At 37.6% G+C, this 72,089-nt stretch overlaps 2 protein-coding genes across 2 annotated transcripts; both read right to left on the bottom strand.

Moving 5' to 3' along the window:
• Nucleotides 1-31,398: 31,398 nt before the first annotated feature.
• Nucleotides 31,399-56,528, bottom strand: LOC108666298. The gene is made up of 4 exons (XM_018153140.2): nt 56,336-56,528; nt 48,342-48,426; nt 32,851-36,963; nt 31,399-32,272 (listed from the first exon to the last, which is right to left on the bottom strand). The coding sequence occupies exons 3-4, from the start codon at nt 36,856-36,858 to the stop codon at nt 32,255-32,257; spliced, it is 4,026 nt and encodes a 1,341-aa protein (XP_018008629.1). The 5' UTR covers nt 36,859-36,963; nt 48,342-48,426; nt 56,336-56,528; the 3' UTR covers nt 31,399-32,254.
• A 5,323-nt stretch (nt 56,529-61,851) lies between these two features.
• LOC108666294 (sodium-coupled monocarboxylate transporter 1) lies at nt 61,852-69,889 on the bottom strand. Its single transcript, XM_018153135.2, has 12 exons — nt 69,825-69,889; nt 69,264-69,498; nt 68,659-68,792; nt 68,059-68,247; nt 67,582-67,736; nt 66,647-66,787; nt 66,274-66,492; nt 64,705-64,823; nt 64,300-64,484; nt 63,565-63,737; nt 63,194-63,300; nt 61,852-62,639 (listed from the first exon to the last, which is right to left on the bottom strand). Exons 2-12 carry the CDS (start codon nt 69,472-69,474, stop codon nt 62,461-62,463), a joined length of 1,812 nt encoding a protein of 603 aa, XP_018008624.1. The 5' UTR covers nt 69,475-69,498; nt 69,825-69,889; the 3' UTR covers nt 61,852-62,460.
• Between the last annotated feature and the right edge of the window lie 2,200 nt (nt 69,890-72,089).

The following is a 72,089-nucleotide window of genomic DNA, read 5'->3' as shown; positions in this document are numbered from 1 at the left end:
GCTTGCAATGCCGTGACCGTAGTGATCACGCAAGTCCTCCTGCAGAGGAGGACTGCAGCGCAAGTCCTCCTCGCTTGTTCCAAATAGCCGTACCTAGGCTGTAGTTCTATAGCAGTAGTCTCGTTTCTACACAATATCTGAAGTTCAGCATGGCCGTAGAGTTGTCAACGGCCGTACTTCGAAATGACTATGATGGTTCCCATTTTAGAGAAGTTGCTGCCAGCTAGCGACCGTGCTAATCCTGCTGTGTCTGACTGTACCTTCGACATTACTTGAATGGGTTATCGGCTGCAAAATTTCGGCAACAATTTTTTTCTGGTTAGTTCTCGTGGTGTCACGTAATTAAATAATGCGGCCATTGCGTTGTTATTCGCCGTACAGAAACATAGCGAAGTCGTGGTCGTCACTTGTATATTGCAGATGCTCATAGACTTAAGAGGAATCTTAGCTGTATCAATGAGTCTTAGCTTCGCGCGACCGGTAGTTTTCGGAAACGGGCAAAGCCGCCGACACGACGTCCGCAGACTGCAGACTGTGTTCGTGACCGTGACTTCAGAAGAATCAAGAATCCTTCTGGCGCGAACTTACGCTTCTCGTATGCGTACGTCGCCACCGCGCACACCTATGCCTAACCCTCGAAGTAGACGCCGAATTCCTCGCCTATAGAATTTCCCTCGCGATAGACTATCCAACGTTCGATGTAAACAAACTCGATCTCATATATTAAATTTTGTTAGGGATGGCCTCGAAAGAATCGCGTTTTACACACACGGCATCGCTTCAACCCCAATTCTAAAACTATTCAATACCTGAACCCTAACTTCCAATGAAATTCATAACTCAAGTATTTATTAATTCGATCACAAACGACGGCCTATACAAAAGTTCAGTTCAATGTTTATCCCTCCATTCTTATTATTAATTCGCTTATGCTATTCAGTAATGTGAATAAGTAGGGAAAAAAGGGAAAAAATTCTAAGTGGTGAAAGGTTCGACACAATGAGAAATAATACGAAATTATTTTTACAATCAGCTTATTATGCGAGTTGCCAAATGACTCGCTCGTCAAGCCCCTCAACCGATGTCAAACGCAAACTGTTCAAGATGCAGGTTTCTGTGCTAGATGGTTATCGTAGCTTGACCTATCACGTTCATAAGAACACAAATCGAGGTTGTATGTGTTCGAACTGTGGGGCTTCGTCTGCAGCTTACCGCTCGCTGATAGAGAAACGTTATATGACGTTATATGAAGCGAACAAATAACATGACAGCTACGAAGCGGGTGGCGATTCAACTGTAATATGAGCTTATATTCATCCAATAGGCATTCTTCCGTTTATCCTCCATCGCTGATTAAGTCTGAGTCGTTGAAAAATTAAAATTGACAAGATAATTTTTTCTTCAGACTTACTTGAAAGTCGTTGTGAGCGACGTGCGTCTTCAAAACTAAAGAAAATCACTCAACATGGGCGTTTACAGGACGACCGAGATGCGGTCTGCAGTCTACTCAGCATTAATTTTGGGCTCGTGAAACAGTTCATCAGAGTAATGGGTCAGAAATGTTGAGCATTCAAGCATGAAATGTTAAATGAATAAAATTCAATGTCTCTAATCGTTGTTAGAAGTTTCCTACTTTTATGGAAGATTTCGATCGTTTCCTGTAATGCATGACAAAAAAAAATAATTAGGTTAATTTTTTAAATTAGGTTAATTTTGCATTCACAAATCTAAGGCAATAACTCGTTGTATGTTCACTTGTTCATCCATTATCTTTTGAATGACCGTAACATGCGCTGCATAGTAACAAGTGTAAATAGATGTGACCACATCACCCGATCGCTACCGGGACTTTAAACCGAAAGCGCATGATCTTTTCTTGAATTTTTCATCAGTGGCTCTGAGGTTCTCACGGCGTAGGAGAAGCGAAAGGCTACAGGTTAGTGGCGCACAATGAGCGCGTATTTACATTGAATGGCCAGTCACCACAAATAAACCGTTAGCTTCAAACAAACAACTTCTTGCCAGCCGAGCCCCGCCTACGCAAACCTAAAAACTGCTGATCAATGTAGGCACATTTCACACAATTAATGACAGTTTAATTAACGTATAACTTTTTTGCTGGTAGGTACCTCGCATTATCGCTGAAAATGTAAAATATTTTACGCATAAATAAAAATATTGGTAGTAACATACTAGTCAATTTATATTCACTATATAGGAAAGCATTTACAAGTGATGGTCAGGCGGAAGAGGTACCGCGCCCAATTGCCAAGCACGTATAAACGAAGCAGCGACTGGCAGTGAAAGGACCACCGCCAATCGCTGAAATAAATGATAGAGCAACTCGATGGAAGACCGACTCATTTGGAAATGGCTAGCGTGATCGGAGAAATTCACGATTCTTCGAAAAATAAAAGTTTCTATGAGCGAGTATGCATTTCACGAATAGGAACAGTGAAGACACGATTGGAACCAAAAATGCAGCTGGACTCGGAATATACATAAAATTCTTCTTAGTCGGAGGCAATACTACACCGAGAGAAATAATCGCGCGAATAATGAAACACTCTCCAATATTACAAGACGTTCCTACCGAAATCGTGAAGAGGAAACAGCTCGACAAAACAATCAAGGCACGACTTCGTTAACAACAGACCCATTGAATTTGTTCCGGTGAGGAAAACGTTGCTGCGTAATCTTCGAGAATGGAACTTTAGTAAATTAAGTAGTTTATAACACACATACAAATGAAGTGAGTACATGGATAATTGCAAGCAATTATCATGAAGAGAGATTGGTATATGACTGGCATGATGAGTCAAGCGGACATTATTCTCTCAAGGGATGTTATTTACGGTGGAAGTTCCAGCAATACTGTCACACACAGAAGACTTGATCTCGCAATAAAGTCTGTGAGTGCACATGTCTTTTATTCAAATTCTCAAACATATAATTTCCTCTCATTAAGTTTGGAAAAATATAGTAAAAATTTGCATTAGAATTACTTTACATGTACTTACATTATTAAAACTAACTTGCATGCGAATTACTGAAGAATTTATACAGAATCCTTCTAACATAAATTCCGTAGGCCATAAACGGTGAATAGGTACGACGCCACCGACAGCTGTGGCTCAGCCGCGACCTCTTCTCTGAACTCGCGTGCGCAGGAACTGAAGTGTGCGACGCGCGACTGAATATGATCGCATGCAAGCGCTTCCGTAGTGTTGTTCGCACTTTATTAACCTACGGAGAATAGCAACTACCCATCTTTGAGCCAGAGGATAATTCTCGCTAGAAATCTGTTACTCAATGTCTGTTTGTCTATTTACGCAATAATTCAACGCTTCGATGGTCTGTTGGGAAAATAATGTGCCAAAACTCAGTCGGTTCAAATCATTGAATTGGTTGTAGTCAGTTCTATACTTACCAATTAACCCTGCTCTAAGTGCGATTTGTTCAGTTTATGAAAACGGAAACAAATACCTTCATTACTTCACGTGTATTACGTTCCTTGTCACGAGTTCATGAATTAAATTATCGTACAGTATTCGATTCACTATACGGCAAACAAAATATATATAGAGATGTGATAACTAGCTATTATTCGGCTTTTGCCACACAAACAGAATTTATTTAATAATGAGAAAAGAGTTGGCCGCATGATAATTTATTTAAATAAGCGCTTTTTTAGACGCATAATATGCCCGGCTCGCACATATTGGGGGTGCGTGCTATGTACTAACTCCCATGCAGCCTAATATCTTTCTTTCTCCATCGTTGGACCCCGCGTTTATTAATCTATGCCACAGGACATCCATACAAACGTCAATGCAATCAAGTTTGAATTTTTCTTAGGTATTTACTGAATCACGTGTTTTCAGAATTTTTTACCAGTCAATTTAGTTCTACACGTACAATAATCACAAGTCTTGTATTATAGTTTTGATAGTTGGGTCGACCTCATGCGCGCATTGGTGCAACAAACCTCTGACCACCTAAATTGGCTGCTGCGAGGTATATGAAAATAATGATGAGCATCTTACATTTTATAAACGACGTTTCCGTTGTCTTCATTTTCGTTAATACAAAGGTTGACAGGATAATTATTACTAGAATTCTAGGCCTTCTTAAAACTTCAAATTCATGCATACCCATGATGGCACCTTATTGGTACCCATGATAGCAATTTGCATAAATGAATGATCATTTTTACATAACCGGGATATTGGTAGCGTTTCCATGTTAGGTGCTGCAAAATAAGCTCGACTCTCACGCACATGGAAAATTAATTCACGTGGAGGCGTCAAACTTTGCTAAGGCCTTAATTATGTCTGCAGCAGTCTTCCTGTTTAGAGAAAAATATCAGCAGGCCGCAATGGAGACGCTATCCAAACTTAAGCAGTGATAGCCTCAACATTTTGTCCAAACCGCGGCGTATTCAGAAAAGTATAGTCGTATTATTATAATGTTAAGGTAATATTCTATGCGGCTCCATTAACATTACCTAATTTAGAGCAAATTTGTGAAATGAAATGACAAAATGTATTAAAAGTGTGATTCCAGTTTCAGAAAGACCTCTGCAAATACAAGAATTTTGGTAGAACGAGTAAAAAGAGCTAAGTAGCAAATGTCAAATTATCGGCGATCAAACTACATAACTGCACTGGGGTGCTCCACAACTAAATCAACTGGACGCACGCTTTATGTAATTACAACATAATATAACATGTACTTGGGGCATTCGATAAGTTACAGACAAGGAGGCCATAAATGCACCAAGAAGATTTCCGAGCTGAAGTACAAACACAAGGGTCCCTATGTGACATGGAAGTTGAGGGCGGAAAAATACGATTCCACCTACGTCTATACGTCTCTCCCTGAATTGCCATATAGAGCGTGAACTTTATACCCATGCATGAGCGTGGCGACGAATGTTGCTTCTTCTATATAAGTTGTCAGTGCTAGAAACGCCCGGCAGTAGACGATGACGCCTTCACCGTTGTTTAGAGATAAGGGCTGCCTTGCATATTATTTATGAGAGAGTATAACTTCTATTGGGTTTGAGCCAATATATTGTAGGTGTCAACTCTTTGCCAATTTTAAATACAAAGTGGCATGTGCGCATTCCAATATAAAAATAACGTCATACGACGTTCGCCGTAGATTTCCGTGACTAAATTGTTCTGCAGATCTAAGACGAGGGACAAATCCGTTTTCACAGGACAGTTATGTCACAAGTTAACCTCCATTCCATGTATCAATAAAAAAACTTATACACAAAGGTATAGATACACAACGATGAGCACTTCACGGTACAGCGTACATGTAATTACGAAGAGTTCGTCATAATGTGGGTGCAAAAGAAACACCAACGAACAAATTATGGTTTTACATGGCGAGCGTGAAAGTCGCATGTTCTATGTTTGGTAGCAAGGATCGCCTTCATCAACTACGAGAGTCATGGGACTATTTGACAGCTCACGTGGCTTACCTGACATGGCGATGCTATGGTTACGACGAGAATNGTGAAAGTCGCATGTTCTATGTTTGGTAGCAAGGATCGCCTTCATCAACTGCTAGAGTCATGGCACTATTTGACAGCTCACGTGGCTTACCTGACATGGCGATGCTATGGTTACGACGAGAATAGACATAGCATTCGATTTACAGGCAAGTTGAGGCCATATGAGCCGATAAATTAACAGGTCAATGAAGGCAAGTTGAGGTCATATGAGCCGATAAATTAACAGGTCAATAATGGCAAGTTGAGGCAATATAAGCCGATAAATTAACAGATCAAGAAGGGAAGTTGAGGTCATATGAGCCGATAAATAAACAGATGAATAAAGGGAAGTTGATGCCATATAAGCCGATAAATTAACAGATCAATAAAGGCAAGTTGAGGCCATGTGAGCCGATACCTTTCTGCAAAAGAAGAAAATGTTTTTTTTTTACCAGTTGTGTTAAAGTATTATCAGGATTAAATTTTTTGGTATTTTTTACTTTTAATTTAGTTTATTATGTGAATAATTTTTCATGCTTTGCTCTTCTTTGCTCATATGTTGCGTGATATATTTTTATGTATAATTAAGTAATTGGTGTTTACGTTTGTTTCTCAAATACAGTGTTGTGGATATTTTAGCAATTAAAGATATGAAGATGCACGTCGTCACTTTATTTATTTATTTATTTATGCTTTACTCGGAGTTTAAATCTGATCAGATGAATCTGGTTGTGAATTAAAGGGCCTAATTTGAATTCTGTCCTATATAATTCAAATCTGGTCATGAATCAAAATAATGTGAAAAGTCTTAGATTCGCGAGTTGACGTTTTGATTCATTTCTTTCATGATAATCAGCGCACAATAAATGTCTGCCATAATTAATTAATTAGTAATCAAAGTCTACCATATATATAAAATGACAGTTTAATATATGTCTAGCATAGAAAGAGAGTGTATATATAAGCCAGCCAATATATATAAGTCAGCCATTAGAAGAAAGTAATATATCTACCATATGAATAGAGAGCAATACATATTTCTCTCATAATTAATAATACATCTCCCACAATAAGATAATGGGACATTGTTAATGGCAGAAAATCCCTATCAACAACCAAATATCGATCAAGAAAGTTAACCATTTCATAGCGACAAATTTCTTTGCGAGTGTTGAATACCATATTGCATCCATGCCACTTTGCTGAAATTTATTTATGGAAAAAAATTTGATAGGTGACATTTATGTCCAGTTAAACAAATGAACTCTATAAACAAAAAAAAAAAACGACATTTTGAAAGGCGCGTGTACAATTGGACGCAACAGGGTTAAAAAAATTATTGAGAAAAATGTTAAAATTTATTATTTTACAGAGAATTATTGTCTCAAAATTTGATTCCATCAAGCCACAACGTTTCAATTGCATCATCGAGCTCAATAAATTATTTGTGGCAGAGTTGAGGTGCCGTTGCTACTTTATGCGAGACATAAATAACATTGGAGCTTAATATCAAGACTGGAAACGAAATAACATGAATAAATTCAGATATAAAAATAATATCGAACCTTGTGTGGTCAACAACTGCATAGAATAATCAGCAATTAGCTTTCATAGGCATACTAAGTAATCGCTCTGTATTTGGAGCTAAAATTGTCTACTGATTTCGGCATCACCCGCGCACTACATGAAAAACAATAAATTTTACAATGATTACAATGAGATGATGAATATAAAGCAGAACGATAATAAAGCAACTACACACAAAAATAATTGTAAGAAATTAATAGAGGGTATGAAAATGAAAACTAAATTACTAACGTGTTGAATATAAGTTTATCATCCATTACATGCAATAATATAATGGTCACTTTATAACAATAATAAAAAGAACGTATTAGAGATCATATAGATGCAGGACAAGCTGTCAGTTAATCAAAATTCTTAAGACATTGCATAAGTTTTTTGCCAATAATGTTTAAATTAATGTTAATAACTTGCAGCCTGAGAGTAACACCCCCTGTAATGTACTTGGAAAATAGACTTCCAAAAGTTATTAGAAAGTGCAAGTAAAAGTGTGGTTGCAGAAACGTTGCAGCAACACAGCAGTACTTAGCGCGAACAGTTCTACAGCAGCGGGCCGCGTGCTGCAATGCAAGCTTGCAAAAACAAGGGTCAGTTCTGCTCCAGGCTACAATTGCGTTCAATTTTTTGCTACTTAAATTACGCGTCGAAAGTCCCGAGCGCTGCGCATTTCTAAGGTAAACTATGTAATTATACAAGGTCGTGTGCACTAAAAAATGATGTGGCAATGTCTCAACAAGAGAATGAAATCAACGAGGTTTGAAGCTTGGGCTGAAATTTCAAAGCCCTCTTCGAAATAAATTTCAACACAATGACCATTCTCCAACAAATTGTAGCATTATTTTAATACATTTATTATTGTAATATTTCTCAAAAGTTCTTCAAATAGAGCTAAGGAACAGCCTTCATGAGAACATAAGACGTTTAATGCAGCTTTGAAAGATAGTGCACTGATCGAACAGATCAAATTGGCGTGTCCCAAGTCACAATGAAAAGCTTGCAATCGTCATGGGCAATAAACGTAATTGAAAAGACTCGAGACACAACTGTAAATGCATCGGGTCTTCTAACGCGATAATAATTGGACAATGAGTAGGTGTGCTAGTGAAATCGAATAGATTTAAGCGAGAAAATTCATTGATAACAACAATTCTCCTGACTCTTTTAAGCAAATGAGTCGGCAGTGCAAGCGATTAGAAACATTTCCTTCATATAAATCAGTCTAATTAACAAACACCAATCGAATCACATGTAATTCATATTAGATGAGATATAAATTATGAACCTAGTGTCCTCCGAACTGCACCTATATGGGAATTGTTTTCACGGAGGTTATGCTACACAGTGAAACTGACAATTTTAAGCGGTTATTTTTAGAGCCACAGATATATATAGATCCAATATATGAGTTTCATTTCAGCTATTCGCGCTTGCTGTCCAAGCTGAAGATAATGCGCAGCCAGACTTTGTAATTATTTCAAAGCAAATATGGGTTATTTTAGCAATATCTCGACATGAGTGTCATGAGGAGATAAGATCATATAAAAGTATGTTTAAGTGAAGCTTCAGAACGCCTGTTAGCATTTTAATTCAAATTCATTGTTGGCAGGAAAAAGCTTTGCTCTTGGGGCGGGTATCTTTGAAGCTGACGTTTCAATTGTAGTTCTTGGACCTCGAGAACAAAGGTTTCTGAATAACCATGAGAAGTTGGACCACTTAGCAAATACTACTTAATACAAAAAAATATAACTCAGTACTCACTGCAGTGAGTGACAGAGAGCGCATTTTCTCGTCCACGAAAACTTGAGGTCACGGACGGATGGACGGACAGACGGACATGGCGAGCGCAATAGTGCATTTTTAGCGCATTTTCTCATTTATGGAAAGGAAAAAATGCACTATTGTGCTCGCCATGTCCGTCCGTCCGTCTGTCTGCCTGTCTGTCCGTCTGTCCGTGACCTCAAGTTTTCGTCGACGAGAAAATGCGCTCTCTGTCACTCACTGCAGTGAGTACTGAGTTATATTTTTTCATTTATGGAAAAAATGCCCTATTGTGCTCGCCATGTCCGTCTGTCCGTCCGTCTGTCCGTGACTTCATGTTTTCGTCGACGAGAAAATGCGCTCTCAGTCACTCACTGCAGTGAGTACTGAGTTATATTTTTTAGGTTCACGCATTTCATCTCTTAATTATCACTTCCGACTATTGCTTTCTCAAGTCGCACACAATTTGCAATGAATTTCGTACACCGTTAATCTTTGATACATTAGATTCTGCTATTTATTGAAGTACCGTTCAGCCCAAACATAGCTTGGAAGGGAAGCTTGCGACTATTAGCATCCGTACATCGATAAGCGTGGCAAGGATGAAAAGGAAGCAAGGAAAATTCGGATTGGCTTGTTAATCCGATTTTTTGGGCTGATGCGACCGGTCATTTGAAGATCGCAGGTCGGTTCGTCACGTCTACACAATTGTATTTCAAGTCTCGTCTGGAGATCCCAGACATCACTTGTATATAGGTAGCAATGATACATCTTAGAAGCAACTTCGATATATTTTTTTATTTATCAACGATGCTTGATAGATGTGCCATTAAACTAAGATTACTTCTAGAGTGCTCATTAGATGAATACAACTTTCTGATGTACATATGCACGTGTTCGACGAATGTATCTGCCACACTTTAAAAACAGATTACGGAAGCAGGCGCCAGTGAATCGAATTAATTTTTAGTCGAGCAGCCATTCATTCACGCACAAAAACGCATGCGCACGCACAGTTCTGTTATCTGCGCGTCGAGACTATCAAAGAAAGACGTCGCATATACGCGCAACTTTCTACGAACACTTGTGCAGACTGACCGCACGCACGCAAGATACCGCAACTCTCACTGTACTGCAACGGCTTATCATCGGCTAAGTCACCATAAAAAATTAATACTCATGCAAAATAGAGCTTTAGTTTAAGTTCCAGCATCGGTTACTCTGGTATTGTGGACCGGTGACGCTCCAAATGGCAGTTTATTGAGACGTCGCTAAAAGACTTGACAACTTTTGAGTTACCCCCCCGAACACGTGCTGATACTCATGCAAAACGAGGTGTTCTAGTTTCATACATGAGGCTCGACGTCCACGATGGCCCGTTAAGGAATCGGACCCTTAACTAACGGTCAGGCAGAAGTCGTAACGAAGTGTTACGACGTCTTACTATAAGCTTTGACCGGAAGTCGCCAATTCCGATGCACGAACGAAACCGATGAAACGACTCGCGAAACCTAGCGTAGCAGAGTGGCGAAGTTGGTGTCGAACATTCGCCTCAAGAACGTCTACCGGCTGGACTGAAGAAAACAAACGAAACAACAAAAATGTTAGTTGGTTTTTCAGGAACGAAGAGGAAACCGTGAAGTCAGCAGCGCGAGCGTCATTTCAAAATGCACTCTCAACTCAAATATTCAAGTTCTAATCACACTCTAGGTCAGTAATAAAACTCAGAAATAAACGTTTTTTAATAAAAACAATGCATGTGTTTCATCTCAAAAGTGTACAATTTTTGAGGACGAATAACATGGATCATTTCTGTACTAATGATTCTACCAGGAAATTTAATTGTTTTTCTTATTAATCAAGATTAATTGAGAAAAATGAGAAGTGCTGGTCGATCACCAGAATAGAAAGGCCGCATTCTATTAACTAATTCTAAAAAATAATTATGGGTCAAATTTTGTTAATGAAACTTTCAGCAAACTGCTCGAAGCAACAGGACATAAATATTTCAGCATTCGAATCGCCTCTGGAAAAAAACATGTCTAACCATCATGAAAATAAAATAGTGATATTACCATTACATTTCAACTATCTATTAGGCCCCCACCTGAACAATGCTCCTCATATATATTCTGATGAACGATAGAAAAAATAACTTATCATTCAAATTAATGCAAAAAACTTCCGTTAATTGCGTCAACTCCATTGAAAAATAGTATAAAAATGTTACACCATTGTCATGTACTTCTGCACAGCCAAATTTGTTAAAACGCAATAAAATCCTGTTCAAACACCTGCCATGACAGCTTTTTGATGGTAAGCGTTCTCAAGAGGAATCACTCTTCCCTCAGAACAAAATACGTTATAGCCTTGAATGTGATGAGATTAGACTTGCAGTGAACGACCACCTTGTTTAATGTCGACACGGAAAAAAATTCACTCATATAACCAGTTCAGAGTGTCCAGTTTACTACTTGTATTTTGCATTATATAGCAAAGATGCTGATTAATGTCGATATTAATCTATATATTAATAAATATAAATCATACATAAATATTCCGCGATAAAAAAAACTTCTGACTTGCAGCCAATAAGAAATATATACTTAAAAGTTTAATCCGTTCGATGAATATTGTTTTCTTCGGCTAACTCGTCTATCTTGGGACAAAAATAACTAATGAAACCATATACGCTTGTACTCAGCGAGGAAAAATGTTATTTCCTAACGACTGTAGAAAGAAGAAAAAATACAACTCGGTACTTACTACTGCAGTGAGTGACAGCTAGAGAGCGCATTTTCTCGTCGACGAAAACGTGAAGTCACGGACAGACAGACAGACAGACGCATAGACGGACATGGCGAGCGTAATAGCGTCTTTTTTCCTTAAATGAGGAAATGCGCTAAAAAGGAAAAAAGTCGTGCATTTCAACAGAACTTCTGTAATCATACAAATAGTTACGGACCTAACTCCTTTATTAGAATTCGTAGGCTTTAAGATATTAAAAATTCACTCAATCAACTGCAATAGTTGGCTATAGAAGTACACATCTAATTTGCAATTCGACTTTTTAGCGAATTTTCTCATACATGGAAAAAAGCCGCTATTGTGCTAGCCATGTCCGTCCGTCCGTCTGTTCGTTTGTCCTTCTGTCTGTCTGTCCGTCCGAGACCCCGTTTTCGTCGACGAGAACATGCGCTCTCTGTCACTCACCGCAGTGAGTACTGAGTTATTTCTACATTGGATGTGTGTGGGGACCAACCTATATACGAGATTANTATTTCTACATTGGATGTGTGTGGGGACCAACCTATATACCAGATTATTGGTGTTGGCGTGAGTTGGAGCGATGTTGAGGAGTTCGGGTAGCGATGGTTTTCAAGATAAGCAAGTCTGTCTAGGCCGCTTGTACCAGTTGACTTGAAAATGATATTTTTATTTAAAATGGTTTCAACAGCAGCAGTCCACATTGCAACTCCGTATCGAATAAATTGCACCAACAAGGTAAACTTTAAAGTGCAATTTTCAATTCGCCGCCTGAATATGGCGTAGCGAGCATACGGGCATCTTCAGCCATCATAACAATTCTTATGCACAACAAATCTGCCATCAAATCGAATATGGCTTTCAACTTGCAGTAGTGTTCCCTCACTTAAACTGGACATTATCAGAAGAATATTAAACGAAATTCTCATTGAACGTTTAGAATGATCATACCTACTTGCAATAGTGATCATTTGTAATACGAGATTAGGTTTTGAAGAACATTAATCTACGAAAATAACCAAAGTGCGAAAATATTCAACGAAACTGGCGCACGAATATTGAGAAAGAATATAAGATCTTACGAGTTTTGATCTCGTGGCTTGTCATCATGGTGCTTCGGTCTATAAAGTTGGAGGAGAATAACCAAATTCCGTTAGCTAAGCCGACAATAGTTTACGCTAGGCTGAGCAACTCGAATGATACTCCTTCAAATTACGCAAGCGACGTGAATTTATCCGCTCTTAGGACTTCCTCAACTCAAACGCTCTGTTTAGAGACCAGACCAAGCGCATCCTGGCTTCTGCAGGGAAGCTTCTCGGTGGGAAAATGAGCTTTGTGTAAAGTAAGCAGTCAAATATGTTCTAGATGTAATGTTTATAAAGTCTAAAATTAAATTTCACGGCAAATTATAGAGGGTTATACAAAAATATATCCGTTAGTGGTAACAACTATGCAACGACTAATGTAACGGCACTTTAATATTAACGGACTAGCAATATAGCCGGGAACAATGCCCCTGAACCTAATTGAGGGCCGGTGCGAATATGCGACCGGTCATAAATCTTGGGCTTCACGAAAGTGCATTGGATGAGAGGGCAGAAAATTAGGTCATGTATCAAGAAGGCTCTAGTATATATAACACCGATCAGGACTCATGCAAGAAGGCTCTAGTAACATGTACCAAGAAGGCTCTGGTAACACCGATTGGCACTCATTATTATTAAGCGTTGCAGAACTTGAAGGAGGTAGTTCGATAAAAATGATGGATTAGCACAGCAATTCGGTGTCTAAGAACAATTCAGTAATTGAAATTCAGTCATGCAGAAAAGCAACTAATTGAAGACTGTCTGATGCGACATTAGGCCTTCGTATTTCTTTTCACCTGAATTCCAGTAAATTTATCAATACAAGTGTGCATTGCTATTATACTCATTACAAATTACATGTACATTTGTAAAATAGGATAAATTAATCCATGCAGGTAAATATTTTACCGATCTAAGAACAATGCTTCAGTTCTAGGAACCAGTCAATAACTGAAAGTGGAGAAACCGACTGGTGTCTTCTTATTAGATAATAATCATAACTTAGAAATTAAATGCATTAGAAACACTCGACAGCGAACTCGAAGCGCTCAGTCTTTCATTTGCAGAGCGACGAACGGAGATTGCGGAATTACGAGTGGGAAATTCGCCTCGATGTCACCAAGCCATCAATGCAGAAGCTCTAGGTCGCGAGTTGACAGGCGCTATATATAAGACCGAGCAGCAGCAATGCCGACCATACAGCCTAGCACGATGCATGTTTGCATGCTTGCACCGAGCTGAATTGGGAAAAACTTCCCCTAACAGCTCAAACGCATTTGGATTCGATCAGTTGCTCAGTATAAAAATTTTCAATGATACATTATACATATATTCATTGGATTATCAACTATGGAGTTTCGTAGCTCACGAGTCACGAGACTGAACAGTTGAACCAATTTAAAGAAAGCATGAGCTCGCTTATAGATGACGCTTACTTCAATATCGTATGAATATCTTTTAGAAAAAATCGCATCCGCCATCAATAATTCAATTATTTACGAAGCTTTTAACGAGCAGACAGATTCCGTTGACGGATTCCGTTAGCATTAGAGCTGAAGACGAAAAACATGCGAATCTCAAAGGATTTTCCCACGGAAATCAATGGAGCTTGACAGTTCCTCAGTATCTTGCATTCCCCGAGTTGCACTGTAGCAAATAATGCGACCTACATTGGAAACTGTATTGCAGTTTCAGATCGCGACTCTTTCAAAAAAATGATATTACTTATAAAAATAGCAATGATAGGCTTGCTGATAAGTACTGTCTATAGATGATCCACAATGGAGACCTCAAACCAACCAATTTCATGGAACAGATGATGCAAGTAATGGCGAGATGAAGATCGGGTTTGCGTGGGAAGAAGGCTGTGCAGATATTATTGTAATTATGATTGGTTATTATTATTGGCTATTAGGCCAGTCAGAAGATCATTGGAGCGCAAGGCTCATGAGTGTTGCGTAACACTGTTTGGTCAAAAAAAGTAGTAACTTGACATATCGGTGAGAATAAATACGATTTTATGCAGCTACCAAAAATTGACACAAAATAATATGTTAGCGAAGTTAATCATGTACATTTTTTATAAGAATGATGGCTAGGATCAAGCAAACATTAAATTAAAACTCACCTGAAGAAACTCTGCATCAGTGAAGTCCCATGAAAGGGACAGATAAGTGCCTTCATTGGACAAAATATCTGTATCACATTCCGTCCTGGTGTCATCAGAAGCGTACGACAGCGACGAAGGATCCTCAGAGGGTAAAAAGTAAGGCGAGTTCCGCCAGCTTGTTTCCTCAGCCGATCTTTGCTCATCCGAACGATGAAGTCGTGACAGCGTTCGTGTTGGAAACAACTGACGAGGTGTCAGCGTTGAAATATTAGATCTAACGGGTTCTGATAAATCGACACTTTGAGATCTTTCTTCGAACGCTTGACCGTCACGGCCGTTTTGAGAGTTAGGAATGACGCTTCTCGACCTCGGTTCTTGAGAAGTGTTTTGGAGTTGTTCTTTCCTGTACTCTGTGTCATCAATTTGGTTGAAGTCATTAAGAGATCCACAACTCGTGCGAAATTCAATATCAACATAGCGAAGCGCGTCATCATCACTTTGGTGACAGTCTTTTTCAGAAGCAAATTTCTCTTCACTTTCGGATGCGTTACTTCCAATAAACGGCAGGGAAAAACTTTCACAAAGTGTCCTAGAATTTGAAACATTCTCATCATGAAATTTAGCATCCCTATTTGTTATTTCGGTTAAATTTTCATCTCTTATTACTTCAAATTCTGAATCTGAGATTTCGTCGTACTTGATTTTGGTGCGGGACACACATTTTATCTTGCGCCTCTTCGGTTTAATTGGAGTTCCTTTCTTGCAAGGGACAGGGGATGTTTGAACTTTCACTGACTTAGTAAAGTGAACTTTACGACTTTCTTTACACTTGGGTAAGGTCTGAGAGCCCGAATGGTTAACAATAACTGTTGAATTCAATTGAATTTTGGGAGACGGTGATGTAATATTTCTGATGGCGTTTCTGTCTATTGAGTTACCACCATCAGAGAACTTAGAAGACTCGTTGAAACTTATTAAAGAAATTTGACGCGATGCATTCGTACTATTACTCGATTCTTTCGTCCGTGGAAAGCTAGCAGGTCGGTTGCATAAGTTTTTTGCTCCATTATCACCAGGACTGAAAAAATTGTTCAGTTGTTCTTTCAATATATTAGTTATTACGCGATCACTGCGTCTTGGTGGCCTGCTGGGCCGAGAACCACAGTTTGCATTCACTGATCGTTCCCGCCAACAAAATTTCGAGTCACTCTCATCGTCGCTGTGGAGTTTTTCGAAGGCTATGGATCCTTTTAAAATGATACGCGCGCTTGGTCGCTCCGTGCATTTTTTAGATAATTCCAAACTTCGGTCGAGGCTGGATTCAGGACTCCTAACTTTTATGATGCATGATGGACCGTTCCTGCTGGTCATAACGGAACTTTATCAACGTCCGTAAAAACTATCACAACTCAAGTTTCTTATGACAATAATCGAATTAGATAAGACAAAACAAATGTCAAAAATATTTTTTTTAATTTTTATTTCATTCCATTAGAATTTTTAATCGTATTTTTTGTATCCCAAATTTTATTTCTTGTTTATGTTTACTAACATTTTATTAGTATTATTTTACTGAATTTTTACTCAAGTTTAAAAAAGTTATAGTTTTTGTTCGTATTCCTCTTTCTTGGAGATCGATGATGTATTTTAAATTCAATCACAGTTCACAACTGAAAAAAATTCAATTAAATAAGTTGGATGCATATAGTAAGCGTGCATTTACATGTATATCACCGGCACGGCAAGCTGTATAAATTTCCCGAATTACTTATTCTATGAATAGTGACTTAGAGAGACAAGAATAAATTCATTCCAAGCACTGTTGAATAATCTTTTGAAGGGACTTTTCTCGAAAAAATGAGAGATCATAATTGTATTAAACATTGAAAAAATTAGATAATATATAAAAATTGAATTATATATCAGATGTTGTGAGGATCATGTGAAACAGTTTCATCAGAAGTTTGAGCTGAAGGACTGTTCGAAACTATTGGCAACAGTAGAATTGAACATTGATTGTTAAACTTGACACGATTCTTCACCGGGACTGAAAAAAGTAAGTAGTCACATAGTCACTGCCCTATTTCAGGTAATGTCAGGTGACAATATTGATACCATTCGCCCCTGGTGACACTGTTGATGCCGTTTAATTACCACTCATATAAGAGGTTTACAGAAAAGCAACCTCTTACAGTAAAATCAATCTGCGTATATTGATATAAGCGAACCCCTTTCATGAGCTAAAAACGTACATATCTACGTAAGTTACGTAGGTATGTAGGTTGGTTCATATGCTTTAATTGCATCATAGATAGCAGACAAGGGGGCGTACGACGCACTATATCATCTTACAAGCCATCTCATTTATCGACGAGAATAAACTCGATTAGAAAATTATAATTAAAATTTAAAAATATCTAAATATGATGCATAAACACATTAACCAATGTTTTAGCTTCTAAAAAAAATTTTAATGTATTTTCAACTTGACCGTCAAATTATCATTTTGATTATTAAGGAAACTCTAAGCCTAGGTATCTCAAAGTCAAATGATAACAATCTGTACTTCACTGTGAAACAGCGTAAGTTTCCGTCATCTTGCATGCTTTGCAATTCATTTCATCGATCTAAGCATTTCTTAATTGGATAGAACAGAAATTCGAAATACAGTTTTCAAGCTAAAATAGTTCGTGCAGTTTGCACAGCAACGCTTAAAACAAAATTTGCAGCAAATCTTAAATAAATTAGAACCTATAATATTTAGACACAAAATTCGCATTAATTCGCTTGGGTCAGAATTATAGGCAAAACGTCGCAAGCTCGCGACTTAATGGAGAAATATGAAAGGAAGGCAGGATTTCGAGCACACTTGCTCAATCATTTCCAAAGGATCGTAACGGATTACAGCAGTTCTGAGCAGTCAATTTACTGCATCATTGTAGGCTATGACTTTTACAGCGCTGCAATAGCGGAGAGACTATTGATGCTACTCTACAGGTGGCGCTTTGCTAGACAATTGCAAAGAAATTACAGAAGAGCACATTGAGATTGATGTCAGAGTCTTAAAAACTGAAGATATATACTATGGTGAAGCTCCTCGGAGAAATTCTTTCTGAACTTAGTAGGTCAGTAAACGTTTACAACGGGGACTCTGGCCGCTGCAATGCATAACCATTCAGTAGAATGTGAGGCGTTTTTAAGAATGAGCGACTGCAAAGATAATTAAATGGCTGCAGCAAAGATAAGCCGTGGTCTGAAGCAAAGATAAGCAGTGGTCTGAAGCAAAGATAAGCAGTGGTCAGAAGCAAAGATAAGCAGTGGTCTGAAGCAAAGATAAGCACTGGTCTGAAGCAAAGATCAGCACTGGTCTGAAGCAAAGATAAGCAGTGGTCTGAAGCATATATAAGCAGTGGTCTGAAGCAAAGATAAGCAGTGGTTTGAAGCAAAGATAAGCAGTGATCTTTTAGCCAATGACAGAATTGAATGACGGAGGAGTAAAAATTGACCGTCATGACTGATTGATTCCCGTTTTAATTCGAAGTCTGGAGTAAATTCCGGCAAATTAAATTCTTAAAGCATCCACATATTTGAGTCCAGTCTGAACCACAGAAGGTTCAGGCCAGACTGACGGTCAACTTTGGCCGATCAAAAAGCAAACGATCGCATTCGTCTTGGATGCACAAGCCAGAGAAAAACTCGCAGTCGAGTTGCGCACGATACAGCACAGCGACAAATTGCGCCCGTTTGAAATGACGTCCATGAAACATTGAGCCACTCAAGCGTTTCTTCCGGAGCATCTTTACGGGAATGGAACTACAAAAAGAGGTCTTAAGTGAACAAAACTAGGAAATAATAATGACATTGTCTAGCCAATTACAATTTAGTGTGATTGAATTATAGACTTGAAGGGCCACTTAAAAACTTTTGCTTGAGAAAAACAATAGAAAATCACCTTATTTACTGCTACATTGTTTGTATATAATTGGCGTTTGTAAACAAGGCATTTGCAAATGTATTCGATGCGCTTTTTTCTAAAGTCACCAATGCGAAAGGAACTCGCGAATTTAATATATAATATATATAAATCATAATTGAACTCAAATGACCTGCATATTGTGCGTAAGGTAATGAAATCACAGAAAATTTTCAGCATTGTAAATTTGTTTTGATTTTGTACCTAATATAGCCTTCCGGCACTCAGCGGACTTAAGAGTGTTAAGGGTCGTGGCCACGGGAATGCATCATCTAATATATGAAACACAGATATTAAAAAAAAAACAGATATAAATCAACTAAAGCCACGAAATTAAATCTACGAAGTCGATGAACGAAATCTAAAAGACATGTTGATTTTCGAATGATTGGAGAGCGGCAGTCTAGAAGCATTCAAAACATTTACACGGAAAGGGGCCCAACGTGAACACACAAACTAAGCACGCGTAATTGGAGAAAAAAAAATTGCGAAATTAGGGCGCAAACAATTACAGTCACGAAGAAGGTGACCGAGCTGGAGCCAAGACACTGCATGTTTAAGGCCCAGTCACCGAACTAGAGTTCTTCAGCGCCACACAACCACACACGACGGCGTCTTGAGAGACACTGGCAGTCTGGCACTCTTTGGTCTATGGCCTGATCCTGGAATCGAATAACCTAGGTACAATAGTTATACGCCCTCTTGAAAATTACTGATAATGTCTATAATTATATAAAGAACTAGCATTTGTCGGCAATACGTCATTCGAGTGATAAAGCTAACATGGAGATGGATAATTATTTGCTTTTAGATCCCCTACTTATCTCAATTACGTATACTGTCATTTGGAATCCCGCTCGAAAAGTGCGGATTTGACGGCTGTGATACTTTTATATTATTGCAAAGCTGGACCTCAGTTCAATGGGAGAATAACTTCAAAACATGACATGCAAACAATAATAATACCGTAAATTTCATGAGGGCATGATGGGTGTGTCAAAATTCGGCATCTGGTCAAAAGTTCATCTAATATGCATATTTCGAGTAATCAGATTTGTTAATCAGATTATTTACGTATGTATAATATCTTTGGGCTGATCGGGCGCGTATCCACGTGTCGGTTTTAAAAGTGCAACATTACGCACCTCTTCTGAGCTGATTTAAAAGGCAGAGTTTACCTAAGCGAGCTGAGTTGCCGTCATTTGTATGTCAGCTGCGATTGTTGGATGCCGAATTTCCAGTAACATGAAACTGTAAAGAATCCCTATAAGAGGATTCTTTACAGTCGGGGCAACTTTGAATATAATCTGATATTCAACGGAGGAATCACGAGACATTGAATAATGGGAACTAAGTTGGATTTCTTTCAAATTTCAAACTGGGTGTTAAATTGCAGTTCCATTCTGAAAGTGGGCGGGAAGAGTTAGTATTAGTAGATGTAATTTATTTGCACGACTATTTACTGGATTCGAAATGACGAGATTCGAGATGACTGGAGTAAGAAAACGGGATTCGGGATGATTGAATTCGGGACATCGGGATTTTCAGACTGCATGCATGAATTATCCATCCCAGGCAACGCGGGGTTAACCTGCGATAAATTAATAGGTAACGTTGAAGACGTAAAAACAAAGTCTTTAATTTTGTGTAAAAACTAAATGCGAAAATTTCCTTTGCAAGTTTCGTCATTAAATTGTCTCTGCAATAAAAAAAAGCCACATGAGTATCCTATACAAGCGTCCCCATCACAACTCTTGCGAACGCTCTAAATTACGCAGCATGCATCACAAAACAAACGAATTATAAACCCGACTTGAAAAAAATGATATTACAATGAAAAACCAGAGCGACTTTCTAAAGAGGCCGCTAATGAAAAAGGCGGAAGCCTTTCCTGCAGCACTTTATAGGACGCAGCTGTTGCCCAGCGTCCTGCCGCTCCTGCTGCCGCCCTCAGGGGAGACCCCTTTAGAAAAACACATTAGGAAGGAATGGGGAAAAATTGGAAATGAAGCGAGAAAGAATAGATTGAAAAAAATAAGGATTATAGACGTAAAAGAAAGAGGCAAAGTGTGTAGTGGAGTCAAATGGCCATTTAAGTATAGTTGTTCAAGTAACAATATCAACTATACTTTACTACCGCCAAGAGATCAGAATGGCTTTTATCTCTTTAATTTTTGTAATAAGTGAAAGGGGCGACACTAAGCCAAAATTTCATGCACGAAAACAGCAATTTGATACTCTTTATATAAATTACTTGTAAACATTTCGGTAGGCGTATCATTAGCGCACAAGATCACCGCTGATAATTCGGCTTGAGATGAAAAATTTATGTAAATTCAAATGCAAGATGGAAAATTTTGAAGTGTGTTCTACACATCAGTTATCATAAGAAATTGAATGCACTCCGTTCTAAGACACCGTGACTGCGTCTGACATGGCGCTGTAAGTCAGTGTCCCGTGATTGCGTCTTACATGGACCTGTAAGGCATCTGTCCCGTCACAAACTTCCCATTGAACACTCATGAATTCGTAAACATGAATTGTCCGCATGCGTAAATGCCCTTCGCAAAGAATTTCAAAAATTTCAGTAAACGTATAACTTATGGGGGCGAAGAGCCGTTGATATCCGAAGATTAACAGACATTGAGTGAGCATCTCAGTTCGCTATCAGATTTATTTTTGTTAGCAGATCAATAGATGAAGTAACAATCATTGAAATGCATCTGCATTCGTATTGGAATCGAATTTAACATCAAAACTTTAACATCAACATGCGTAACACATGAAACTTAGTCAAACATTTGGATTCAGTCTTGTGAAAAATTCCCGCATCTTAGGAAAAATGAACGTTACTACAGACTAACCAGTTTTCCTTTTAATAATGCTTGAAGTTTAAATTGTATATTATAAAGTTCCAAAAATTACTCCTGGTGTTCAAATCGGTCGTGACGAAATCTAGGGCAGGAGCTACCATGGCACGGACGCTGGAAGGCAAGTCATCCAGGAAGGCAGGCATCTCTGCTCAAGAGTTTACGACCGAAACGTTCGTACGTGTCGTCCCAACGGCCGACATGTTCAGTGAGTCACGGCAGTTGATGCTATGCATGTTCCTATTCAAGTGTCTTTGGGAATAAATATGTGTATGGTGAAGTAGTCGTTAATCGTAATCCTAAGAGTGGGAATCGATGACTCAAATCAAAACAATTGAAACGAATTAATCATCACACTCTTAATCTATTCTGATTACAATTTCATTTATGTATCTACCATTTCTCTTCGCTATACTTCCTCGACCACATCAAGGCGACTTGTCTTCAAACATGTTGAAAAGCATCATTTTCATCTTAACACGGTTGATTGTATTTATTTTGGTTTACTTCCAATTATTTTCGGTTCCTGTTTCATTTTGACATTTCATCTTGGGTCCCCATGTCACATTTTGCACAATTATTTCTTCGACGGCACCCGCGGTTATAGTTCTGTGAAGGGGATTCACAGCATCAGAAATTTAAGCTTTTGGAGACGGCCTTCCTCGAGAGCTGTTTCCCTGGAAGTACTGCGTGCATTAGACTAGTGCGAGGCTTCTGTCGAATTATGCAATTATATAAAATGTTACACCCAGATCAAATTGTGTCGCGCTGGGCTCCCGAATCTTTATATGCTTATAATAAAGATATGCAAAATTTTCAAGAGATTCAAAAGAAACTGATTTTGTGTCGCACCAATGACGCCTCAGTGTTTTTAAGTCGATGTCCTCCAGTTGGAACGATGCAGTTTTATTACGAACAAAACTAATAAGAATTTTCAAACAGTACTCCAAGACGTAGCTGCTTTAAACAAAAGCACCGGAATTTTACTGTAGTGAGTACTTAAATGAACGCAGACAAGCCTTATGCAAGTTGCTTTGAGCGTCATGATGATCAAACTTACGTTTGGTGCTAAAAAGTATAATTTAAAAAGAGGTTACTTGAATAATTATTCACGTCCATTAGCATGACAATTAGTTAGCATGATGACCGTAATAGATACGTGAGTGGAAAACGTGATTCATGTTCAAGTGATGCTCGCTTCACGGGGATAAGACATGCCATGCAGTCGTGCGTGTACCGTGAACACAACTCTACTTGTTGTTATCCATGAACCTCCAAACAGAAAGATGCATGCAGTCGTGCGTGTACCGTGAACACAACTCTACTTGTTGTTATCCATGAACCTCCAAACAGAAAGACAAGAGGTAGGAATTTGACAATGAACCTAATTAACTAGAATGAACGAATCTGAGTTAACGTGTTTATTACTCAGTTTATCAACTCTCAGAGCTATAGGGCTGCAGAAATTAGGCACTATTAACTGGAAACTTAACTTATTAATCCTGGAAAATACAGCACCATTCCTCCTTTGAATGATCTACATAGAAGTCTTACAGAGTGTTTAAATGAACTGAAAGACATTCATGTTGCAGGACATTTGCTGCAAGACACTGCGTGATGCTTGTAGACAAAAACGTTTCAAGAATAGATTCTAAGAAAAACTCCAAAGTGAAGTATTATTTCTAAAATCCAATGAACTCGTGTATTGGCTTTGGGAGAACCTCAGCTCCACTTATATGTTCATCAAGCCAATATTTCACTAGTCTTGCAGTGTGTATGGATGCACTGTCATCATGATACGCGGCACCGCCTTCTATATATGTATAGTTACCATGTTTGTACTATTGGATGGGAATACTCCTAAATAATGGTTCGGCTGTCCTTTGCAGTGACGCACCCTTTAGCATAAGTCTTCAGTCTACTAAATACCATACTAAAGTAGCAGAATCCAACTTGATTGACTTCTGCCACGCTGTCAACTATTTTGTGGTTCGGGTCTTTGGGTATAGTGCTATTCTTGGGGGCGTATCCAAAAATTAAAGGAGTCATGTTATTACAGTCATCGTATAAAAACAATGATACATGTTGTAAAAGAAATGATACAAAGTAAAAAGATTTACGTTCATCTCGCCATTTAAAACAATTCACCATTGCGACGAGTGACCAAACGTTTCGCTATTGCGGACCGTCTAAAATCAAAAACATAGGACGGTTAGCAATATTTTGACTTACACCGTGCTCTTAGTCTGCTAAATGAACTTTGACATCTTTATCTTACTATTATAATGTGGAAATGACAAACATTGATCATCAAACTGGTCCAATCAATTCATTAAACCACTTAAATTAAAATAAAATAATAAAATAATGAGTTATAGTTTCCTTGATAAACCACCGTATACTGAAGCGAAACGAGCGCGCAGTGAATTTCAACGCATTAAAACACAGCAAATTCTACTACCAACTATTGGAAAAAACTATAATATTAGGAGGTTAAAAGTTGGAATTACACTATGCCAATCATGATATCACAAAATTTTTGCAACCTTTAAATAATAAGGTTAGGCAAAATTACCTTCTAAATTCAAATATTGCGAGAGGGTATGTGAGCGGTACCTTAGTTATTGTCATTATGTGAACGAAAAATATCCTTTCCTCGTTGATCTTGTTCCGATCTAAATTTCCTTATTTAACCTCAGCCGTTGAGCAGCTGTTTTGCCTGAATAAATGAATAACCGATAGATGTTCGTTAGGATAAATCACAGAAGTAATTGCGTGCACAAAGTATTATTTAATATTTATTTCAACTGTTCCAGTTTGCTTCGCTATAAACTGCTTTAATTTGCTCCCTTATATTACTATACGCCAACTCTTAACACTTGAGGCTTGCAATTACTTCAAATAATTTAATTGATTATTTTACAGGTAATTTTTTCTAATATTGGACAAAACATTTGAGTTTCCCCTCTATAAATCAACTCGTTTTCTATAGTGTATCAGATCTGCTGAAGAAAACCTAGTTTTCTATTATAGACTAATTTATCTTCAATGCTTCGGTCGGGTTTTCACGAAAAATTCCGATTCTATTATGAAAATGAAACCTAGGTCGTACAAATTTACTTTCGTGAAAATTATACATTCATTTCAACAGAGAAATAATAAATGAACATTTTTACCAGCAAGGCTGACGAGAATATTGGAAGATTATCTTTCAAAATGCGAAATTTCCGTGTTGAGTACATCTACACGTACACTAGTACTGACTACAGTAGGTACTACACTAATCCGGATTTGTGCGCAATTACTGAATTAACAGCTTTTCCGATTGACACTTCAGACCAAATGAACACAAGATTTCTCAAGTAGTTCATAGCTGGATAAATATTTTAATATAGTTTCGCAATATTTGGGTTTAAGTATTTAATGTAATTTCTTATACCTACAGTCCAACCTTTTTTCAGAATGAAAAGGGAAGATTACCAATGCATTATTCATGGGCCCTTAACAAGTGTTTGACTGCAGATGAATTAACCGACATCAATTATATTCACACCTAAAGCCTATTAACTGAAGTCCGCATCAGTTGACTGAGAGTGAAATAACAAAGCCTTTTTCTTTACTGATACGATTAAATTCGAGGAAGAAACAATCCAAAAGATCAAATAGAGCTTTCAACTTGTTAAAAGCAAACAGCCTAAAACACCGAGCTCTAATTAGATTGTTTTCGTTCCTCAAACGAAAATTATTATTGACGGAACGTCCCAATGTGAATGTTCAGTTTAATGAACTCGCTCGCAAATTATAAACTGGAAATCCGATATAAATAAATATAATCAAGAGAAAATTATAGATTACTTAGAGCCATAAAGTTGGGCACTGCAACGTCCTTGAATCAAAATTGAGACAGACTTTTCTGAGGTTGCATAAAATTATTTTATCAACATAAAATAAGTTCACATGTATTTGAAATAAATCCGAAATTAGTGAAGGCAGAAAGACTATTTAGCTTTGAATAGCAAGCGCTACATAAAACGAATTATACATTGAATAATTTTTTCGCTATTAACACTGATTTCATGTGTCCAATACACAAAATAATTAACAAGCTACCTAACAGATCAATTAAAATAGAATTACGTCTGTAATTATAGGTAGTACTTTCTCGGTGTGATCTTAAGCAAAGATTTTATCCCTGCGTAAGAAATTCTCGTCGGTGAAAAAGAAGACACTGAAGTTGTCTCATTAGAGAAAACCGGAGGAATAAGCTTAAAATAAGAACTAAGTATTTGCATGTCACTTCTTGAAAATTAACCAATAAAAAATATTAAAAACAAGGTAAAAAAACGATCTATCTACAGTATGCTGGAAGATTAACAACTGTTAATTACTAACAGGCACTCATGAAAATGAGATACTTTCGTATTCTCTGACCTCGCGACGGCTTTCCTATTAACGCAAGCAAGGCTGACCGCGACATGCTGCTCGGTGCTCACTTGTGCCTGCCAGGCGAGAGAGCGTCGCTAGTGCTGTGAACAGTCGCGTCCAGTTTAGCTCCAAGCATTGCAATGGTTCACTGCACTCACTTAACCGGTCAATAATTGGCGCCACCAAAATTCAATCGGTAAATTTACTCATATAAATTATGCAACACAACTATCGGTGCATCGTTAGAAAAAAATTGAGTTTTTTGATACATTATGTATTCTTCGTAACTTTTTGGTTTCAAAAATTGGAGCATAGTTATGGAGGTACATTATCTATTCAAAATTTTTTATCTAGAGGATTCACGACCCGATAACTCAACATACTCACCAACTCAATAACTGATGGTGCAAAACAACTTGCGAACGCTGGCATATCTAATACCGGTTAACAGAGAGTTGAAGCCTTAATTCTATAGCACCGGCGAACATTGAGAAACTCGAATCCTCACGTATTATTCATATTTAGGTAAAATGTTTAGGTGAATTCAAATATATTCAACTGCGTGTCAACAACATTTACGATTTCTAAAAAGAAAATCCAAGGAAATCAATGAATCAATCCAACAAAACATGGTTAATTCAGTGACTACATAATCTTACAATGCAATTTAAGTCGACAAATAATACTTCAATAACTGAAAAATGTCCATGACCATTTAAAATGCGGCTAACCAACATGACCGTGAAATGACATCATGAAAGAAATTAACCGCAGCGAATAGTTGTAAGTCACGATAGAGCGATGAGTGCTTTAAGGGAAAATACGGCAGTTAACTCAACTTTCCGGTCACCGCAAACACTTGAAGAAATACAAAGCGATGCTCATACGCGGCAATCAATAATAATAGTATTAAAATATTATCATAAATCATTATATTATTATCGATTGTTCGCGCACGCAAATTTTAAAAGCGTGTTAATTCCGCGGGAAGAGACATGAAGAAATTAAGCTTGCAATGCGGACCTACGAAAAATGATGTATATACTCGTAAAAATAAGTGCGATTTTGTTATTGAAACTTGTACGATGAATGCATCTTTGCCATAATTTGTCATCAAATCTCAGCTTCAAACTTTTCAATAAGGTCTAGTCTGCGAACAGTAAGGCAAATCTACCCCATCCCGGTCCTAGCCATCTCATGCATTCTGTGTTTATGCCTAAGTCGCCGATTTCACTTTCCCTCAAAAGGTCCGTACGTTTTTTCTAGTCATCGAGTAAACGGAGATTTTTTTACGGAGTCCGGTAGCTTGAACCTTCAGCTCGAGTTGGAAACATTGATGTATTGTAGGTGGCCAACTTTCTGTACTCGAGTGGCCGCCCACAAATCGGCCTTCAAGTCCCCATAATGCAGAGGGTCACGAGCAAAGACAGCAGAGGGTCACGAGCAAAGACAGCAGTAGCAAAGACAGCAGACTTCGTAAGTCACATGTTTGCCGGCGCATGGTTTCATTGCTGCTCCTCTCCATCGTCAAGCCTACGTAACGGCAGCGACCGACAGTTTTAAAGACTACCTGCGCACCGTAACCTCAGATCGAGCGGCAGTATTTAACCATGAGTGCTTCGTATCCATCCGCTTCTTCCTTAGCTGATGACGGAGAAGCGTCCGGTTATGACGGCACCTACGTTTTATGCCTCTGCTTGTCTTGAAGAAGGTTGAGTAGCTTTCATTTTTCAACCACTGTAATCCACGTGAAATAAATTATTCATGTTGTCCATAGAGCGAAGAGTGTGGACACAAAAATGGCTCCATCGCGATAAATGTAAATCTTGGGAAAAGGAACGCGTAAATCGTGGCCATTTCTCCTCCTCCATAACTGTCAATATTTGTAATACTTGACTGACGTGGAAACCACAGACTCAGAAAGGTACAGTCTAAATCATTCCCTTTTAGCTATCAACATTTTATAAAGATCACTTAATTATATTGTGAAGGAAAAGGTAAATGAGCAAAAAGCAATCACATCTACTTTCATTTGAACCACAATTAATTTAGATTTCAATCAGAGGATTTGAAATTCAAGCCCACTTATAGTAAAACAAAATCATAATAACTTTTGCGCCCAAATATACCCATTGTAACCATATATGCCTATAGAGCTAGAAATAAAAGGCAATTACGTCAGAGCCTCCAGCCATTCAACTGAGGTGGGCTCGGAACTTTCTTCCTCGCCAGCCACGCACAGGCCGGGCAGCATCCGCCTCTGGGCTCGCAGGAAAAACTCTCGCCAAATATCATCAAGGATGTTGCTGCTCCCCCGAGACCTGTGCGGTCATAAACCTGTTCGTCGGCAACTGCCTGGCACTAGGCATGATTTTGACCAGCAGAAACTAAGTAAAAAAAACTTCTGTCCATAATTTTAAGTTCGGTGAAAATAAAAAATTATTGTTGCGTTCGATGGACTTTGCAGAATTGTAACCAATAAATTGCAAGTGATTTTCTGCTATGAACTTTAAATGTTCGAATTAAGATTCAAAAGACTATCATGAAGCCATGAAGATTTATAGATACACAACTATTATTGCAAATTATGATTTAATTTCATAAACCCTATCGAAGGTCACCGAGTATATGTTCCAAATTATACGGATGAAGCAATTCTAGCTTATAGGAGCAATTCGCATCTGGCGTCATCAAGAAGTGACATCAACGTCTTGGCTCCGCATTCCTCCAGCAGCGGCATCACGTCGCACGATTTGTGGTAACAGCAAATTTCGCCCGGAGATGCAATAACGAGAATTAGAGCTTAGCTCATTTCGCGAGAACACAGACCGGAGCCTTCGCAACGAAATTTTGCGTTTTACAGCCCAATATAAATCTTAGGAAAGTTTAGGCCATATAAAATGTTAGATGAAATCTATAGATTGAATTGAACTTCATATAGGACGTAAATAAGCTTCCTTCATCTAAATAAATTAAATAAATAAATATCAATGAAGTGTTAATTAAACACATTAGGTCCTCAATCTGCGATCTATTGGGGAACTGCAGACAAGGAACTGTGTAAATGCAATAATTACAGTGATAATAGATTTACATCATCGTAGCTGACACAAGATAGTAAGTAATACAAGAAATATTAGGATACCGTAGAAAGTTGTTTTTTCCTAATCATCTTACTCGCTGAAAAAAAGGTGATTAATGAATATTTTTAACATTCAAAATTTACCGTAGAAAGAGCCTTAACGATGCACACAAATTGTGCCTCACAAATTTGTTTCCAGCCTAAAGAAATTCGTCGGAATCCTAGTGTGCGAGTTTATCTAACAGAGAGTTTCATCAATTGATTTCGATTCCTGCAGAAATGTTTTTCTAACGGATAAAAAATTTGGTCGTTCCAAAATTCTTCATTGATGATACAACGTATTCTTCTTTCGGCAATGCTTGCCCAAAACTAGTCCTAGTTGAAGCTTTTTCAATCATTTCAAAGACGATATATAGCCGGATACTCTCTTAACGGTGAACGAATGAAGTCGCGGATGATTGCCGACGTAACCTTTGACCCTACCAGGAACTATCGTCACTTTATTAGTGTTTTGTGCTAAGCGCGTCATCAGCAAAGGTAATGCAATAAATTTCATATGAATTCGTCTCATTGCATTCATGATTTCAGATAAAAGTCCTCATGCAACCGTTTGCCTAACGTAAATCTTTTCGACCCAAGGAACTTCAAGAAGATGATTAAATTATGGCAAAGAAACCAAAAACCAAAGCGCAATTTACTGTAAGGGGGCAATTTACAGCTATTACAAGCGAAACAACATGGGGAACTTACAACTATAATGAACAAGTTTATGCGAACATACCTGCTCGTCTTCGGAGTCGAGTTGATGAGACACGTCTTCGGAGTTGAGGTAGTAATCCAAAGTGTGATCACTAGGCCGCGAGCACGACGATGCCGTGATGTCAGTTGAGCTAGAAGAGAAACATGGCGAGCCAACTCTGATGCAAAGCAAACCATTTTCAGAGGACGAACTTTCAGTAGCATTTGGCAAGTTTGAAGGTGATCGGAGCTGAGCATTGTCACTGCTCCTATCGGCACAAAATACGTAGACTTGTGAAAAGACGTCCGAACAATCGTCTGTTTCCGTTACATCGTCATCAACATCGAAAAAATCATTATGATCGATAGTGTATGATTCACCGTCAAATGATGTTGCATCCCCACACAAGCTGACATCCAAGCTTTCTAGCCGACCATTTTCATTTGGTGCTAACAAATTCGTACACCCTGCATCGGGAACGCACTTAATATCTGTGAACTTCCGTTCATTGAGGAGTATTATACTAACATTTTCTTCGTTTGGAATCAAACTCGAAGCTAAACTCTTTTTAGAAATATCAGGAGAAAGACACGAATCAGAATTTATTTTCATGTTCAAATTGGTCCCTCTTGACGATGCAACATTACCGCAAACGTTTCCATCACTCGGCTTGAACGAATTGCGACAATTCGCGTTTGAAATAAATTCTCTCCGTGATTCAAATACTCTATTGGAAGAATTCCATATTCCAGAGTTCGATGATTGTGAGTTAAGTTCAATTGGCAAATCAACTAATGCCACTTCACGAAGACGATTGGTAGTCTGGGAAAACCTTTCTCGATCAACGAAGTTAAGGGAACTCGACCGTTTAATGGTTGTACAAGAAGGGCCTACGTACCGGCCTCCGCTTCCATGGCCCTCAGATTCGTAGTCTAAATTAACATTTACACCCACGTGTCGGTAGCGGCCGGGTCGAGTGGACAACATTTCAAAAACTATTATTCATCGTCTGATTTTGTAAAGCATTACAAATTCATTGAAAAATTACACACTTGTTCTAATTTTTTTATTTTTGAACAGTTAATCAATTGAGTAGCGAGACTGGAGCTATTTTTTTATTACGAAGTTCCATGAATAGGTAACTTCATGCGGAGTCCATGCAGCCAAATGCAAAGGATCCAGAAGCTAATCCACAGATAAACACGAGAAAAGGTTTGTAATGAAAGAAAGTAATAATTTTTTTATAGATTCACTGAAGCATAAACCTATTTCTGAAAACAATGACTCAATATCGAAAGTGTCAGGCTTTCAACAATGCACTTCAAGGTAAACCATTTAAGAAAACTAAGAACCAAGTTTTAATCTACTCTCATCTCTAACGATAGGTCTCTAAAATTGGAAATTCGTCAGCCTGAAATGAATGATTGAAATTCAAATTATTGTTGATAGCAAACTACATAATTCATGAAAAATGAAAACAGTTTGTAATCAAAACTTTATTGTTATAAACACTTCGTCAAGAAATGAAGGGATATAAGTGTAAACTCAACAGTAATAAAACAACAATTGAGGTATGCATAATTACGCTTTATGAATTCTGATAATGCTATGTCAAATACTGAAAGTTATAAAATCTAATTGATTAAAAATCAAGCTAAGTTGGCTATTACATATTCCAACACAGAAGTATAATAGATAATCTGAGTTAATACCAAAAAATGGCAAAAATTTCTGTTAATGAACTGCCTGTATTTACACAATGAACCTTCTGAGCAACTTGACTATCACCCCTACTCCACTGAAGCCAACGCCGCACTGAGCCAGAAGAACGTCTGCAACTGCAAGCAACGTTCCCGTTCCCGTCCGTTGTCAACTAGCAATACTCAGACTCGAAAACCCGGAATACTGATTTTGTAAAGTAAATAAGAGTTTTTACATTATCTTAATTCTCTGTCTGATCTAACAAAGTCCAATCCATGTTCTAATCAGTTTGTTGTTATACACTTGTTTCAAAATATTATGCTAATAAAGGCGTTTCGTTATTTCGCATGCATTGGCGTGAAGTGTTTTAATTAAATTTTCTCTCGTTTAAAAATATTGCTCGTTAGATTAAATTTGGATTTCAGAATGTTAAGCTCAAGGCTTTAATTAAGAGTGTAAGCATTCATGTACGGTAACTTGATTTTCTAATTTCAAAGCTAAAAAAACTCTCCTGAGACGATTATCACTCAAATTCCATTATCAATTACTTTACCAGGCCATCAATTTGCTTGATAAATGCAGGAAGAGAAGGACCTTATATTACGATTAATTGTTGAGGACTTTTCCTGTGCCAGACGCCGCGCTTCTCAGGACATCAGGAGTTCCGCTCAGTCTGGAACAAAAAGAAACGCCCTTTTAACGTAATGTAATTAATGCAAGTAATTACAAGACATCTTGGATTGTTTGCGTTTTTAAAGAACGTGTTATACAGCAAAAATATTTTTAAACTATAGGACTATTTTGCACGTGATCATTTGAGGGATTTTCGACAAGCGAATATTAAACGCAAATGTTTTACGCGCCGAGTTGAAGTATAGTGTTGTGAAACAAGCAAAAGAAGTATATGTTGTAGTAATTCTAATTCATACCAGTTGTCAATAGAACATTTTATAATTTTTTTCGCAAAGTTAAAAGAATAACTCAACAGAAACAGAGGGCGATTCGAGGAAGAATAATTGGAAGTTCATCTGGCAATTGAAAAAAAAAAAATAAATAAATAAATAAGGACATCATTTGGCAGTGTGACACGCAAAGCACAAATAAATATGTTAATCTGATATCTTCCGCTCGTTTGGTTCAAACGTCTATAACAAATTTATCTAAAACAATATTTTTGTTTACTTTTTGAAGGACCCATTAGGTTCTATTCATTTATGAGCTTAAGTTTCTTTGAACACATTTCAACTTTACCTCCAGCAAATGCTTGCGCTGAAGTCCCTTCAAGAAGGCTTCATGGCCGATTGCAAAAGGCGATAATTTGTGTGCTTCAGGATTAAAAGTTGCAGACTCGGTTATTTCTGGAAGCATCGCCATTGCCTTTTCCAGCGCTTCAAAACCGGTGCTGGAAATTTCCGACTTTGCAGCATCAAATTTTTCGAAAAATTTATCCCTGTTCGCTGCATCTTGCTGGTTTGCTTGTCCGTTTAAGAGCTTCTCAAGAAACGCAAGAGTTATGACGTAGCAGCGAAGATTCTGGTGGAGCATTTTCATTATGAAGGAATTTCTGTTTGACTCTGTTGAGTCAGAATGAAAAGTAGAATCATGATTCCGTCTTCTGCGCGTTGGATTTTCACAACTAGTGATGCAGTCGCTTAGATCAGATCCGCCTCCAGAATCTGTTTCTTCAAAGTATGAAAAACATGAAGAAGACCTGGACGTTTTCGTTGTGTTTACGTAGTCAGAACTTTTGTTAAATCTTCGTGTGATCATTTTCCTTTGATATTCCTCCTTTCGGGAACACCTCTGACCTGAAGTGATGCTTTTAAACGTTTCGTTGAGACACTTGGCGCTGGGAACAAGCCCCAGGCTCTTGAGCTCATCGGAGGCTTGGGAAATCTGCTCCATGGCGGTGAGTTCATTACTAACTTGCAATTTCCAAAGGGATTTTGTTGATTGCTGGTTCATGTTTGTGATTATTTCCCGAATCTCTGGAAGCTCTGCCAACTGCTTAATCTTCTCCGATAAATCCTCTTCTTCTTCAAAGTATCGTTTCTTTTCTTGAGGGGAAATTGCGCTATATTTTGGTTGACTCAGTGTACTGTTCGCTGAGCTTCGTAAATTACAATTTATGTTATTTCTTAGGAGCTCTATCTTTGGTCGAATGAAGTTCTCTAGTTCTTCTTCTATCTTTTTCCCAAGGTGCTTCTCCTTTATCGAGTTAATGCCATGTACAATTTGTTCAATATTTTTTTCGAGTTCTCTATCACCGTTAGATCCATTTATTGAAGTCATTATCTCTGATGCAGAGTAACACTCCGCCCTGGACGTTAAATTGCTGTCACTGAAGTCACTTTGGTCACTAACGACGCCTTCATCTGATTCTGAACCACCGTCCAGGCGGGATTCACAAAGGCCTCTCAAAAGTTCGTCGACTTGTGCAAAAAGAGGTTGGTCGCTCAAAATTCCCATCGTTTCCCCAGAACTCATTTTGGTTTCGTTTTCTATATTGGCTTCTTCGTTTTTTATTTGCACCTGTACGGTTTCTTCTTTTGGAGAATGGTTTGTTTGTATGGTATCCTCAACTGTTTCTCTTTTCATTTTTTTCATGAACGTTGTCATGGAGGTCGCGAGATAATCTTGGTCATAATACTCTTCTGCGATGCTACTCTGGAATCCAAATGACGGATAGGGCAATCGACCGAAATCAGGCTCACTTTTCCACCTGTACAAAGGATTATTACTGAGCTTACTAGATTCGGCTATTTCTTGATGCAGCATTTTTTCGCTGAATTGATCATTTTGAGTAATCAAAGCGGTAGATTTTAAAGCATCAACATCATTTCCATGGCTGACGTTATGATTTATCATTTTAGTACTCAGCGGTTTTTTAATTTTACGAGTCTCTCTTGGCATATCCTCACAGTGTGACTCAATTGTGTGCTTTATCCACTTGGAGCCATCTCTCTGTAGAGAAGTCGTTTTGTCGTCTTCCAACTCATCATAGCAATCGAAGTTATCAAATTTTTTGTAAGTGTTAGATTCATCCATCTCAGTTTCAGCCGAGTTTAAATTCTGGAAGTGAGCAGACGTGTACGTAGAATTAGGAGAGTTGTCGGAACGAGAGCCACTCAAAGTGCGAGATCTCCCCTCAAGCGTCAATGATGACTTGAATTTGTTTCTTGACCTGTTGAGAGACCATGATTGATCTAAACTCTTGTTGTCAGTCATACTGCTTGGTAAATCAAAAGTTGAATTACATTTGAGGAAATTTTTTGATGGCTCAATTGAATTTTCTTTGAAGAAGCGTGATGAGTTTAGTACCAAAGTCGACGAACTCAATCCTGAGTCGTAAGACTTTCGACTCTCATTTTTTCGATCCCCTAAAATCATTTCGAAGATTTCAATACTTTCTTCTAGTGTCCTAGGAACTCTTTCTGTGTCAATATTTTGTGCATCTTTTTGACTGCGTCTGAGCACTTTGTTGGAAAGTGATAACTCTTTATCACTTGGTTCGGCGAAAGGAGTCCTTTGGGTTGCAAATTCACGTTGCATGAGCGACTGCGAGTTATGGTCTGTAGTGTTCCAAAACGACAGATATTCATTGGTAATTCGATCATTATTGGCTCTCTCAAAAGAGGAGTTGGTGTAGCCACTAGAATCTCGGGAACCAACATCCTTATCAATGAAAATTGGATCCGGACTAGGAGGCTGAACACGTTCTTTAGTTTCAATTTCGTTTCTATACACTTTCACTGGAGCTCTGTAGGAGCCAATGCTCTTTTCTACCAAGAATGCCGTCTCCCTGAAACAGGATTCAATTTCGTTGATAAGAGATGTGGCTTTCAGGTATGTCTTGTCCTCAAACGAGATTTTGTCATCATTATTCTGCGGATGAAATCGTCTAATTTCAGGGAGCTTATCTATCATAGTTTCGTCTCTTCTATTCGTCTTTTGGACGCCGAAATTGAAAGCTCGATCATCGTCCGACAATGAAGAATTTGAATCTTCTCCGAAACGCTCGTGATTCGTGGCAAAACCAGAATATTGGTATACTTCGGAACAACTTTTATGCGGGACCTCCTTGAGATTTTCAAGATTGTTGTTTTGTAAGTCGTAGTTCATTTTTGTACTGCCGATTTGTTGCACAAGTTCTGTTTTGATTTTTTTGGGGTTATCGTGCAGCCTTTTAGAATCGTTCTCAGGTTTGCTCGCATTTGGATCATTATTGCTCTTAGGAGCATCAGTGCGATCGTTGCTGATTGCATCACGCTTGCTTACATTCCATGTAGGACCAGCACCTTGATATTTTTTGTGATAAATTTCTCTTAATTTTCGGGCATAAATGTCTTTAAACTTTTCTGTGCACTCTCGTATGTTGATTATTGATCGATTGCAAGGCTCTTCCTCTTCTTCGCCGACTATTTCCAAAATCACGTCCAAGTCTTCTTCTTGGGGGTGGGTTTCTACTTGCTGGAGGAACTTTTGGAGTATTTCACTTTCCTTGGAACTTGGAATGTCTTTTGTTGGTGACGAAGACCTGCATTCCTCAAAACTTTCTGCATCATCCGAAGAGTTCAACGAATTTTGTCTGGATCTGATGTGATTGTCGACAACGTTTTTAAGTTCTCTGTCAATGTGCACCAAGATGACTTCCTCGTCCTCATCCTCTGATGATGAAGATTCCGATGACGAAGTCTCATTTGATGAACCTTGGTCTCGTTTGGATATTTCCGATAACACGTCGTTTTTCGGGACTAAACATCCTATACTCACATTTTCACGAGACGTGTATTTCCTTAAAGGAGGTGCGATAGAGTTTATTGAATCTTGTCCATCGTCACTGGAGGCCGATGAACAATCAGAATTGCTGGAAATTGTGGACCCACACTCGCTACATGTTCGAGTTCCTTCATAGTCGCTCTCGTCGTTAGAATTATTGTAGTCAAGTGCCTCCTGCTGACTGACAGCTGCAAAGTCTTTCATCTGACTGTCAGGTTGATCAACACAACACAGAGGACCAGAGCTACACGCCTTGCATATGAAGTTCTCTTTAAGATTATCTGCAGGACATGTGATCACAATTTGCGGCGTTCGTAAAACGTGTCGGCGTTTGTACGTCCGAATTTCGCCGTGGAATTGACTTTTGTTGACTACCAAGGACGGTTCTTCTCGTTCTGTTCGCTGGTAATTTTTATATTTTCGGTCACTCTGCAGCTCACAGTAAGATGTCTTCGTAGGCAATTCGTCTCGACCAGCCATTGCAGTAGAGCGCGTTTTAGGGACGCCAGGTTACAATCAGTTATAAGTTGATGAAGATAATTGCTGCGAAGGAGTTCGTTGTTGATGTACAACCGCGTGCCAAATCTGGAAGCAGAAAACAATTTGGTCAATCAATTACATTGAGTCGCGATCGTAACAATCTAGTAAACTTCGAGCATCTGATTCAAAGATGGTGCATTAGATGAAGGTTTGGTAAGCAGATTTTCTATAGATCAATCTACGAATGTCAATAGTGAAACAGCGCCAGATTTTAAACTTTGCTTTAACGCTAATGTTAACAAAGGAAATAACGAAAAGAATGATTTGCACTACATTCTTTTCTAATGTTATAATTGGTATGTGAAATAAGTTGTAAATTGATGAATTAATCTCATTTTCAACTTTCAAAATTCATTAAATAATATGATCGCCGAAATGAAGAATTCATTCTTCAAGGGTCGATGTTGAGAATATTTTGAGATAAATTAACGATTGTGAAATCAACTCTTTTATCCATATTCCTGAGACACATCACACATTTGACAGACTTTTGACATCTGAGATAAAATACGTAATGTTTAAGGCATCAGAAAACTACGTACTTCCTGGATAAATTATAATAACCAAAGTAAATTATAGATTGGATAATAAAGTTATATTATTATTAAATATTAGACCATAATTGTCTATATTTCTCGTTTTTGTTGTCTGATACGTAGCAAATTTACGAACTAAAGAAGGGATGCCAGAGGCCAGCATTACCCAAGACCAGCATATCTTTCATCCTCCTTTCCGTGCGTAAGCCTGCTAAAGGGCAAAGTTGACTAAGGGATTATATGTTAAAAGCCAATAGTACGAATCCCCTTCATGATAGGTTAGTTTACAACTCCTATAGATCCTCTTTTCATAGCGTAATGCAGTCAAGTGAGCAGAAACTAAGAAAAGCCGTCCGGCAGTCAGTGAAAAAAGGCGGGAAGACGGGGTATGCGTGGAGGTAGAGTTATGCCGGGGGAAAACAGCTGCGACGAACGGACGGGCTGGAGTTAGTACAGTACGCTGAGTGTAAGCAATAAGTATAGTACGCTGAGTGTAAGCAATAAGTATAGTACGCTGAGTACGCTGAGCAATAAGTACAGCACGCTGAGTGTAAGCTATAAGTATAGTACGCTGAGTACGCTGAGCAATAAGTACAGCACGCTGAGTGTAAGCTATAAGTACAGCACGCTGAGTGTAAGCAATAAGTATAATACGCTGAGTGAAGGTCCTAAAGTCCATGCCTTTATAGGACCGGTGACGCAAAACTCGCCGAAATCTACACAAAGAGTTACCTCGTTAAGAACCAAGCATGTCAGAAGAAGGACGTACGTCTGATGCACGAGATGAAACGTGCCGCTATGGCCGAACCCAATCCCTTGTTAGCCGTACCTTACTTATCGCTGGAAACCTTCACTGCCACCCAACACTGAACATCCAGGCTTGTACCAGCATCAATTTACATGCCCATTTATCACTCACGCCGTGAAAATAATGAGCAAGTGCAATGCAGCCGCACATGCTAACCCGGATCACTCCACAGTAAAAAAATCGTAAAAAGATAAACCTCTCTAGCCTGTAGATAACAGCAAGCTGTTCATTAACTCATTAAACCTAGACAAGCTCATTCTTATCCAAATTTAATCTCACCCAGACAATATCAGGTTCTTTCTTACTTACGTCTCACCTAGACAAACTTAACCTGCAGCCTGTGAAGGCAAACGGGTGGTGCTCTATGAACATATCTTCAGTTCAAAAACATGGCAGATAATGGAACCGCGCAATATAGAGCCGACGAGTCTTTTAACCAAGAGCTCGTAACTCTCCTAAGCCTGAACTGGTTGTTTAAATTAAGATAGATGAGATTCACAAAAAATTCTACCATGTAATCTGTTAACTTTGAGTTTTGCTACGGAAATTTGTTATTAAACATCAATGCAAATAACTTAATATGAACTTTTGAGTGAACAAAATATACATGGAAATTTCATCGCCAGATCTATTTTGTGAGAATTTTTTAATGAAGTTCTCAAGTCCACGCAGAAAAACATCATTCATATATATACCTCACTAAACTGAGAGTTGAGGCACTCATATTAAGAGAATTGCATCGTGTGTTCATGAGGTATTGCTGCCTTGATAGAAGATATAGCGCACCGCGAGTGTTCCATAAATATAAATACTTTCCTCATAGACCGCAACTCGACCTTCAGCTGAATAAATACAATAAAAAAATTACAATTCAATACATGGAGTCATTTTAATATTTTCCGAGTTTTTTAATATTGTTATAAAGCCGCATTTTTTTCATTTGATATTTCAGCCTTGGATACACATGGCAATCGGATAGAAATGCAACTAATTTTTGGTTACATGAAACTTTCCCGCTCACAGACAGCTGAGCGGCAGACTGCATGCGTGCATTAGCATAATGTGGATACCCTTACGACATTGACCTTGTGTGGTGAATACGAACAACCTCCTCAGCTTCAACATTCCTCCCAGACTCGTCGCGACTCATTCACTTCCTACAGACAATGCAGGTTACTTGGGATTCATTGGACATCGAAGGTTCATTCTGAGAGATTACTGTAAAGCAGTTTCGCCGTGAATAGAAATTACCCGTTGTGCGTCAAACTGAAATTTAGAATTCTAAATTTTGAGTAGCGAGCTGGAATTTTCGTCATTGGAGTCACATTAACGAATAAATTCGACAATATTGTAACGAAAATAGATATTCTCTATAACAAGTGTCCGTGAAAACACCTCTGCAAGGGATGCCATAATATTACAAATTCTTAACACTATAAGTAAACTTTTCTGTATGCTGGATAACGGCGAGAGATCACAAAATTATTTGAAATGCTTATTTTTAAGGACTGATGAATGCATTGGCTTTGGTATTATGAAGCAAAATTAATTTCAAATGCCTATCAAGCTAACATTTCATGCTTTACGATGCACTTAGGTAAAAATGATCTACTCAAACGAAGATTTACATACTTTCAACGTCTTTATATAATTCTACCACTAAATGACAGCTCCTTTTAATATTTCTTCAGGTGTGATATCTAGGAAAGTCTTTAATTGAATCTAACTCTAGCTCGTCAATATTTCTCCAAGTGTGATTTTTATGAAGGTTAAGGAATGCAGTCCTTGGTCTACACAAAAAACAACAGAGTAGAGCGGCAGAGGGCTAGAGTTAGGCGAGTACATCGACGGGTGATGGAAGCTTGGGGCCCCCCAAAGGACCCATCGTAAGCACACCTGGTCAATGGCGGAACTGCCCAGGCAGTATTGCTGCTGGTTTGTCCTTCATTGTTTCTGAAGTGAATTAGAGGAACCATTTCCTGATCTTAACTTAACGCCCATCGCCAAGTACACAGACCTGTAGTTGATCCCATATGATGAGCACTTGACGATGCGAGGGGGAATAACGAACTTCGTTTTTCATATTACGGTTTTTTTACCTTTTTGGCACTACCTATAATTGCTAAAATATTTTAATTGGTCTGCATACGTGAAATTCAGAGCGTTTTATTTTTCTGATGCACTGTATGGTTGGTTACTGCTAAATAAAGCGTCAATTTTTGTCCAAAAATTAGCTGGAAATTCAACTAAGAGAAAAATAGAGTTGATAAAAAATCAAGGTATAGGTGTGTCGACTATATAAGCAAGGATTTGAAATTTACTCCCAAAAAATGAACTGAATACTATTTGATTTTTAATTATCTGCCATAAAATTTTTCCACAAAATTGACATGGGCCACACTAGATTTAAATGCATATTTGTATGCAACGAAAGATCGTGAAGCAGGTATAGTACTGCCGTATAACCGGTTCCTAGAGTGCCACTCAGAGTCTCCGAGAAACTTGTTTCTCATCAGTTGGGGAATCAATTACTGGCAACAATAAAAATGCAGATAAGCTTCTTCGCTTTGCCTAATGAACGTGAAACTTTAAATTTATCCCTGTAAATTCATATCCCTTCAATGTATTCATCAAATTAAAAATAGTAATCATATTTTAAAGGACAAAATTCTCATTCCGTCACCTTTTTCCTGCATAATGAGAGCAGAATAAATCCATAACAGCATTACATCAGAACATAAATGTGCACAAGGTTCTGACTACTATATCGAGATGCTTGAAGCTTAAATTTTTAATATAAGCTCAAACAATTCATCATTGCTCTGAACAGTGGCCACTGAAAAAGTTCATATCTTAGTTTCGCGATATTACCCGGTCATTAAAATATTGTTTTATTCTCGTTCATGTTTTTCTCCCAATCGCCTTAAAAACTACAGACTTAAATGAGTAAGTATATAAGAATAGTGAACACGAATTGGACTCATTACTTGCACTCGGCGCACTATACTAATGACTAATGCCTTACACTCACTATACTCTGGACATAAACTTGGTATTGTATTTAGTATTTGAACAATTAGCAATGAGAATAAAAATTCAGGTTGAAGGATTTTTTAAACCACACAGGACGTTTAATATGTGGCTGATAAATACGTACTATCAACGTCTTTAATTCTAACACTAAATGACAGCTCCTTAATATTACGCTTCACTATAAAAGCTCCTTAATATTAAGACCACATACAGGTCTTTTTGTGTGACATGACGCAGGTTTATGTGATGAATTTCAATGAAAATGTATTGAATTAAATTGATGACATCAATTAGGTTCGAAAAACAACGTGCGCTTCAGATAAATTGAAGTAATAGCGCTCCAAGTTAAAAGTAAGCAATTCTTATTCAATGGTCATTTAAAAGATAGCTAAATAAAACGTTCAGATCTTGCACCAATTCTTACATCCACGAAAACAGTTTTATAGTTTGGCTTTAATATTCAGCCGTATACCTCAAAACTTCACGGCTAGTAAGGAAGAGAGATGATGAGGACTTCGTTTTGAATGCTAAGCAGAGAACATCAAGCTCGATCCATAGCTTTGGTCCTAAATGTCTGGTGCGCACTCCAGGCGCATGCGTCCTTCCCAATGCACTATACGCGGGAGAGTGCGCACGACATTGTGTATGTGTGGCCCGATCGTTGCGAACCGCACGCTAGTACGTAGAGCTGGCCGAACACAACATAACATAACATATTGATCTCGGCGCTGAATAATTCTTGTTCTTGCCTTGTTCACAGAAGATCTAATATCGTGTTATTTGCCCGGATCTTTTCATGACTGACGATAGTTCCATGAAATTTGAGCAGCCAACTATATTTTTTGATAGGGTAGAGAGGCAACGTGATGGCTGATCTAACCAATGGAAGAATGTGTGGTTAATGCGGGAGAAGTGCCTATAAAATTCATGCAAATAGTCATTGCGCAATTCTTGTATTATTATTCAACATGCCGGCGGCCAGTGTGTGTCACACAATAAATTGGGCAAATTGAACAAGGGCTATGAACGTGCACTGAGAGTAAATGCATTCGCTACAAGTGGGAGCTGCTGGAGAAAATGTAATAACACGCACACAGAATAAAATAAAATAAAATTGCTTAGGTGAAATAGAGATGATAATGATGCAGAAATTTTTCGGTCCTAGTCAGTACAAAAAGAATTGCATGCAAGAACAGGAGATACAAATGAAATTGTCCTCACGGAAAGGATTGAATGAAGCCATTGACACAGTGGTTGTTTACTAATACTAAATCTAATAATCGCATGCAATTTCTATCGTCCTTGAAATTAGTGCATGCTTTCGGAATTTCATTACTTCGAAGTTTTCCCACTCAATTATCTTTACTGATTCTGATGTGATGTGATACCACGCCAATTTGAATATTAAGAGTCATTAATATAATTTCGGTAAATATATAATCGGTAACTCAATTTGACTGCAGAACAATTCATCGTTCATTCACCTCTTGCGTTCAGGGAGTCTAAATAATTATTTGTTAGTCACCAACAAGAGACTGAATGCAGCCTGTCTTCCAGAATTGGGAAGCTCGTGTCCTACCACCATTTAAAAAAAATAGATCAGTAATCACTACAGTGAGTGACAGAGAGCGCATTTTCTCACGTCCGTCCGCCCGTCACGGACGGACGGACGTCACAAAACGGACGGACATGACGAGCACAATTGCGCCTTTTTTCCGTGAATGAGAAAATGCGCTAAACAATTTAATTCTCTTTATTTATGTGTGTAACTATTTATCGTCAAAAGAATAAGTCCTAAATTAATAAATGCCCGCTGGATATGCAATCATTCAGACTTTCAGACTGCAACGCAAGAGCCTAAGGTTAAGCCTCTCTTTTACGCCAGAATCTTTATATTTCATTTTCTTGTGCCACGATCCCAATTGGAAAATTAGTCTCTGAACTTCGGCAGCCGGGACCTTACGTGGTCTAACTAACAAAATGATGTTCCAATCATGAACGTTTATACCGTCGATGGTTAATTACTTTGATTGTGAGATAAACAATATAAATGTCAACTGAACATTTTTGACCAACTCCAACAGATATAAAAAATGACGCAGTAACTTGAAACACTAGCTCTTAATTGGGAATTATGATATCAAGGATTGGAGCTAGATTATTTCGGTGCTCACCGATAACAGTACATACAATATCTGCTATTTAAATAATCGAATTCACCTTTTCAACATATGTTCAACGTTCCAGCAGTTGTTCTGAAATTCATAGACTGCCAGAAATGACTTGATAACTAGCTGTACCTATAACTAATATTCAGGCGATATAGCAGCACGTCTGAAATTATATATTACTGTTGCACATGTACATATGTACGTCAGTCAGAGCGAAAGTAATCAGTGGTATAGGCGAAGCAAAAATAGCGGCGCAGAATTTGAAATCAGCATTCGTGGATCAACCTTGTTTCTTAACCAAGGAAAGATATAAATCTTAAAATTGCAAGCTCGGTGAACTCGGACAGCGCTCAATCATCTGCTGAATCTCAAAGGAATTGGCAGTCAAAACTGCCTTGATTTCGCAGTGCACACACGCCAACGACGAAACACTACACGGGCTCAACATTCAAATGAGGAATTAAAGTGTTTCAAAAGAATGATAACGAACACAATAAATGAGCCTAAGAAAATTATGTGCACCAATTTTTTTCAGTAGTCGCGCGTATGAAAACCAAGAAAACATTTTCAACTAAAATACAACGGACATAAATTTTGTTAATACATAAATAATACTTAACAGGAGGGGCAAGACTGAACATAGGATGGAGTGAAAAACAACTTTATGGAAATTCGCTATCCGACTATTTTTTAAGTGGACACTTGTCAAATGAATTTTTTCAAAGGATTTTATAAACAAACAATTTCTAGAGTTGCAGCAATTTCAAAAACGTAAATTTCAGCGTGTTTTTTAATTTCATGTTCAACTTTTATAAGATAACCTGGATTATAAACATGACCTTGTTGAAAAAATATTTATTCACCAAACCAATTATGAATCAAATGCCTGTGTGTCTGTAGGTTACTCTATTGCACTCCATTACTGCCTTGAATTATCATTTAGTGAATGTATTTCACTTTAATATTGTTGAACGCCTATCAATTAATTAGTATTTTGTTATATACAGTAATGATATTCTTTCCTAAACCAAATACGGCTGTTTTTTGGCACGTCCACAAGAATAAAAGCGGTCATGATGTTGAGAGTTAGTGGTTCAGGGAACCATTAGTGAGAGGATATTGCCAGCAAGCCGATGGAGTTTCAAAATGCAGAAGCTGCAACGCTGGAACTCCGGATAACAAAACGAAGAAGAAGAATTAACTGCTTGTTCATATTTAAAAAAATAACGTCCGGACAATATTCGTCGATTACGCAAATCCTGAAGCTATGAATTTAAACTCTATTTGAAAATGGAATCAATATCGTGAATATAATTGAATAAAGAAAACGAAGTAATCAAAATTTCAAAGAGAGTTATAGTTAGAGTTTAATCAAAATATCAGGCATCGACGAAAAACTCTAAATTGAAAAATGTAAAGCACATTTTATTTATTTTCACTTTAAAGCACAATGAAAATATTATATATATTTTCTCTAAGTTGATATTTGATTTTTTTTTTGTGCTGCCATTGCGACAACTTTAAGAGCGTTCCAGTAGTCGAGACAAGAAGGTTTCTTCATTGGACCGCAGCCTTTCTTGATAACTTACGATCATCTCTTCAAATTAATAGTATAGGACAAATTACAGTCGAATAAGAATTGTCAGTAGCCGGTTTTGAATTGTCAATAACTTGTCTATGATTGCTCTCTAATAGCAGCCTTCCACTTCGAAATCAAATATCAACACTGGTTATTTCTTCTTCGTGTAAATCTCTATCTGCTAATTAATTTATCCTGCTGAAATCTCTTCATTGTGAAACAATGGGAAAAATCGAAACATAAAACTGAATATTTGATCGGGCATTGAGAGCCATCATTCATGAAATATTTTTCAATGCCTTTTGTTAGAAATCAAAACAGGAAGCCTACCTTCCAGGGTAAATAAGACGAATAAGAAACAATCGTGTCTATATTTTCTGTGAATATAGAAGGTTAATTATCAACGCAAAGTTCGTACTGTTGTCGGGGAAAATATTTATAGAGAGCGAAGTGGTTTTTGGCCCGTATAACAAAAATTGGCCCGTATTATATAAGAATTGGCCCGTATCAAAAATGTCCATACTTGATCGTTGGTCCTCAAGAGTAGTGGTACCTTCTTGCACGATATAAGTGCATGATGTAGTATGATGATGTGCATGATGATGAATATATGTCTTGCATGAGTGGTGCATGATGTAATATGATGTATTCAGTTTTACTCAAGGTATTTATGCCATTTTCATTAGTTAAACTTCCTAGCTACTATTATAAAGACAGGATTTGTATGGTTGATAAATATTGTCTAGAAAATTTTTACCTTGTTCACGCTCAAGAATTCGTATTTTACAACCCATTGCATGTTGGCAACATTTTCTCGCTAATTTTGCAAGGCTTTCCAAACTCTCAACTTCATTACCTACTACCTCAACGGCGTGCTGAGAACCAGCTGTATCATATGTTTAAGTGGCACAAACGAATAAGAATATCATCACTATCTACCACAAAACATTAATTAAGACGGTGTTAAAAAATAAGGCTGAAATACGGGCACTAAATAATATTTTAAGAGTATGATGGAGGACAATAAAATAACCTAGACACACGTGCCTACAACATCCTCTAGTCAACCTCGGCCTATAGGGAGAGAGGGAGGGTAGTGACTGCGCGTCGCTAGAACATGCGAATGCTCGAAGAACCAATTAGCATCAATCGAATTGTGTCCTATTTTGTGTGATAGTTTAGAGTTGATTGTTAAATATTCATTGTTTAGTATCACTGCAATGTTCAATTATTTTTTTTTTTTTGGTAGTTTTACGTCGACGCTACAAGTTGTTTATTTTGAAAATCCTTCTCATAAATGGGATTCATTTGGCAGAAAGACATGAAAAAATTAAAAATATATAAATTTTTCACTCCACCCTAGTGAGTGATGTACTCATTATGTTGAATTTTGTTGTTCAAAGTTTCATTTTTACACAAAATAATGCGAAGAATTCCTGCTTAAACTAAGACTGCCTCTTTCCGTCCACAGACCTAGCTAGCTATGCGTCGACTGCAGTCTTATCATAAATTTAATTCGAGTCATATATAGCATGAACTATTTATTATATGTGGCTTAGACACATTTTTTATGTTTTATCTACATGCATGATCTCTGATGAGGCGGCTGGTACGATTAGCATGCGCATGTTGCAAGGCATGGTGTGTTTTTATTCGGATATTTGTGTAGGTCACTAGCATTCATTGGCCAGATTTGTCAATGGCGTCTTGATGATCAAGTGAAGTTCAAAGACAATGAAGGCCGCCTAAATGAACTAAACTCAATGGTGAATGATTTGCCGTACAATTAATCCACAGTTTGATTGGTTTATTGATTGTGATTAAATCTTCAGTGAAATTGAGTCTTGTCTGGATTTTGCATGTAGCTATAGGAACGCATGACGCGTGCCACAACATCCGAAAACTGCAATGCAAAAAAAAAATGTATACGTAGCTGTGAAAATAAAGTTTTGAAATTACGTTCGCCCTCTCAATATTATTTGCAAATTCGAAAGAATTGCGTCCGTTATTTCTTTTTAATATACATTTTTGTCTATTTTTTCTCTTCTAAGTTTATTTGGCTTCAATTAAGAATTTTTAGTACTGATTTTGTGAGAGATGACGTGAACAATGAATTTATAAATAATTTTGATTGTTCTAAATTTCGGCATTTATTATTCTGGAGTACCAGGGTCGCATATCACGAACTTTCTTGCCCAGTCAAGCGTGGATGTCAGATAGGAAAGTGTTTGCCCCTGCGGTAGGAAAAAAATTTACAGCGCAACTCAAGCTCTCACATTACATCCATGTGTGCTTGAACTCCTTTAATAATCCGTTTAAAAAAATTATTTGTACACTCTCTTGAAATAAACTGGTATATTAGGTTTTAATTATGCATCATCTAATTTATGTTCAATGAAATTATTGTCGTGAATCATTGCGATGAATTTCCTCAAAATCTTGCAGCGAATTCTTTTTATTGGAATAATACTTCACATGTTTCATTACACTAAAGATTTTAGAATTATTTCAAATTGTAAAAGTATCTTTTTATTATCATTATTTTAGAAATAAATGCAGTATTTACAATTCTCATATAATTATCGTTGCGATTTTATTAACCGTGTAAATTTTATTATTACAAAAAACATTAAACAGAATGCGGCCAGAATAGTTTGTATTTTTCCGCTATTGCGAAACACCAGCTGCGCTCAGCCATGATTTGCCAGCTGATGAACAATGGGATGTTGCAGTTGCGCGGTCTTTACATTTATATTCTCTACAGCGAACATTTTTGCCGAAGTGCTTCAATATTTATAAAAGCTAAATCATATACATTGTTGATTAACAGGTGTGCATTGTTAACAATCTATATGAAAAATTATTGACGGCGAAGTTTTTTAGAAACTGGATGGACGAAATTCTCGACGTGCGTGTATAAAGTCATTAAAGATTTTTGAAGTGAACGCCAGGGTTTTCATTTTTGGTTGGTAATTTAGGTTAACTTTGATTGATAATGACTGGTTCGATAATTTCCGGCTCGGAATGCGCATGAACCTTAAAATATTTATCGAAACAAATTTTATATTATCAGTTCGAACTGTTATTCGGGTATTTTTTATATTAGGAAATAAGCTTATCATAAACGTAATTCATGCATATATCTATGAACAATTTAATTAATCTACCAAATTTCCCACTGGTAAACAACATTTACAATTTATCCAGTACAATTAGCTTAACACAGAAAAAATTCTAATTAATTTATAGTTTTGAAAATAGATACTATGAGTATAATGCTTTAGTTTTTTAGTCACCTTGTAGAAGTTGATGAATCCCATATGTTGTTCAGGATGAAGCTTATTGGTTTTTACGGATAAGCCTGCTGTCGCTCCTCAAATCCTGAAATTAAGAAAACGAAGCATCAGAAACAAAATACAGGCTTTCAAATATCAACTGAAAATCATACTTCCAATTAAAAAATGTTATCACTTTATTTAAATGTGAATCGACACCTCAGCATCTTATATCAATCAAGATTCAATAAGTATATGAAAAAAGTTATGAATTTGATGTTTCTCGCATTATATCTCACGTGCTTATCAGGATGTGGCTCACACAACAATACAAGTTTTAGTTTTTTTAGTTTCTGTCCATATAATAACTATATATAATAATATATAACTATATATAACAACTATAATGATATCCATCTATATTGTTACGTCCCTAAATGATGGAAAATTATCGCATCATGAAAGACATACAGCAAGTTCATCAGCCCTGCATTGTAAGCGTCTGAAATTACATTATATTTTCCCAACCTCTAATAATTCCCGAGCCTAATATAGAAGAAAAAAATTCTCGTTTGTTGGTGGTTGTGTTTTGGTGGATCTTTAACTCTGCCCAGGATTGAACCGTTCACGAATGCGGTTTAAAAATGAATTGGGCACATCTTCTCGGTAACGAAGAGAATTGCCGAGGTGGAAGCGGGTGCGCCACATGGCAACTGCTCGCTTTGTTCGTTGGCAAGCCGTGACTAGAACTGAAGTTGGTGGGATTATTTGCTTTGATTTATTTGATGAAAGTTTTTATGAAACAATACTCAAACCAGATTTAAAGTTTAGGAATTTTGGTAGGTAACGATGATGTATTTCTCATTATAATATATAAAGTGGCTAAAAATTGGAACTGAATAAAAAATTTTTATGATTTCTAAAATCCTACATGTATGATTTCTACTCTCAAGTATCAAGAAATAAATTTATGATTACACAAAACAATCTGGGTTTTCATTTCAAGGTAAATTAATGAAAGTTAAACTAACTCTTATTTTAATATTTAACTTATATTGTGAATAAGTTAACGAATTCATTATAACGTGTCACATAAATAATGAACTTAATAACACAACGATTAACCTGAATTCCGCTTTCAAAAACAATGTTCACCGTTACTATATATGCGTGCCTGTCGGAAATAATAAAACGTATGTTGTTTGATAGCCAGTCATTGAAACGACCTAACGACAGGGTGTTAAACTGCACGAGGTCATATCGCAATGACCTCTACAAACATTTAATTGCCAGGATAAACCCGCGTCCTCAGGTAACGACGCGATAACGCGTCACGATATCAGCTGCTTTCGCCGGAACAAATGAACTGCTCGCAAGTGTATAGTGCAAAAGGCAGTCATGTTAACTGTTAGTTGGCGCTGCAAAATGGGAAGCGTTTGTTATTATCTAGCTCCCACTCATACGGGTGATCATGACTGATACCAATGCAAGTAATTTTATTTCGAGTCTGACTCCATTTTTAAATAAATCTCGAGTTGTTGATACAATGGACATCAATTTTAAATTTCGTAGCAATGACAAGCGGGAAGGCTATTCTCGTGGCAATAGTAAGTATGACAAGAAATTTACAGTTACATTGCAGCGGCAGCTCCAATAATGGATTAATTGCAGAAGTTACGGCATGGAGGCTCTATGGCAATTTTTACGCATCCAGCATTGCATTGCAATGAACTTAAGATCTGCTTGCCTATATATTCAGAGTGCGTACACTAATTAAAAATTTAATACCAAGCCAATCATATTTTAAAAAGTTCTTACTGTGTCGCAATTTGATATTTTGTAGCAGCTGATCAAGCGAAATAATCTATTTCGAAGCAAAAATATTCAGCGTCCATGAATCTAAGCTCTCTCGCTTCATAAAATTCTACTTCCACTTATTGCGAACAGTTTATATTTTAAATGTATTGACAATTGAATGGGCTGCCAGGCATGTCGAAAGGTTAAGTAATTAATCCCAACATTAGTGCAAAAATAAATTTATCAACAATACTTTTGTTTAATTTTTCTTTCGGTGAGTTAGTGATGAAGATATTTTCACCTGCCTTTTCAATCCATGATTTTTATCAATGTTTTTACAGCGCAATAACCAGCTGTTATTTCCAGGTCGAAACTTTCTGTATAACGCCGCCCATTTTCTCAACCTCAGCGCATCACGCATCAGCCCTCGTGCGTCTAGAGTGCACCTGTCAAACATTTCACCTTCACCAAATTCCTGAAGACGTACAAGCCACCTTAAGGGCATTTAATATATAGCTGGAGTACTTCCATGTAGCTACTGCACAGCTGGTGCTATGAAACTATAAATGAGTAAATATTTTTGTCCCGAAACAAATAAGACGTTCAAATCACTTCTGACATGCTGCCCTGTCCAATTTAAATCTGACACACCGATCCGTCCAATTCAGATTTGACATGCTGTCTTGTCCAATTTAGATTTGACATACTGACCAGTCCAGCAGTTCAGATGTGACATGCTGTCTAGTCCAATTTAGATCTGACATGCTGTCCAGTACAATTAGGATCGGTCTCATATTTTCACTGCTGATTGCTACTTCTTCTGAAAAAACTGTTGTTTCTTTTGAGTTCTTTAGAATATCTCATGTGAAAGAACATCCTAATAAGTTCTGGTGAACATCTCTTGCTGATGAATTGCCGCTATTACGATCTGGATAAGATCTTATACTGATAAAATGTATCATGTACGAGGAATCGATGTCACTGCAATTTAGGCTGGACAAAATTCTGCCCATCATCCTAAATTATTTTTCGCAATGGTTGCTATGACGCATTTTTACGATCGAATACTCCGCTATTTCTAATATTTTTCGTTTGCTTTGATTCATGTACCATAGTGGTCTGAGTTTTCGTATTCAAAATGCTCGATACTCAGATGATACACAAATATCTAAATGACAACTAAGTTGTTCAATTGATAGCTGCTCGAACAACTTCAAAAAGATAGTAAATTTTTCCTACCATAAGAAATTAAGATGACCATGCGAGCAGTAATTAAAATGATATTTCCATGACTCCATGATCACGGATTATCATAGAACATGAAGCGATCAATTTTTTCAAGTAGGGGGCAAATTTTTTCGGTATTCATTGCACACAAGACTGCAAACGTCCTATAATGATCAATGAGCTGACGATGATTAACAATTGTTAAATTAACATCTGTAAATTAAAGATTTTTTGTAGTAGAACTTACGACGGATGCAGCAACTACTGGGGACTCGTGGTGAACAGCTGAGCCTACATCAGTGACATGCGTGAGCCTTGACTGTGACAGTGGTTAAATTTCTTGTGTTTGTTCCACACAAACGTTTTAGCGGAACCAGGAAACGATATGCACAGGCACACACAGTCGTAGGTAAACATGCTTGTTGGCGCTGAGTTAAAGCGAGAGTCAATGTTTGGTCATTGTTGAAAAGTTCCTTTGCAGCATTAAGATAAATTTTAAAATTGTACCTCCATAAATGAATTTTTGTGTTGTCCGAGGGTTCCTAGCTTGTGTTTTGTTTCTGATTTTTATGAGATTTTGAATCTATATGCATTTCACGTTTCTCAAATTTAGGCAATTTTCACATGTGAGTCAGAAAAATGTAATGAATTGAGAGTCATCAACATTAATGGAAATGTTATGTCACCAGTTCATGAGGAAAGGCATATGCCCTATCAAAATTTGGATGCCTGTCAGCCGCTGGCTCAGGGTCGCCCCAAATTCTTTTTACGGTGTAAATTAGAAGCTCTATGTCCGCTTTAGGTTCCGGTTGCCGGAGCGAAATAAGCGCCGAAAGAGAATCTTGTGAAATACCCGTCGAGCTTGGGGCGATCGTGGGGCTGTCTCTTATACACATCTAGATGTGTATAAGAGACCACACATACACATGTAATTGCTTAGCCTCTGCGAAAAAAATTATATTCAAATAAGAACACACGAGAAGAAAATATTTCCATAGATTCAAATTTTCATAATTTTTCAATGCTTTGATAACTGCCTAATCGTAGGGTATTGCTAAAGGCCTCTATTATATGAACCGCATGAAGTCTTTAATTCTTGCATGGCCAAATATTTTTCATCCGCTCGCCCTATCGAAGAGCAAGAATCACAATTGAAGATGTAGTGCAATGGCGCGGCAATGTATAGAGAAACAATGGGCACGTTCGAGACGCCCGATCGTCTAGCAAGGATTCTGGGCAAGTGACCAATATTTGAAATGTAGTGTACGATGACCCTCAGGTCGAACAAACCTTTCATTTCCTCCAACGTTCATTGCATTAATATATCTTAACGCAAAGCAAAAAATATTCAGGGTTCACACACAACGATTAAGAGAAGCGAAGTAGTTCCTTCAATCGGATCTTCCACAAAAGAAGTGTAATACTTTTTTTTTTCTCGCGTGCATTCCAAGGAAAGGAAAAGTAATTGACGCCCAGAACAAAGAACATCGTGGCGGGTAGAAAAAAGAGAGTTCATATTTAATGACGAAGCTGACCTTGCAGTCAGGCAGAGAGCACTCAGGCGTGCAGGCTGAGCGCATAGATGAGAGAACCACCTGTTGTCTTGCACCACCTGTGCCCATCTATCTATGCTTCCGTTTAGAATCTGAAATAATTTTTAAATTTCCAATCTTCAAAACGTCATGATTGATACTCACGATAGGTGATCGTGGGCCAAGATTAGCAGTCAGTATCTCTAATAGAAGTCAAGATGTAAGCGAGAAAGAAAGTATTCCGACAAAGCATATTAAGTAGGCATCATATATGATAAAAATTAGGCGCCGATTCGCTTCAACTTAAAAATCCACACCATTTCAACAAAACGACATAGAAATAAGCGGACTATGGGACGCGTCGTCTGTCATGTGACAAAGACATTGTCGTCAAAGTTGATGGTCCGCAGGAGTTTCACCCGTTAATTTATATATTCGTCAGCTATTTTCTTTACGGAAACTCAACATATTACTAAATTATTTTTTTATTTAAGTACTAAATAGATGATTTTTCACCTTTGTATGTCATCGCGCGAATTTTCATGTGGGTCACAGGAGAGAGCCTTGTAACGAAGAAAGCATCCACACTTTTGGAAAAAATCTTGACCGCTGGGCACCGAGGCGTGAATTACATGAATGATGCATAAATAAACAAAAAATCCTGAGCCAATGACCAAACTTCAAAGCCTGAAGCCAGGCCCTACAGCCCTATACTGTGTCATTTATCGTTAGTTCAGTTTTAGAGCACTTCAAGAACATGCCTGAAACTTCACTATTCGAATTGAATTTTTCGAAATTCGTTTTAAAATGAAGCGATATCAAGTAACCGGCCTGCTAGAAAATTGTACAACATGTACGCATCTACGTTTCTCAACAAAAATACAGTTTTATTCTCCAGTGTTGTGGAAGGAGAATTCATTCGATTTATCGGTGTTTGAGCTCAGAAAGCTGCTATGCTAAAATCATATGAACCTTGAAGTTGCGAGTCTCGTATGAAAGCCTTAAAAGTTAATCTCTGCCTCTTAAAAATTAATCAATTGAACTCTGCCTATTGCTTATAATTCCTATTCTATTATCGCGTTTAATTCTTATTCATTCTATTAACCTCTTACCGCAAATTTTTAAGCAATTTAATGCTCAACACAATGGATGTAACCAGTTCAGCCGCAACTCTCAACGGCCATCGCAGAACTTCTGCTATGTTTACGTGCCCTTGACCTACGTTTACGTCGGCAGTTGCTACTGTTACAGTCACAGCTGTAAGAGAATAAATTGCAGTTATTGCAATGACAGAACTTAATGTAGTAAGAGACGTTGTCGTTTGATATCAGTTATTGTAGTCATCAGTTATCAAAGAAAAAGCATTTATTGCATTGACAAGCTAATACCGAAGAAAACAGTTTCCGCTTAAGCATAATTGATTCAGCCGTGCATAGCAGTTTGGGTAGAGTGGCACCGTAGATTAGTGAGTTAGTGGTGAATATGGCTTCAATTGACTGGAATTATTAATAAAATAATTTGATCTACATATTATCAGTTAGTGAACGAGGAGCGAAAACATAAATTCCAATGGAATACCATGCAAGACACTTAAACAAGCGTCATCATATAGCTTCTTGAAAAATATAAGAACTGAACGTGACAGAAGCTGTATGCAATGGCGTCTGTAAAAATGTCGTCAGAGGCACAAGTGATTCTTTTCATATTGAATTGACCTGTACATGATTCCTAAATTATCTATTGAATTTGCTCACTCAAGACCTCATAATAATCACATGAACAACCGAGCATTAACATGTTAGCGTTAAAGCAAGATATGACCTCATTAAAAATATATTTTAAAAAGTAACATTATTCCAATAAAATCAAACTGCTGCCCTGTTGAATAACTCGAAGCATTTAGGTAATATTCATGATGAGATATCTTCCTATGAAAATGAAACACAAGTGATGATGAAATTTTTTCGTCAAATTTTCTTGGCAAAACTGCTATCGGCACAGCAGCATTCACCATCATATAGGACATAGGTTGATTAAGTGAGCCTCCTCCCGCAATTTTGATTATTCCGTGCAGAGGGCGTGAGAAACGCTAACACACTTAAATATTCTGCCTAGCTCTGAAATTTGCCTTAGACAATTTCAAAATGCACTTAAATAATGCTTATGCACGAATCTAGATTTGTTAATTGGGAGAAATAACCCGTAGTAAGATGTTTTAGCTCCCAATACTTGATGCACAAATTCAATATTCATGCATTTTGTTCTCAATTGAAGAAATTTTACGTATATTTTATTCGAAATAGAAGTAATTTCATCTGCGCGTGGTCGGGCATAAGAGGAGAACAGCCAAAAATACGCTGGCTCTGATCGTCCTCACTTCAAGTGCTCGTTTTTAACCTACTTGTGGCTTAACAATCCCTATTTGTGTACATTATTCTCATAATTTAAAATATCCTCGATGTGTTCCTTGTACAGTATCGTTGCACACACGAATATAAAATATTTTCAATTTTGCCGTAATACAAGATAGAGGCATTTATAAATCTGAAATGCCTCCATGGATTTGCCCCTAATGGGAGGAAATAGGATTAGCGATCCTCGAGACGCTTGCCTTATGCACAAAGGATCCCAGCTTAAATCCTAGCTTGTTGTTGAAGGCAGAAAACATCAACGGTGTTTATAGATCCAGCCTATGACATTACCATACAGTGGGGGGAAAAAAATATTCGTACACTTGAAAAATCGTATTTTAATGTATGTAAGTACACAAACTGAACAGGAGAAGTGATTTATATTATGTTTAAAGGCGCATTGTATTCAAAAATAGCATCAATAGAAATTAAATCTCAATGCAACAAAAATTAATGCAACATGTTAACTTCTTCGGGTCAAAAAAGTATTCGTACAAAACAACTTTTGACTAATATTTCACACNTCCCGACCAGAGAATTAAGAGCGTAATTTAGCCTCGTGTCGTGTAGGGAGGAAGTGAACGACATACCGGGCCATTCTAACGCAACAGACCTGCAGTCATGGCCAGTTCATCGTGATGCTCGAGCCCATGCAGAAACAAGAACATTCTTCTAACTCTCTCGGAGATAAGCTAAAGGACGCCCAGAGATAATTCCCGACCAAAGAATTAAGAGCGTAATTTAGCCTCGTGTCGTGTAGTGAGGAAGTGAACGACATACCGGGCCATTCTAACGCAACAGACCTGCAGTCATGGCCAGTTCATCGTGATGCTCGAGCCCATGCAGAAACAAGAACATTCTTCTAACTCTCTCGGAGATAAGCTAAATAATATAGTGAATCTGACCACATTATTACATTAATCACACATACGACAGGAAAGATTAGGTATTGTAACACTAACATCTAGCTACTTATTATTCAAAACATTTTGTGAAAAAAAAAAATTAGAAAGCAAGTATTCATATGCTCTTGTGAATTTATGCTTACTTGTGAAGGTCGTGGAGATACGATTCTCGTGATTCATTGGCACGTTTTACACTTGATCAAATTCCTTCCCTTGACTTGAAGCCGCAGTGTTTCTTGTACTTTGGTGTCTGCGGGAAACTTTTTCTGTGCATGAATGTCCGCACGCAGATTTTGGTAAGCACTTGTCAGCAGAAAATGTAACTAAAAATTCTCTGTAACAAATACTGCAAGATGGTAAAACGCACGAGGCGAAATTAATATTTTAATGATACTTTTATTTACGAGTACACTAAATTTAATATAACACTGAAAACGGGTTTAAGTTCATTATCATATTCTGGAAAGAGTTTTGCTTTGTTATCTATATTAACTTGAGTTGCACTATTTGAGATATATAGCGATAGTAGAACAATGTATCTTTGAAAAGACTCAATGCTTTTACGGTGTATACGATCCTTAAATTTCATCACATACGCGAGCGAATCAAATTTGTACGTCCTTTGCACATTAAACATTACAACGGACATCACAGACTGACTGGTGATGTCAAGACAGAGCAGACAGTGATGCCCAGCCTGACTAGCGATGTCATCAAGACTTATTCAAGACACTCAGCCAGGAGTGCCCAGCCTGACTAGCGATGTCATCAAGACTTAGTCAAGACACTGCAGCCAGGAGTGCCGAGCCTGACTAGCGATGTCATCAAGACTTAGTCAAGACACACAGATAGTGATGCCCAGCCTGACTAGCGATGTCATCAAGACTTAGTCAAGACACTCAGCCAGGAGTGCCCAGCCTGACTAGCGATTTCATCAAAACTTAGTCAAGACACTCAGCCAGGAGTGCCCAGCCTGACTAGCGATGTCATCAAGACTTAGTCAAGACACAGCAGCCAGGAGTGCCCAGCCTGACTAGCGATTTCATCAAAACTTAGTCAAGACACTCAGCCAGGAGTGCCCAGCCTGACTAGCGATGTCATCAAGACTTAGTCAAGACACTGCAGCCAGGAGTGCCCAGCCTGACTAGCGATGTCATCAAAGTTATTCTAGGAGATTCGTCAGCATATGTAGAAGTCTGAGGCGTATCCCTATTCAGTGACGAAATCAAAATGCTGTTTAGGTCAGACTGATTTTCTTTTCTCGTCAACTTATGGCTGAAAATCTCCGAGATTTTGATAATTTCCTAAAATTTTATCGTTTCAGGGCAACAAATTTTGTCTTGTTATTTATCGCAACTCAAAGTAATATCAATATGTTGTTAATTTATTTATTTTTTGTCGCTCAAAATGTTATACTAATCACATCTCTTTCCAATGAAGGAAATACTATTATCATGTGAGTTAAGTTGATTAGTGAGCTAGTTGAAAATCATAAAAATATTAAAAGTATTCTAAACTATAATTTAATACAAATACGGGAATGAGAAAAAAAAATATAAAAAATTAACTATCAATGAAATAGTAATGTTTCTTACTCACAAGTTTTTGGTTTAAGGAAGAGTAGGGGGATTTTCTTAATGAAAATAAAAAGTGTACGTGGAAACTAACGAAACAGTTGAACAAGATAAAGAATATTTAAAGTGATTATTTATTTAAATATGTGGATTAGTATTAACACGGAAAGAATTTCGTGTGCACGAAATGAGAGTCTTGATCTTATGTATTGCGGCGGTATACGAATAAGAATAATCAAATATATTTTCGAACTATAATGAAATAATAAATAAGCCCAATCGATACAGAGTCTCAGTGGAGATCTCGCGGGATCGACACACACCTCACCCCATCACTGCACGTCACGCACTGCGGTCCCAAATTTAGTCAGGCGAAGGAGGCGGCCCTTCAGGTCAACTCGGGCAGGATGACCTACAACGAGGTAGTTAAGGAGACGTTCCTGTAACACGCAGTAGTTAAGGAGACGTTCCTGCAACACGTGGCTGTTAAAGAGACGTTCCTGTAACACGCGGCTGTTAAGGAGACGTTCCTGCAACACGCGGTAGTTTTGAACTTGTTGCTATAGGGAGACCAGGAGAGATGAACTTGTTGCTATAGGGAGACCAGGAGAGATGAACTTGTTGCTATAGGGAGACCAGGAGAGGTGAACTTGTAATCAAATGTATATCAAAACAGATAAAAATTATGATATAGAACATCATCAGTGCTAATTGCCATAAAATGGTTCATATATTTCAATGCGTTATCATAAAATGAGCAAAAGATATAAACTCGCTCCTATAGTTAGATCGAGATAATTTTAACATGCCGTTAAAAGATTCCGATATCTAAACGTGTAACCATTGATTGATCGGCAGACGTATATATTACAAGTCGCAATCCAACACTAATGCATTAATAGTTCTTTATTGAAGGGGAATTTAATTTTAAACTAAGAAATCCTGCCAGATACTGATGAAGTGAAGCCATATATATTCCGATTGTGTCGTGATTTTGTGTAGTGTGAATCTGTTCAAAATTAAACAAAATATTTAGAATTTACCTTATTTTTGCGAGAGTTTTCTGCACCAAAGCATCATATCAGAGATGTAAGCGTAACCAGCGTCAGAAAAGTATTAACAAACCAAAAAGAATGTACTTCATGACATCGTAAATGGAATTTGAATAAGAAGCTGATGATGGAGCTGGACTCCGAAACGTTTTCAATATCGATATGGTGAATTTTCTTGGCGTTTTCTTTGCTTTTAAATTCCTTTTGAATAAGAAAACATTTGAAATGATGATGATAACATAACGGTTTGGTTCACTCAACCGCTCAAAGTGCATAGAAGCAAATATTAATTTTAAATTTATGGTAATGCATTAGACTTAACAATCTTTTGCATCATGAATATCCCTCTTTTTTAAACTAGATCTTTTCTGTCTCACCTATATTTTGTTATGACTTGAATTTCTTTAATAACACACATAACGGTAAACATTTTCGTACCAAACACCGTTATGGTCAAGAATATAGATCTCTCCCGCAATTTATGTCACTCCTGCTGATACGCTGCATAATAACATAGTTCCCCCAATAGGCGTTGTTTACCGAGCGCTCCCTGACAAACTGCTCAGCCTTCATTCCGCGCGCACGCATTTACTGCTCCGGCATTTAGTGCTGCGCCGGACCATCCCAGACACAGGCTACACAGTCGAGGAGTGTCTCTTGTAGAAGCCAATTAAGGCTTCAATAGGTCGGTGGAGGATGGGCGCAACTTGACTTGGCTGGCCCATGTATTAAACAATAAATGAGATAAAGCTTCGATAAACTGCGCTCTTAGCACAACTTTCGCCAATATATATCGACGTTGCGCTTCAAATCGAGCTGGCATGTGAGATAGTTAAGATGGCGGTTGGCATTTGTAGAAATTAAAAAATAAACAGTACTCCACAATGCGTAATGGTAGTTGAAGTATCATTGCAATATCTTCCTATTATGAATTTCCATTAAACGTCGAAGAGAAAGTAACCATAACTCATTGTATAACTGAATCGCTTTCTTACAGGGAGGAAAGCGATTCAGTTCCTGCAAAGGCGTAATGCATTATGTATATGATCATTGCGGAGTGACTTTCAATTAAAGTGAAATAACTCCGTAAAGGGGAGCTATATACATCCCACCGACGAATCTCATGCAATATCTCCAAAAAGTTTCACTATCACGAAAATTTGTGCATTCTATATCCACGATCTTCAATTTGTTCGAATATTTTTTTAAGTCAAGATTCCTATGGTAATATAAAAGTTTATTGGCGTTACCTAGGCAATACTTTCAGAAATTAAAATGACCCAACAAAATAATATTTAACCCGTCTGTGCTTTCTTTCCGAACGTATTTTCTTGTGTTTACTGCATGTGAGTTGTCAGTAACGCCTCCCTAAACAATAGCAACGACTTATAATAGTCGCGTTCCGAGCGCCGATGCTATGTCAACTGTCCAGCATGGGTGAGAAGGTCACGAGTCGAAGAAACCATGAGCCCAATTCTAGAAAGTCATCATGCTTCGTCAATCCAACGTAGTCTCTTTTCTGGTTTTTACCAAATTTTGTAAATGCTGATGGAGTACTAAAATTTATCTGGTCACTGTTTTCAAAAATAAGTTTCCTAATTATTCAGTCAGATTCACTTACTCAGCAATTAATCGTTCATGAATAAATGTTACTTAAACGGCCCATCATTCATCTAACCGAGACGAAGACCCAGATATGAGAAAGTGCTGATCATCAAGCTGAAAGGTTTTACAAAAATATGATTTTCGAAAAGATTGCGTATCAAATTAGCAAATTAATGCGAAATTTCCAACATTAAGAAATAACTTCATCAATTAATTACAAAAACAAAATGAGTGACAGAAGGAAAAGTAGCCGGAAAATTTTTATACCATCTGGTAGCAGCAGCATCATGACTAAATCCATTTCACGCTCTGTATGCTTTCTCGAATAACAGCCCGGCAGATTGCAGCGTGCAGGAGAGAGCTGTTATAGGTGCCTTGACGTGCCTACACTGAGACGCTTGCATGAGAGGGTGCAGATACCTGCCATACTTGACACAAGGCTTTAACCTAACTTAAAGTAAAATTATCCATGTAGGGGCACAACTGCACATGCCTGCCATACTTGACACAAGGCTTTACCCTAAACTTAAAGTAAATTTATCCATAGCCTCTAACTGGCAGATGATGAAACTTGAAAAGAACAATGATGCATTTCTTGAAGGTGGTTGCAGTTCATGTGAATGTGATGATGCGATGATAAAACTAATGCATCCATTATAGTGAAATAGTGTTACATGTTAATATAGTGACAACCTTGTTTTTTTTTGTGTTTGCCCTGTTGCCAACAATATCATGTCAGAAGTATTATATAAACCTTATATGTTATACCGCCCAAGTACACACTTAATAATAAGTGGAGTCGGTGTGTCCTTTATACTCAGTCAATTAGAAGATGAACAGGAATATTTAAGATATACAGCAATCTATGGTACTAGGAAGAGATCATGATCAGTTATGTATGTCAGAAAATTTCTTCTCTCACACCAGAAATATTTTTGTTTCTCGAGGTCCCATTCTGATACCTAATTAATCCTGGTGTAATACTGAGTAAAATACTGTTGAGTAACGAATTTAAATTTGTATTAATCGCACCTGCAAACTCATTCCCAGAACATGTCAAGACTCAAACTGCAGTTATTGTACCTATTGTAAACCAATGCGGGAAATCTTATTAAAAATATCAAAAGACTCCGGCGTAATTTATTCCAAATTTTTGATTTTGAAAAGTTATGACGCACATGAAATATGTTATAGAAGCGTGTTCCGTGTGGAGGCAGCATAGCCTTCTAAACTTCCTGCCATTCTTTGCACGCTTTAAATGGTCTTGCCCCTTACTGGCTTGATTAATGCAAGGCCAGCACTTCATTTGTCCATCGTAGAAGGCATTGATCAATTTTCCTTTAGAGGACACAAGGCTACAGCTTTCCAATGCTCCAACTTGGATGTTCCATTTATTATGTCGCATCAACAAGCGCATCAACATGCAATGCTCAGGTAATAAAGTTTGATGGTGTCATTTATTGTGTTGCATCGACGGGTACATCAACATGCAGTTCACAGGTAATACAGTTTGATGGTGTCATTTATTGTGTTGCATCGACGGGTACATCAACATGCAGTCCACAGGTAATACAGTTTGATGGTGTCATTTATTGTGTTGCATCGATGGTTACATCAACATGCAGTCCATAAGTAATACAGATTGATGGTGTCATTTACTGTGTTGCATCGATGGGTACATCAACATGCAGTCCTCAGGTAATACGGCATTTCATTGCTTCATATGTCACAACAGAATATAGCTGCATGCATAATTTATTTGTACAGTGCAATAACATACAGTGATATAAATAATTGTATTGTCCTCATCATCTTAAATAGAGACACATTAATGCTTCCATGCCCTGGAAGTTTACTATTCAACTATTTGGCTCATCGCTAAAGCAAGTGAAAAAAATCAATTGAAACTTGCAGCAAGCGGTACTGGACAGAATATACGAGTAATTTGGTCCCTTATTAAATCATGTTATCCTTTGTATATCTTCTACGCTCTTAATTTTGCTACGACGTAAATTTTCAATAGACAACGACATTTTTTTAATCAGGTTGGTGTCCATCAGTTAGTTTTTGCTCAAGAGATTTTTCGGCGGTGAATGAAGTGGAAGTATTCAAGAATTTTTTCAATTCTGTTTCCTGTAACTTGGATTTTCTGGAGACATATTTTCTAAGGCATGGAAGAACGAATTCGGGGTCAAGCTCCTCCATGTCTTGGCCTCCTGAAAGTGAAAAAATTAGATCAGTACTCACTGCAGTGAGTGTCAGAGAGCGCATTTTCTCGTCCGTCCGTGACGTGAAGTCACGGACGGACGGACGGACATGACGAGCACAGTAGCGCTTTTTTTCCATAAATGAGAAAATGCGCTAAAAATATTGACTGATTTCATCACAACGAGCGAAAAATGTTCTATAACTTCCTAAAGTGGCTAATTTTTCTGTCCGTTTACTAGCAAAAATTTTCGTACATCTCATATTCACAATTTTTCATTGAGATTTTTTGACACACCCGATTACATAATCATTAACATATTATAGAACTGTAAATCTCGAATAATCTCACCATGCGGACTTTAATCGCTAACAAACAAATTTACTTCGCACTTTTTTAGCACTTAAAATTACGGTGCCTGCTCAAAATAAATTGAAGGTCCAACATGACTGGGTTATGGATAATTATGTAACAGCGAAAAGCTGTAACTCCATGTACTAGATCAATATTCTCACAAACCTGACTGATTATTTATTTAAAATGTACTATATCATCATATTTAACCTGTGAGCAGCGACACTACAGAGCCGACGACCACGCACACAGACATGCCAATCGCTGACAAGAACGTGTATGAGATGCCGTAGAAACCTGCCAACGAGTCTTCCATCCTGCGGACGTAAATCTAATTTAAACAATCCTTCCTTACTGCATTCACTGGAAAATTTTCAATAGCTGTATTTTAATTTTTAGGTATAGGACGCTAGACGCCACCATCAGTTGAATGTTTTTGGCATTTGGTGAATGTGACGACGAGAACTTGAAGATGTATAGTACGAAAGCATTAGTAACAGTTCCATAAAATTTATTTAATTTTTAAAAATAAAGTTCATTTTTCTATCTGAAAGGAACTATGTCATCAAGATATAACTCACTCAGGTTCGTCGCTCAGCTCATCCAGTGTCACTGCTGAAGAGGGTGTCGCGGGAGACAAGTCCGAGAGGGTGGCATTGAGGTCCCCCACGGGACACTGCGAGATGTGCAGCGGCAGCATCTCTGGTCGACCTCCGTACATTTGCATGCCAATCGAAAGCCAGGCCATGAATGTCTAATAAATACATTATTCTGCGTTGTTAATTTTATCATTGATCAGTCACAATAGAAAGGAATTTGCGTCTATATTAGATAAACTGGAATGTGGGATGATGTCAAAGTGGAATGCCATTGAAGTTCTTTATATTCCGATTTAAATATTATTTATGAGAGAGGAAAATATTGATAATTTGGAGCTAGTGGTTTACAAGAGAGGTTGTCCGGCAATAACATGCCTTATACCGTAAGCTAAATTCCAAATTTTCACTAATGAAGGCTTGCATTCAATTCAATGACGAAGTAACGCAAAATTTATTGCTCAAAAATGTTAATTGAAATTAATTTGGAATTGCTGAACCTTATATCCTTGTGGTGAAGAACCATTAGTGAACAATTTTATGCACGCCTGCGAACAACTATAGAAAAAATAATCGCAGATACCTTATAACAATTAAAAAACATCTTGTCACAGAGAATGATAACAGGAGTAAATATGTTTATCCCAGAATCAGTGAATGATGTCAATCACTATTTCATCTTAATATATGCATGTAGATTTCTATATTGTCAATACGTACCACGGAAGAGAAGACACCGGCCATAGCGCCCTTAAAATTGCAAAAAGGCACACAAAATCCCAGTAAAAAAACGCCCATCGTGGGACCGTTCAGGATGCTGAGCAACGTAGCGGTCGCCTGGATCAAGCCTCCCATCTTAGCCGCTACAAACGCCAGTCCCATCATCCCGAGACCCATCGTGAACGCTGGTGAATGATCACAGACATTCACTGATAACGCAAGAAATCAAATTCAAACCGGACGAAGCATTGCGTTCAACTCTATGAACTCATCTATTTCATCGTACAAATTTATTACGAGCTTCGATAGAAATAAAGTTTTCATTAGTAGCAAAATCACGTAAATGAAGCCATCTTTGGAAGTTTTTTCTAATTGTACATCATTCGTTTAGCACCATATACCTACTTAGGATTTTTGTAGCGAGTGTTTGTATTCGTTGAGGCGCTTGCTTGAAATATTCGATTTGGGATAGGAAATCAATCCAGAGCATCGTCGGTACGGTGTTCAGCTGAGATGAAATCGAACTGGGAAAGACGGAAGGCTCAGTTAGTTCAAGCTATGACATAGCTTCCAATTGAACGTACTGTGCAGATAAGGCACAGCTTTCAATGGGACTGAGATGATATAGCATAGCTTTCAACGTGACTGTATGGATAAAGCACAGCTGTCAATGGGACTATCAACATATGGCGTTGCTGTCAATGGGTGTCAAGATACGGCGCAGCTTGTAATGGGACCTATCAAGATAAGTCGGAGCATATAATTGGACTGTCAAGATAAGTCGGAGCTTGTAATTGGACTGCCATGGTAAGTCGGAGCTTGTAATTGGACTGTCATGGTAAGTCGGAGCTTGTAATTGGACTGTCATGGTAAGTCGGAGCTTGTAATTGGACTGTTAAGATAAGTCGGAGCTTGTAATTTGACTGTTGAGATAAATCGGAGCTTGTAATTGGACTGTCATGGTAAATCGGAGCTTGTAATTTGACTGTTGAGATAAATCGGAGCTTGTAATTGGACTGTTAAGATAAGTCAGAGCTTATAATTGAACTGTCAAGATAAGTCGGAGCTTGTAATTGGACTGTAAATTTAAGATAAGTCGGAGCTTGTAATTGGACTATCAAGATATGGCATTTATAATCTATATTCCAATCAGTTACATACAAGTTACTCATACTCATTGTATTGTCCAAAACGATGTAACTGAGAAAATTAGTGAAATTAGAAATGAACTTAATGTTCGCATAAATATCTCATATTATATAGTGGGTGAACCCGGTATTGCCCCCTGACATGTACGAATTAAGTTATCAATCGTCAAATTAAGAAACACTCGTTCAAAAAAAATTTTTTACCTGTAGTCACACTGAAATCCCGTTATAAAATTTAAGGGGAATGCCTCGTACGCATGTACTAATATTTAATAAATCCGGAAGTGACTACACTTAATTATTACATTTAACCTCCGTTTGGAAATCCTTCAAGATTTCAAAAGGAATCAGAAAATTTCACATTTCCGTGTATTCTTCAAGGGGTGGGCAATGCTGGTTGAATTTATAAACAGACTCCGTAAACATTTCCGATACAAGGATTCAAACACAAAAAATCATATTATAGTCCTACTTACGCTTCTCAGCATCCCATAAACTTAAAGTAATGTTAATTAAAAAATGGCTGAAACCCTCACGATGCATGAAACTCTACTTAATTCACCTCTTCAAACATTAATGAAATTTTAATTCTTAAGTTTCGAATAAATTTTGTGCGGACCAAATTAAAAATCATATTTAAACGTTCGATCAAACTTACCAATCTACTGTATATTATTTCATAATTTCACCATTAAAAAATCAAGTCAAGGCAATACCCCTCCACGTTAATTATCGTTGACATGCACACGAACAACCCCTACATATTTAGTGCCTAACATCTAGAATGGCAATTTTTACTGCGTGATCACCACAACAACTGAAGTACCTCATTGTGCCGCTGATGAGGCACGCAACGAAAAGCCCAGGAACTCCCTGCAGGTATCCCAGATAGTCGAGCACGTAGTATGGCAGGATCTGGTCTTTGGTCGAGATGAAGCCTAAGGTGATAGGATCGCAGCCCGCGTACACAGCGAAGATCGCCATCCCGCAAAAAAAGAGCAGCGCCTGAAGCGCGAGTAGCCCAAAGAGGTTCAGGTACAAAACCCTAAAATAAAATATTTTGGTGAATTTCCTTCTGACTGGTTCGATAAAATTAATTTTTATTAAAAACAGAGGGTATTTCATGAACAATTTTGTATTAGTATCAGGTTTACCTCATTTTCATTTCCACACTGCACATTGGAATAGAAAGCACTCACATGCTAACTTTGTCGAGTGTAGGCATGGTTCCCAAGCGTTGAACGGTTGATTGGTTGAATGAAAAATGGCCAAGGAAGTTCATAAAACTCATCATTATCACGTTGAATACCGTGTGGCGTACGTGTAGTCCCATACGAAAACTGTAAATAGATTTATAATAATACACACTATTATATGTATTTTAAACATAATATATTTTGTGATTTTAGTTCCATGGCTAGCGAAATTGATAATATCTAAGTCAGTTATTAGAGGTGCAATAGTTGAATGAAAAATGGCCGAGGAAGTTCATAAAACTCATCATTATCACGTTGAATACCGTGTGGCGCACGTGTAATCCCATACGAAAACTGTAAATAGATTTATAATAATACACACTATTATATGTATTTTAAATATAATGTATTTTGTGAATTTAGTTCCATGGCTAGCGAAATTGATAATATCTAAGTCAGTTATTAGAGGTGCAATAGTTGCCTCAACGTTCATTATACCGCACATTTTCCCACGTTCAAGTTTTTGCACATAAAAAGTAACGTCATTTTATTGAAGCATTAACGCTGCAAAATCGGAAGCTTTTCTACGTAATACGCCAATAATATGTCGTTATCAACAGTGAGTTTATGTTGCTGTATATATTATCATGTTGAGTACCACGTTATAAACCACATGTATATCATTGTAAACAATGAGTTTTGCGCTGTGGGTTCTATCATCGTGTTTCGTACTACGTTGTAAGCCACATGAATATCATTATAAACAATTAGTTTTATCTTGCTGTCTCTATCATCGTGCCGCGTACTACGTTATCATCCACAAGTATCACTAAGAACGGTAAGAACTACGTTATAAGCCACATGTATCACTAAAAACGGTAAGTACCACGTTATAAGCCACATATATATCATTATAATCGGTGAATTTTGCAACTCACTCTAAGCCTTGGGTGCGTCCGTGCTCAGAGGCTACGGACCACACGGCCGCTGGTCCCCCCGCGAACACCACGGCACAGATCGTCGCCACGATCACACCCAGTATGATTATGAGCGTCTGGAAGGCGTCCGTCCACACTACCGCTTTCATGCCGCCCTGGTAACAACGTTGGATGATAACAAGTGAAATTTTGTCGTTAACAAGGATTGTAAACAATTTTATGAGCATAAATGAATTTATAAATCATTATCGTTGGTCATGAATCGTCTCGGTAGTTGGAACAAACATGAAGACTGAATTTAGTAATCATTATTGTAGTTCATAAATCGTCTCGGTGGCAGTAGATAACATAATTAAAGACTAAATATAGTAACAAAGCTAGGAGTCAAATTATTTAATATGTTGTACAAATTTGTGAGCAAGTTAACTTACTTTATTTATTTATTTGAAGATATGCAATTTATAATATATAACTAACACAAGAAGAATAGACGGTGACCACCATGCCCAGCAAGACGATATAAGTGTTGGACGAGAAGGGTGTCACAGACTCGAGGGCGAGGGTTGGGGCGTACAGACACAAGCCCAGGTAGAAGAGACTACTTAACGACGACGTGCTCATCACAAGCTTCTTCAGCATCGGTGAACCGAAGCGCTGCTCCAGGTACTGAGAAATAAATGCCTAAAATCATATTTCACGCGCAATCATGAATGAAACGGTCAGTGAATGAATACCAACAAATAAAGTATTTTATATTATATCCAGATTTAGCAAAGATTTTGAATTACAGGATCGTTTTGTACGGAAATATTTATTTTGTACCAAATAATTAGAGACAAGAACCTTCGTATTTTTAATGAAAAAAATATCCATGCCCACTCATCAAGCTTTGTAATTATGATACGTCAATTTATTTCAAGGCAGTCAATTAAATAAGTCAATTAAATCATGAATAAAATTGCCCATGAGAAACTTCACTTGTCTAAGATTTTGCATTTCCCACTAGACTAGATATAATTTTAACATATTACTCCAAAATTCCGAGCTCATGTCAAATACTGCAAGTATGTATAGTACCTGATTGACGCTCTCGAGCTTCATGTTGTATATGATGGGAGCGAAGACCTTGGCCGCCACGACAACACCGAGGAAATTTCCTACTAAGCTCCACATCAATTGAATGCCGTGACCATAGACTTCTCCGACGTAACCTGAGAAGTAGTGTATATTCAGAAGGAATTAGTGTCATATTAATTCCTATGATAATAAATAGCTGAATAATTTGTAATAAGTTAGCTAAGTACAAGGATTGAAGGAAAATTTGTACTGGCACCTGAGAAACCAAAAATAAAAGAGCACCGCAATGATTGCATTGATAAGTGAAATGGGCACGCACATGTGGGGATGAAATCATCAATCCACTTAATATGAAATTGCCGCAAATCAAAATAAATATAACGAATACATTTTTTTATCGAAGTTAAATCGAAAAAATATGGTTGAAATTTGTAATTTAATGTCTGAATGTTCGTAAGCCAGACAACTTAGTGTAATTTAGTTTTCCGTATTTTATGGTGCGAAAAGAACAGACCATTGCCAGACCGCTTTGCGCCAGTCGATGGCCAGAACTTTGGGCTACAATTTGTGAATAAAAATTAACAAATCTTTAGTTATTATCGTACCAAGAATAGAAATGGACGATATGAAAGTGGCGGTGAGTGAGAGCGCAATTGGCCAGGGCGACATGGAGCGGCCGGCTAGCAGGAAGTCGTGCGTGGTGTTCTTGCCACGGAGGCAGTGGAAGAAGCCGATGCCCAGCGACCCAACCAGCATCACCGTGAACACGCAGTAGTCAACCACGCCAAACTTGGATGTAGCTTTCGAGTAGTCCATGATGATGCGTGCGATCACTGTTCACTTTAAAAGGGAATACAATCGTCCGTAGGTGTTGATTATAACTTAATTAAAATGAATATTTTAGTTTCTATTCGATTTTATCCCTAAAATTTACCTTGATTATGAAAGTTACACTTATTTGGGCTTTTATTGCTATGATAATTGTTTCACTGCACTTTATGGGCATGCATTCCCGACGAAATATTATTTAATAGAGAAATATTTTACTTACTGAAGTCACGGAATAATTTACAGCATTAGTTGGCGGTTTAAGTTATGAATTGAACCACGTCCGAGAGCTTGATCACAATGTAAATTTCGACAGCGACATAGTAATGTGATTGTACCTTAATTTTGTCGGTAGTGCGAGAAGCGTTTCCAATAAGTTTGTTCTCGAAGTGTGATTCCGTTGAGGTATTAATTCCGACTGGAAGTAAAAATTAAGTTAGAACGAAGGCACCCTGCCACTGCATGGCAATTCCACCAGCATCTTGACACTTCGTATGATCTTATCAATCTCGAGATCATCGTAAAGAGGTGTCGATCTTAGGTCCGTCTAGTAGATCAGAAATTCTCATTTATATTCGAGTCAAGGCCAATTTCCTTACTTATTGAATGCATTAACGTATTTCACAGCAACTGGCAAGTTGATTATACGAGATGTAACTGCGCAACTCATGTACAGCGACGAGCATTCAAAAGCGAAAAGTTAAAGTAATAACAGCTGGAAAATTGTAAAAGCAACTCATGTAAGCAAAATTACCTGCCACTTCTCAACACCGTAATGACTATAATTTGACAAACTTAATAGTAGATTTGTGCTTGAGCTATTACGTGGCATTATCGGTTTAACCTGCTCTAGCTGGGAGGAGTAAAGAAATCGATTAAATTCATGATCCGAAGTTAAATGCTCGATTTTAAACGTTAATTCATTGAGCTTAATTTTAATGTAGTCTTGCAATATTGACTTGACGTATCCGAGGATATTATCAAAGGATATATTATCACGATCTATATTAATTATATCAAAGATGATGTCATATTTACTCTCATCGAAGGGCAAATAAATGATGGACTTTCAATCCAAAATATCCACAATCAGCATTTATTATATTTTATTGCTTAAATTTCCACAAAAACACGACGTCTGAAATTGCATTGTTCAAGTGCGAAATTCGAAACTCGAAAGATATAACCGTTATGTAAGACACGTAATGTTTGTGTCAATGCACTCAACAAATCGACCTGTCTACCTGATAACGGAATAAGAGAAGCAGAACAATCTCCTGACAATCGTATCAAGGTTTCTGTTTCATTTTTGAGATGTTCTTTATTTAATATTGTAAAGTTCACGATAGGAAAATGTTAAACAGTTCAGTAAATGGACTTAAATGGAATTTTACTCATATTCGAATGATCAAGCATCCATTTCCAACCGAAGACAACCGGTAAAATCAGCCTCGAACAGAAATTTGCTACAAAGTTTATCGTATTCAACTATCGAAATTGCATAATTTTCGAACTTGAATTTAATTTAATGCAAACGAGGTAGTAGAGACTGACTTTATAAGCTCCTTGAAGATGTCAGTTAGCATTGCTCAGACATATCACTATTCCATTTTTATGCAATTTGTTGTGTGCAGAATATTTGGGATTCATGGTTCCTTGTTCATTAAATGTGAAAGTCAGTCGACAGAAATCACTTCTTTGAAATTTTATGTGCTCAAAATTGCCGAAAATGTAATGAGTTCCTATAAATAATTTCTGTTAATGAACATCGTTATTGCGTTCTTATTTATTTTATTGCGAATATTTTTTCATCTGAATTAACTGAGCATCTTTGAGTGCAGCTAATCTAATATTGTTCGTCGCTTGCAAGCACTTATCAGTCGACTTATTGAGCATAAGTGGTGCTTGACATTTATGTTGCTCTGCCGACCATATTATGCGCTTCGCTTTTTTCGAATAAATATCAGCTTCCCTGGCCCGGCATGAGAGCCTTTTCGAGATTTTTCGAGATTTCAGATGAATTCTAATCATACACTAACTTTTCGAGATTTCAGATGAATTCTAATCATACACTAACTTTTCGAGATTTCAGATTAATTCTTGTCTTACACTACTGAACTGTGAGCACATTTGAATTCTTATTTGCGTTGTCTAAGAAGTCTCGATTGCGTCTACTGAATAAATTGTTCACAAGCAGTTGGGCATGTTGTTACAAGAGATGGCCGGTTATGATTGGATATTGTTTATGAAAATAGGTTCATTGTTGTTTATTAAACTCTATATCAAATTATACCACTAGAATAATATTGGGTATTTTTGCAGGTGTGACATTAAGCTGTTATTCAGAAGAATCAACATGAAATATCAATTGAATAATTCAGGTTAATAGAAATAACACTTACATTTTTTAAATTTTTTGTTCCTCAGAGGAAGCTTTGGAAATTCTTCGTAAAATTCTTCGAAAGGAAGCTATTTGGCTAGTGTCAACACAAAAAAAAATAGTTGGAGACAGAATTTAGAAAATGAAAGTTATTTTTCGCTATACTTTCACGTTTGAAGGAGCTATAGTATTGGCTTATTGAACGAAATATTCTGTATAATTG

Source organism: Hyalella azteca, unplaced genomic scaffold (assembly GCF_000764305.2).
Source record: "Hyalella azteca isolate HAZT.00-mixed unplaced genomic scaffold, Hazt_2.0.2 contig10552, whole genome shotgun sequence".
NCBI classification, from domain to species: Eukaryota; Metazoa; Arthropoda; class Malacostraca; order Amphipoda; family Hyalellidae; genus Hyalella; species Hyalella azteca.
The sequence above is the reverse complement of the archived record's forward strand: the minus strand, read 5'-3'. Positions and strand labels throughout refer to the sequence as shown.

Excerpts from the sequence above, each read along its gene's own strand:
- LOC108666298 (XM_018153140.2), bottom strand. The coding sequence starts at position 36,858 with ATGGCTGGTCGAGACGAATTGCCTACGAAGACATCTTACTGTGAGCTG.
- LOC108666294 (XM_018153135.2), bottom strand. The coding sequence starts at position 69,474 with ATGGACTACTCGAAAGCTACATCCAAGTTTGGCGTGGTTGACTACTGC. Across the intron at positions 66,493-66,646 it reads ACACTCGACAAAGTTAGCAT|GGTTTTGTACCTGAACCTCT; the intron begins GTGAGTGCTTTC and ends ATTTTATTTTAG. Across the intron at positions 64,824-66,273 it reads CTCATCAGCGGCACAATGAG|TTCGATTTCATCTCAGCTGA; the intron begins GTACTTCAGTTG and ends CGTCTTTCCCAG.